Genomic DNA, 53,519 nt, shown 5'->3' on the forward strand with positions numbered 1-53,519 from the left:
ACGGCCCTGAAGCTGTGAAGGGACTTAGGGAAATGGGGAAAGAAGGCCATGGGGTAAAGCTTAGTAGCCCAAAGAATAGGGGGATATCCAGGACTATGTATGTGCCGTGCTTATGGGGGAACAAGGGCATAAGGCTGTTCAGTGTCCAAATTGTGAGGAGCTTATGCAATGCGACTTGGGGGACTGTGAGAGTCTGTGGATTAATCTCTCTGGTGGGTGTAACTATGAATCTACAGAGATATACACAGCCAGACAGGATGAATGGTATAATGTTGCTTTAGTGGGCTCAGGAAATGCAGCCAAATTGGTCTCTTGAAAACTGGTGGGATGGAAACAATGTCTCAAGTCAAACACACTTGAATAACCTGCATACTGGGGACAATTAGTTATCAGCCATTCCTATGCAAATAGAGCTTCAGGGAAGCACAAGGCTGACAGCAGGTGTAATCTCTAAACTTCTACACTCTGTGCTCATAAGACGAGACATCCCAGGGTCTGAAAATCTATTCTCGGTGGAATGGTGTCTAGGGGTATGGCTACATTGCATTGTAAGTCCAGGGTTTGAACTCAGGCTCACGCCTAACTCTCTAGCTACCTGAGGATTCAGCAACCTTCCAATGCCTCATCAAAAATGCTAGTTTGCCCACATTCCAAGCTGTTTATTTGGATGATACGATCATTTGCAGCCAAGACTGGGGTATGCACCTGGAAAAGGTGGAAATAATACTGGATACACTGAGGAAAGCAAGGCTATGTCTAGACTGCATTGCCTATTTGGGATACCAGAAGTATCCCAAAAAAGCAACACCGCATCCAAGGAACGTGTCCGCTTTTTTAAAAAAAAATTCTGAAAGAATGGATGTGCTTTTTCGCCATCCTTGTAAACCTCATTCTACAAGGAATAAGGGATGGCTCAAAAGAACACTTTTTTTCTAAATTTGGCTCCATGTAAATGTGCCAAATTTCGAAAAAGCCTCTTTTAAAATTAAACAGAAAAAAGACACACAATCTAGAGGTAGCCCCGGTTTCACCACTAACCCATCTAAATATGCAATATTGGTAGTGGAAACCAAATACGATCTTGGGGAGAGGTATAGTGAAACTGAACAAGTTAGAGGCAATACAAAGTTGGCCTTGACCATTCAGGAAGAAAGAGGTGAGAACGTTTCTGGGGATAATAGGATACTTATTGCAGGTCATTCATTCACCACTTTGCCACCAGGGCATGCTCTCTGATCAATCTCAAAAAGGCTAGAGACTCAGATAGAGTGTACATTAGTAGAAAACGCTTTCCCTGAGAACAAAAGTATGGCATGTTGGAGAAGGCTATCTTAGGATAAAGTGGGTCATGGAAATTCTGTGGAACTACCTGCTCGGATAGATATTTACCCTCATTACAGACCATTCTGCCCTGAAGTGCAGGCGCTAGAACAAATTTAAAAAATGGAAGAGAAACAAAATGGGTCTGTTGTGACAACCTCCCACATCAAGGTGCGGCAGGACAGGAATCAGGCAGAGCAATGCTGATAGCCTGCCAGAAGTATGCTGTTTCCTGGTCCATGCAGCCCATAATATTGAGCCAGAGCACAGGGGTAGGGGTCAAGATGTGACAAACTCAGGCCAGTTGTAAGTGAACGCAGGTGTATCTGTCCTACAATGGTCACGGCCCTTCCCCCTGTGAATTGAAAAGAGGTTACTTCAGGTTAATTAGAGACACCTGACTCCAGTTCAGGGCCACCTTTAATAAACCCTCTTCTGGTGCTAGAGGGAGCAGATGGAGAAAAAACCCCACAAGTGACAAGAGGGATGGAGTAGCAGGGAGAAAAGGTGGAGGGCTGTTCCTCTATAGGGAGGAGAAATATACTCCAACCACATACCTCTGCCAGAGGCTGACATGGCCACAGAGGAGCCTGATCACAGCACCCAAAATCAGAGGCCACTTGGGCAAGTGCGGCTGTTAACTTCAGTTTGGCCCAGGCCTTATGTTAACTCACATTCCAGGGAGCTGAGTCCTCCCTCCTTTTCTCCCTCCCTTCACTTCACTTCCCCCATCCCCACAGCAGCAGCAGGAAAGGTTGGCGGAGTGGGGCTATTTTTGGGAGCATCTCCCTAGCAACGGCTGCCACCACCGTCTGTGGTGGTTTTTCCATAGGTGCTAAAATATTCTATGCTGCTTATTAAAGAAAGTGGCTAGGGGAGAGCGGCGGGGATGGAGAGAGTTAGCCATCTACTCCCTCACCCAGCAGTTTGCAGCTGGCAATGCGGGGTACAGCTGACCCTGGCTGAAGAGGGTGAGAGAGAAACAGGTGTATTTATATGAAGATGGTCTCCATTGTGGGTCAGTGAAGTTTGCTATAGGAAACACACACACACACACAACAGCCCCTGCTGGCAATGGTCCACCAGTCCTGCCATGCTATATCTGTAGAGGAGGCACAATCAGCTGCTTGTTTGGGAGATGAGGGGGAAGAGTTGGTGCTTCATGTCTTGTCCTTTCTTTACTCACTGTTCCTCACTGTGGCCGAGGTCAGATTGGCAATGACAGCATTTTGGGGGGAGTCGTGCCCAGGGAAGGGGAGAACAACGTGTCACAGAGAACTCATCTTTTCCCCCCTTAAAAATAAGAATATTGCTTTCTCAGTCTATTGGAATTTTTTGTCAGGCCCCCATCACTGTAGGAGCTGAGCACCTGATGAGTGCTAAAGGTTTTATCCTCTTACCCCCTCCCGAGAGTCTGGGAAGAATTGTCCTCATATTAGAAATGGGATATTGAGACACAGCGAGGTGAAGTGACTTGCCTGAGGTGACACAGGGAATTTGTGGCAGAGCCAAGAGCTCCTGAATCTTGTTCCAGTTCACACCCATCCAGCATTCCTGGCTGTGAAAGTAGCATATGTAGAGTTATGAGTGAAGACAGGGTCTGATCATCGAAATAATTCATGTGTTCAGTGCCTTTAGCGCTGAAGGTTCCCAAAGTACTTTATCACCTATGCTGGAACCCCTGAAGCAGAGCTGCCTTGACAGTGCACCACAACACACTTTTCAGAAGTCAGGAAACAACCATCTATGACTGAAGCTACAGAGGGGCTATTAGGCAGCAAGAGTTCAAATACCCAAACAGGAGTTGGACTATCATCATCAACAACTAGCAGGGGCTCAATGCCCATTGGTGTCCGATGCCTCCCTCACTATTTCCTTCCATCTTTCCCTGTCCAGTGCGAGTGGCTCAGGGTATGTCTACACTACATGGCTCCGTCGACGGAACCACGTAGAAGAGCTTTGTAGACATAGCAAAATGAAGTGGCGATTTAAATAATCGCCACTTCATTTACATCAAAATGGCTGCCGCGCTGTGCCCATCAGCTGTTTATCGGCACAGCACGGTAGTCTGGACGCTCCACAGTCAATATCAAAAACCTTTGTCGACCGCCCCATTATGCCTCGTGGGATGAGGTTTACCGGGGCGGTCGACAAAGGCTTTTGATGTTGACTGCGGAGCGTCCAGACTACCACGCTGTGCCGACAAATAGCTGATCGGCACAACGCGGCAGCCATTTTGATGTAAATGAAGCGGCGATTATTTAAATAGCCGCTTCATTTTTCTATGTCTACAAAGCTCTTCTACGTGGCTCCGTCGATGGAGCCATGTAGTGTAGACATACCCTGCGTTTCTGTATGACAGCACCTATAGCTCTTAGGGAAAGAGTTATGGGGCATTTATGGCTACAAATAATGGTTTAACAGTATGGCTATGTCTAGACTACAGGCTTCTTTCAGAAGTAGCTTTTCTGGAAGAGATCTTCCAAAAAAACTTCTTCTGAAAGAGACCGTCCACACTGCAAAAGTGCATCGAAAAAGCCATCTGCTTTTTTGAAACAGAGCGTCCAGACTGAATGGACACTCTCTCACATGTAAGCTGTGATTGCTATGGGCGGAATGGCCACCAGGGCATCTGTGCTTTTTGCTCTTTCCTCTTCTTCTGAAAGAATTCCCTCTTCCCCGTCCACAGACACCTTTTTCCAAAAGAGCTCTTTCACAAAAAGGCTTCTTCCTTGTAGAAAGAGGTTTACCAATGTCAGAAAAACCCCTCTGTTCTTTTGATTTTTTTCGAAAGAACGCAACTGCAGTGTGGATGTAAGTGAAGTTTTTTTTCAGAAAAATGTCTGTTTTTCCAAAAAAACTCTGCAGTGCAGACATAGCCAATAATGTCTCATTAGAGGGCTCTCAGCTCTCTGCTGGTACGAATTCAGTACTGACTCAGAGGGAAGAGCACGCCTCCCGACTCACAGATGCCAGCTCCTGGATCACTTGACCTGCCCTGGAGGTCTCCCATGCCAGGGCTAAGCAAACTGTGCTCTGGGGAGCCCTTGCGGGTGGTCTGCCAAGAGCAAGCTGGTTGCAGGATGCTGGCTCTTCTCCTTGGCAGTTGTGAAACTGCACAGAAAGAAGCTAAAAACACATCTTTCCCTATATTGCTGTGCCATGGAAATGTTTGCTGTGGCTGCCACGGGGATGGTGTTTGATTGCCAGTGGGAGGAGAGGTGGTATCACGCATGGGAGGAGAGGTGGCCTCAAGGCCATGTTTGATGATTAGGATGTGAGCCATGTTCTGAAAGGGTCTAGAAACCTGTGGATGAGGAAATCCATTGAACCCATAATTGCCCAATGATTGGTCCTGAAACCCAAAGGTCAGGCACCTAAGGAATAGCTGAAGGGAGAGCCCTGTTACCTGTACCTTGTTCTAATTGCACCCCCTGTGCTTTCCTCTGACAAAGAAGCCCCTGTTCCTGCTAGAGGAGCAGCCCTGTGAACAATAGTCAGTCACTGCTGAGAGGTGAGACCCAGAGCGTGTTTTCCTGGCTGAATCTTTCAGCAGGTGAGGAACATGAAGAGCACAGCAGGCTCTGAAATAATGCCACAGGGAACCTCAGAAGGCCCACAGGGAAGGACCCTGGAAAGATCCTCTTTGTAAATCTATAGTAGAATCACCCAGTCCTGGGAACTGCTTCAAATCCAGTGACAAGCAAAAACAGCGATGACACACGGCACCGTTGGAGAAAGTTCTGGAAGAGTGCGCTAGCGGGTGAATTAGAGGGAGATCAGATCCCTGGAGTGGATGCTCGGTGCCGCATCTGGGAAGAAGGAAAAAAAGGACCTGGATTTCTATGCTTTCTGGTACAGAATATGTGGCAAGCCTCTGCAGGCCACTGTGCTCCATGCAAACATGCCTGGGGCATCTGAGCGCCAGCTGCATGTGTTCCCATTCCCGTTTCCATTGCTTTGGGTTGCACTTTCAGCTCTCCCCATCTCTGCCTCTGCAGGGTGTATCCAAGGCTCTGAGATCACATGTGAGGATGGGCTAAAGTAGCAGAAAGCTGTTGGATTCTACCAGAGAGTTACTGACTTCTTAGCTACCGACTGCACAGCAATCGGAGAGAGAGCGAGAGAAAGTGAGAGGGAGGAAGGAGAGTGGAGAAAAAGGCGATAGAGGGATGGTAAAATAGAGACAAACTGAGGGGGGGGGGGGGGGCGGGATGAGGTGGAGAGGCGGGGAAAGAGACAACCAGACAAAAAAAGAGAAAGAGGGAGATAAACAGACAGAAGGGAGAAATCGGTCCAATAAGTCATTGCTCAGCTGCAGAGAAATAAAGCTCATGAAGGATGGAAATTCCTCAAAGCAAAAAATGCTAAAAAGAAAGAGGGAGATACAAAGTGCAGGAAAGGGAAGGCAATAGAGATGAAGGAAAGTTAGAGCACGGCAGAGGGAATTCTTAGGAGGAAAAAGTAGCTACTTGAAAAACAGACAGGAGAAGAGACAGAAAGCAAGACTAAAAGGAGAGAGACCCCTGGATTTCTTAAATCCAGGCTCAGGTTTCATGGTGGGATGGAGAAATCTCCCTCTTTTCCCGTCCCCTGACTTTTGGCTTTCCAGGACTCAAACAGGGAATAACACAGAACCTGGGTAAGAAATTATTATGGTTATTAGCCTCATTATAATTTTTCTTGGATGTTTGTTATGATGATTATGCATAATTACATAAGAATTATCTATGAAAATATATATAATACATATAACTATGTGTGTATATATACATGTATATATGGCTGCATATATGTGCGTGTGGGTATGTGCATATGTAAATATGTATATATATAAAAACTGTGAGAGTGTATATATAAAATAAAGTGTAAATGTGTGTGTGTGTGTGTGTGTGTGTGTATATATATATATATATATAAAAAGTATATGTATTTAAAGATATACATATATACACATGCAAACACATGTGCAAGTATATGTATATATACAGATATATAGTTAAAGCTCCTTAACTTTCCCTCCTTTTTTTGACCTGGAATGTCAACTTTGGTTATGTTTATTTGACTTTTTATTGTTAGCCACAAATAATTTGTTGGCTGCTCCCGTTTACAAGGGGATTGTTTTCCCTACATCTCTTGCCCCCCAATTGCTGGCACCCTTCACGTCTTGTGTGCCTTTCTAACCCATTTCCCTAATACAGCCTGAAGATGTTGAGGTGCTGGATTCCTTGGGCATGTGCTCAAAGACTCGGGCACATCAGGGTTGAAACAAACATGCTGGTTCGCTCTCTGTGAAGATTGTCCGAATTGATAATCGATATTCCCACAGTCCTCTGTCCAGCCTCTTCTAGGTCACTGATTGTCTGTGTTGCTGATCTGATTGGCAGAAATGAAGCCCCAGAAAGCAGTGTTTAAAGCAGCTTCAAACTCTTGAGTTTCTTTGAAGCTGAGGAAGCAGCGAACAAAATACCGGGGAAAGTCTCTGCCCAATCTAATCTCTGTCTCTCTTTGTGTGCACCCATCACTACAGTGTGTTTTGTCAGCAAGTGTGGGTGGACCAGACATGTTTCATGTGAACTCCTGCTGCCACCTCCTGCCCTGGGGGTCCCTCCTGTTTATATTGGACAACACATTCTCCGCAGTGGGCAAATTCCAGAGGAGGTCCTTCTGCTAGGGACCAGAGTCCATTACCATATTCCATTATACACATTGGAGAGGGTCCAGTGGAGGGCAACCAAAATGATTAGGGGGTTGGAGCACATGACCTACGAGGAGAGACTGAGGGGTTTGGGCTTATTTAGTCTGCAGAAGAGAAGAGTGAGGGGGGATTTGATAGCAGCCTTCAACTTCCTGAAGGGAGGTTCCAAAGAGGATGGAGAGAGGCTGTTCATAGTAGTGACGGATGGCAGAGCAAGGAGCAATGGTCTCAAGTTACAGTGGGGGAGGTCTAGGTTGGATATTAGGAAAAACTATTTCCCTAGGAGGGTGGTGAAGCACTGGAATGGGTTACCTAGGGAGGTGGTGGAATCTCCATCCCTAGAGGTGTTTAAGTCTCAGCTTGACAAAGCCCTGGCTGGGTTGATTTAGTTGGGATTGGTCCTGCCTTGGGCAGGGCGCTGGACTTGATGACCTCCTGAGGGCTCTTCCAGCCCTAGGATTCTATGATTACCAGACTCCATCCCTGCAAATCTGTGGATAGCCACAACTCATTTTTTTACGGATATAGATGCAGATACAAATTTTGTATCCATGCAGGGTTCTGTCCATCCATTCCCCACATCACTTGGCGGAAGTAGGAGGTGACAGCCATGGCTTGATGTCCCAGTTAGAGGATTCTATTTTAGCATATTCAGGAAGCATTGGTGATGAATGACCCAAATGGCTAGTAGAAGAGACGTCTATCTAAGGGCTGGTCTATGCACTGTTTTTGTGCTGCAGTATCTACGGAGAAACTGATGTAATTAGATCATTGCAACACCCTCCACCCAGCATGGGTACAATTATCATGGTGTAAAGGTGCTTACATTGGTATAGCTCATTCCTGGCCATTTACCAAAGCAAGACACTTTTATACTGGTGCAGCTGCATCCACACTAGGGTTGTATTGACTGAACAGTCAGATATAGCAGCACAAAAACTGTGCCTCTCTATCCTGATGGAGCCCAGTCCCACTGGATTTATTTAGCTGAGCAGCCTCACTGACGTCAATGAGATGATATTGACTTCAGTGTGCACAGAGAGCAGGATTTGGTCCGAAATGTATTTGAATGGGTGACATGTGACAAAGAAAGCCACCCCCTTCCAATCCATAGGGAGCAGTGCTAACATGGGCGCTAAAATGGATGGGCCCCCGATGAAGTGCCCTGGCCTTGCTGGGAGGTTGGAAAGAGAATAGCTTTCCTCTTTACCTGCTATTTTCTAAGGTGTAAAGCAGATGGGACTGGGTATATGAATTTACCTTTGGGATTTTCTCTTGAAATCCCATTGAGCAATTTTTGTTCACATGATTAAAAGTGGATTATGCTATCACCCTCTCAAACGGGCAGCAGGCTATGAGAGGAAGGTGGCAATCTATGATGAAGTCCCTGTCACTGGAGGTGTTTTCACACCAGTCTGGACAAACACCTGTCAGGGATATTCTAGTTGTCTCAATGCAGGAGGCTGGCCCCAATGACCTCTTCACCCCTTTCCAGCCCTACAGCTCTAGGATTCTATGGATGTCAAAACTGGTGTTCCATATGGTCAGGTGAGGAAGGGCCAACAGCTGAAAGAGACCAGACCCAGCAGGTGTGACACCCAACTTGTGTCCTCTTTGTGTACATGTATCATCCCCGTGGCTTCCAAGGGTGGCGGGGAGACAGGTAAATCTAACCAATCTATGTCCACACTTGTGTACAGTGCTCTTATATTGCAGACACTTGGGCCTGTGTGGTCTCAAAGGCCCCTGCCTTTGGGAGAAAGCTTCCTGGGACACCATGCTCAGAGAGGAGTGGATTTGATTTCTTCTTGTTTGAAGGCTGATGTGGATATTGGGGGAATAGGGGCTCTATTTCACTGCATTACTACCCAAGTAGGGGCCTTGCTGACTGCCCCTCCCCTTCCCTCCTCAAAGGCTGTTTGGGTCCCTGCACTTTTTGCGCACAAGGGACAGAGCTGATTGTGTCAAGTCCATTTGGCACAAACTGAGTGCAAATATGTTTGCATGTCTAAACACAAGCCTGGCCTAGATGCTGCCACTCCTCGCCCAGCAAAGCATGCCAAGTTATTGTGTGCCGGCTCAACTCTGAGTGGGTATGTCTACACTACAATGTTAGTTCGAACTAACGGACGTTAGTTCGAACTAACATTCATAGGCGCTACACTAGCGCTCCGCTAGTTCGAATTTAAATCGAACTAGCGGAGCGCTTAGTTCGAACTAGGAAAACCTCATTTTACGAGGATTAAGCCTAGTTCGAACTTACTAGTTCGAATTAAGGGGTGTGTAGCCCCTTAATTCGAACTAGTGGGAGGCTAGCCCTCCCCAGGTTTCCCTGGTGGCCACTCTGGCCAACACCAGGGAAACTCTATTGCCCCCCTCCCGGCCCCGGACCCCTTAAAGGGGCATGGGCTGGCTACGGTGCCCGTGCCAGGTGCAAGCCTGCCAGCACCCAGCCAGCAGACCCTGCACCTGGCACGGCACAGAGCCACCCACCCGATGTCCCCCAGCCCACCCCCTCTTCCCGGGACCAGGCTGGCGGCTCCCGGGAGCTTGCCCGGGACTGCAAGAGGTGGGCACCTTCCTGGGCTAGTGTAGACATCGTGGACCTCGTCCACGATCTCCGCACTAGGCACAGGAAAGTGGCCGTCTAGGGCAGGAGAGCTGCCAGCCTGGCCACCCAGAAGCAGGAGTGCATGAAAATCAAGGGGGTCCACTGAGACCCCCGACCCTGAGCCCTGAGCTTACAATGGCCGTCCTGGGTCAGACCAAAGGTCCATCTAGCCCAGTAGCCTGTCTGCCAACAGCGGCCAACCCTAGGGACCCTGGAGGGGATGGACCGGAGACAGTGACCAAGCCATTTGTCTCGTGCCATCCCTCTCCAGCCTTCCACAAACTTTGGGCAGGGACACCACTCCTACCTCCTGGCTAAGACTACTCCATGGAACCAACCTCCATGACTTGATCTCACTTCCCTTTAAACTCTGTTCTAGTTCTAGCCTTCACAGCCTCCTGTAGCAAGGAGTTCCACAGGTTAACTATTTGCTTTGTGAAGAACAACTTTCTCTTACTAGATTGAAGCCTGCTAACCATTCCTTTCCTTTGGTGTCCTCTAGTCCTTCTTTATGGGAACTCATGAAGAACTTTTCTGAATGCACCCTCTCCACCCAACCCCTGCTTTTAGAGACCTCTATCCTGTACCCCCTCCGTCTCCTCTTGTCTAAGCTGAACAGTCCCAGTCTCTTTAGCCTCTCTTCATATGGGACCTGTTCTCAACCCCTGATCATGTTAGTTGCCCTCCCTTCTCCCAGCCTTTCTCTTCCCCTCTCCCACCTCCTTTTCCCAGTCTCCCCCAGTTTTGTTCAATAAAGACAGATTCCATTTTTGAACACAATTGTCCTTTATTTTGTACATCAAGAAAAGGGGCTAGGGAAGGGTAAGTGGAAGGAGGTGAGGGAGGAATGGGGTACGAGCCCCCGATGGGGAGGACTGGGCTGGCTCTGCAGGCTTCTAGGGGTGGAAGCTCTCCTGCAGCCCCCCAATTGCCCCCTCTCCCCAGATGGCAGCCTGCGGCAAGTGCAGCAGGGCTGATGGCCGAGTGGTGTGATGTGCCCAGTGTGGGTACTTCGGGCAATCCAAGCCAGGACTGCTTTGCAAGTGGGGCACCCCTGAGAACTGTCTGTCCGGGGTGGGGGTCGGGTCCCTTTAAGCACAGCCCTCGGCTAGCCTGAGACAGCAGTTCCATGCTCTAAGTCCTCCTCTAATGCCCTGCCTGCACTGCTTCCGGCCAGCCTTAAGCCCGGTTCAGGGTCCACTTAATGTGGACATGGTAGTTCGAATTAGCAAAACGCTAATTCAAACTAGTTTTTAGTTCTAGACGCGTTAGTTCGAATTAGCTTAGTTCGAATTAACTAATTTGAACTAAGTTAGTTCGAACTAACTCTGTAGTGTAGACATACCCAGTAGAAGTTAGTGATTCATGGGTAAGATTAAGCAATGCATACAGACCTCTGTACTATATGAAACCTGTGCACCATCTGCCTCCCCTTGCAAGGGAAGGTTGGGTGAGCTATAGAGGTGGCAGAGGAGACATGAATATGATCCTCATCGTCCTAATAGAGCTCCTAGCTATCTGCCCCCCTTAGATTTTTCTTCTTAGTAGATCCCTGTTAGGAGCAAGCTCAGGATGCAGAGAAGGGAAATCTCAGCCACGTTCCTGTTCCCCCCTCCCTACTCACACAGGAACCTCCTTTCCTCAGGTTCCTGTCTGACACGCTGGCTAGATTCATCTGGATGGGCCCCAGTGCTGAACAAAGAAAGCAACATCCCCATTCTTGCATGTATATTATTTGTATGACCGTAGCTCCCAGGGGGCCTAATTATGAATCAGAGCTCCATTGTGCTAGGGGCTGTACAAACACAGAAGTCAAAATTCATCCTGTTTCTATATGTTATGAGGCTTTGTCCATCCTGCCTGTAAGGGGGAGGGGAGAGGTAGAAGAATTGGGTTTAGGTTGAGGGAACTGTGATAACATGGCATAAGGGATGGGGGATCTTCATCCCTGGAGATCCGATGGACCATGAGGCTTCAGGCCACATAAAGGAGGGGGTTCCTTAATCCTGGGTTCAGATGTCACAGAAGCAACTGAAATGTGCCTGCTTTAGATTTAATAAGTGGAAATGGCGTCTCCAGAAGGGACGAGTGATCAAAACATGCAACCTACTGCATGTAGCTGCTGACAAGGATAATGACTGCATGGGACACATGCATTCTTTAAAGAGATGGTTATTCTGGTGGGGATAGGAGGAGAAGAGGAAGGAGAGAGAATGGGAGAATGCAGAGAGGAAGGGGACGGAGGAGAAGGGGTTGAGCTGGAGAGGAGGAGTTCTATTTCCTTCTGTCTCTTTGTCCCTCCTAATCACCTTCTTCTCTTTGGAGGCCAGAACTGAGTGGTGTGATCAGTTGTTTCGATTTGGAGACTAGCAGCAGCACCCAGCCCTGCCCATTATGGCATCGTCATGCAATTTGCAAGGAAAAATGACTTCTTAAAAATGAAAAGTGTCTTCTGTAAAATTGTAAGGTGCTGAGGAAAGCAAGAGCTTAACTGCACAGCCTAAGCCCTTTGCACCCCACTTTGCCAATGCACCTCAGTCTTTCTTCCTTCCCAGCCTTCCCTACAGCCTCGTGTGTGCCCCTCAGCTTTGCCTCACAACTCCTGTTTGTTTAAAACAAACCAAAGGAAGGATTTCTTCTCACAACACACAGTCAACCCGTGGAACTCTTTGCCAGAGGGCGTTGTGAAGGCCAAGACCATAACTGGGTTCAAAAAAGAACTAGATGCTTTCATAGACGATAGGTCCATCAGTGGCTATTGCCCAGGATGGGCAGGGATGGTGTCCCTAGCCTCTGTTGGCCAGAAGCTAGGAATGGGCAACAGGAGAGGGATCACTTGATAGTTACCTGTTCTGTTCATTCCCTCTGGCGGTACCTGGCACTGGCCACTGTCAGAAGTCAGGACACTGGACTAAAAAGGCTTTGGTCTGACCTTATATCGCCGCTCTTATTCCAGACCTTGGGGAACCTTCATGCATCTCTTCCAGCACACCCAGGCTATAACTCTGCACATGCACACCCTGCAGATCCTTTTTGGCTAATAGCTACTGTAACTCATCCTGCAATTTTACATGGAGAAATTATTCTTCATTGCTCACCCTACAGCCCTGGCGCACAGGGTGGCTGGGAAGAAGTGCCTGCTGCATGCCATCCCCGAGGCAGCTGCATGTTAGTGGTGAGATCTCTTTGTAGGGCACTGGGAAAAGGGAGAAGGACACAGAATTTGGCACTGTGCTTCCTGGTGCCCAGCGCTCATGGCAGAGAGCCTAGTGCAGATATGTTCTGAGCTGGTTCCTACCAGCCTGCCCTCAGCAAGTTCCAGTTCTTCAATGTGGTGACGTTATTTAGTTGTATTAGTTTAATTGAACAGAGCAGCCTGTGATCAATAGATGGCTGCTTGTGTCTTAGTGATCAATCCCTTTTTCCTGAAAGTGCAGCTTCCTGATTTTTGATGAAGGGTGAAAATTGAAAGAAGCAATTTCATCATTCCACATCGCACTGCCAAACTATCTGACCCCAGGTTAACAGCAGTAGAGGTACTGCTGGTGCCTGCCTAAAGGTGGTGGAGGGCTCTTTAATCTCACACGCAAAAGCTGAGCAAGATCCAAAGGCTGGAAGCTGGAATTAGACCAGCGATTCTCAGACTCCATTGCACTTTGACCCCATTTTGACAACAACAATTACTACATGATCTCAAGAGGGGCAAACCTTGAGGCCCCGCCACCAAAGGCTGAAGTCCTCAGGCTTGGGCCGCAGGCCCCAGCAAATCAAAGTCCAGCCCTGGCAACCGCATTAAAAAGGAGTCACCACCCACTGTTTGAGAACCGCTGAATTAGACAAACTCAAACTGAGAGAAAAGGGGCAGATTTTTACCAGGTAGGGCAATTAACCCCGGGAACTGGTCATCAAGGAATGTAGAGACTTCTCCATCACTTGCAGATAGTAAATCAAGAGGGAATGTGTTTTTGAAAGATAGGCACTAGTTCAGAGATTCCCAAACTTTTTTTTTTCCTAAGCCCCCCTCCCCCTTTGGAGATTAATTTCCCATCACATCAGCACCACCTCTCTGCAGGGGTGCCCTGTACTCATAGGGGCAATGGTTGCGGGGCAGGAAGGAGTGTCTCGTACTTATAGGGATGTGGGGGGGAGTACTCATCATGCGTCAATTAAGAGTCTTCACTGCAGAGGGTGGGTCTTGGCTACCAGAACCTGATTCCTTGCCTGCCTTGCCCCCCCCCCCCCTTCACTCCACCTAATGCAGGAAGCAAGAGGGGCCATGCTGATGGGCCAGGGTCAGGAGGAGAGCAGAAGGCTGTACCCCATCAATTCTGCTCCCCTGCTGTCCCCAACCCATCAGCACAGCTACATCCATTTCCCCCACATTGTGTCTGGCAGGGACTCTGAGCCGTGGGTCGAGCTGAAGGCCTACAGGCAGGTGGGGTCTCTGTCCAGCACGGGAAAGCAGACAGGGATCTGTGCTGTGGGGGTCTGGGGAATGTTCTGTCCAGTGGCAGGGTCAGCACTCCTGAAACGCATCCTTTGGCTTTCTGCTCAGTCTCCTCTGGCCTCCCCAGCAGAGGAAGGCAGCTGCTGGTTGGTGGGTGAGGCAGACAGGCAGAGAGCCTGGTCCCAGCCGCTGAGACCGCCTGGGTTCCCCTCCCAGCCCAGCTGATGACCTTGTCACACCTCCTCCCCGGGAGCGGGGGAGTGCTCCACATTTTGAAAACATCTGCTCTAGCTCAACCACAAGTTGTTGCATTCGACATAGGAATCACCAGCTGAGATTCTATAGGCTGTGTTCTATGGAAGGTCAGCCCAGAGATGGTCCCAGTGTCTGGCCTTGGAATCTATAACTGTGTGAAAACACAGAGGGGCGAGGAATCCTGCAGCCAAACTAAAAAGTTAAAATGTTTTGAAACCGCAATCCAATGCCTTGGCAGCTGGAAATGGGTGACGGGCACCCACTGCGTAGCGACCCCTGTGACCAGTGTTCTCTGTAAACTGAGCACTTGTGTGTTGGGGCGGCCTGTCCATATAGGCGAACTAGGCGGTTGCCTAGGACGCCAAATTAAATGGGGCACCAAATGGTGGAGCAATATCATTGAGGGGTTTGGACGTGGGGGCACTGATTGCGTGGTTCGCCTAAGGTGCCTGTTGCTAGCAGCTAGTCTAGGGCCTTTCCTGCTTGGGCAGCCACACAGGAGAGATTTCAGTATCATCCAGCTGATTATCAGAGTGCAGACAGCCAGCAGCATGTGTTTCTATTTGTGGTACATACACCTCAGTGTACCCAACAAAATTTACTCTGCACACACATTAAAAAAAATTAGAGGAAACATTACCTGTGACTCTGCACTGCAGTTTTACTTCTGTGGCAACATTTCTCCGGAAACATTTCAGAGACCAAATGATTCTTGTGTAAAAATGAAAAAGGCAACTTCCCCCTCTCCATCCCCTTCTAAAAACTGACCTGTAACCCCTACACCACTGACCAGGGGATGTAACACAAAAGCAATGGGCAGCCAATCTCATAATGTGCCATCCACTTAATGGATGCTGTGACTTTCCCAGCCCTGCTGCAAGAGTGGTCATTACTGATGCAGAGAGGAGTTTAACACAGCAAGCATCCTTGCTCTTCCCTTTTGCCTCTCCCCTTTCATCCCTGCACATGCATGTGACAGCCACTCTATCTTTCCATCTCACTTTCACTTGTTTTTTGTCTTTCTGTCTGTCTACCTCTTTCTCTCTCTTCCACTCCCTTCCTGTTCGCAGCTATTGCAAGTGGCCCAATCCTTCCACCGGCCCACGCACAGAGGGGGTGATGAGCGAGGGTTTCGTTCTTTGTTTATCTTTTCCCATTGATAGCGACATTGAAGAGCCCACTTTTGAAACTGGGCCTGACAATGACTGAGCAGTTCAGAGTTTGGTTATGTCACAGGATCTGATGTTAACCACATTTTCAGAACTGGTCAAACTAACCTCTTCTTTTTCTTTTTCTTTTTCTTTTTCTTTTTCTTTTTCTTTTTCTTTTTCTTTTTCTTTTTCTTTTTCTTTTTAGCCGTGTTGATCCCAGGATGTTAAAGACACAAGGCATGTGAGGTCATCTCTTTTATTGGACCAGCTTCTGTTGGTGAGACTCTAGTTTCTCACTTCACATTCAATGGTCCCTTGCAATATGTGTTAACTCCTTATGTGTAACAATCTGTTCCATCTTGTATTTAGCTGTGCCATTCTTGATTACTCTGAAGAAAAGCTCTGTGTAGAGCAAAAGCTGGTCTCTTTCACCAACAGAAGTTGGCCTAACAGAAGGCAATATCTCATTCTGTCACCACTCCTTGCGTCTTTTTTCTCTAACCTGTAGTTTTAGTTTCCTATCCTCTTGTGTGTTTGTTCATCCCATTTGGTGTAAAGGAGAGTGTTTCTGGAAAAGGCATTCAAAAAAGTATTCCACAATAGGCAAGTATAATCTGCCCCCATTATCTGCAAGAGTTTCCCACAGGAGCAGCAGCCTGGGGCTGTCATTTCCATGAGGATGTGACATTTGAGGTGAGACAGCATTTGCTTATATATCCTAAATGCACTCTCTTGTATGGCTTCTGGAAATCCAACACACATCACGTTGCCGGCAAAACATAGCAATCAGCTCAAATGTGATGCACAGCACAGAGGTGGTAGGAGGTGATACTATTGGCACAGCTAGGTAGAAAGGCAATAAGCATGTAGGAAATAGGAATGCAGTCCAGAATCCCAGGAGAGATTATAATAACCCATCCCAGCGGGGGTAAATCATAGGTGTACAAGAAGAATGTGTGCAAACATTGCTGCGACGTGCCATTCCTAACAGGGCGGCATCTACAGCGGCAACGCTGGTTTTACGGTGCATGTCTGTTCCTGATCATGCTGGGACTGTAGGCTCAGTGATCACTGTGCTGTGGGAAACTGGAAGCAGGGCTGGTAGGGCTTTGTGTCTGCTGCATTCCAGCCTAGAGGTGGCTGCACGTCCGTGGCAGAGCAGCAATTTGGAGAGTAGTGGGAAAAGGGACAAGGACACAGCAATGGGCCATGTGCTCTTGCCTCCACAGTGGAGACACTCAGCTATATCAAACGGGACATAGCCCACTACCAGGCCCGCCGGCGGGGGGAGGGGAAAAGGCCCGGCAATGAAAAGGGGCCCAGGCCTCCTGGCTGCTGAGCTCCGAGCCCTTTAAATTGCTGCCAAAGGGCTGCACTGTGCACTCTGGGCAGAGCAGCACCACAGTCCATGCGGTGTTGAGGGCTGGCTGCCCCTCCCTGCCCTTTCCACCCGAGGCCCCACCCCTTGCGAGGGTCCACGGAAGCTGTGGGTTCCCCTGCCCGCTACATAGCCATTCTAGACAGAGATGATATCGATCTGCCCTCAGTCACCGCCAGCTCTTCCATGTTGTGACATCAGTTTCGCTCAGTGGTCTCCAACCTTGCTAAGCATGAGGTCACTTTTTGAATTTAAGTGCAATCCAGGATCTACCTCAAACCCAAACAACCTTGCCCTGCCTTCTTCCTGCCCCTTCTCCAAGGCCCCACCCCTGCTCACTCCTTCCTTCCTCCCTCCCCCATCCTCACTCACTTTTATCAGGCTGGGGGCAGGAGGCTGAGGTGAGGGGGATGCAGACTCTGATCTTGGGCTAAAGGATTTGGAGTGAGGGTGGGATCCTGAGCTGATCCAGGGTGCAGGCTCTGAGAGGGAGTTTGGGTGCAGGGGGACTTAGGGCTAGGGCAGGGGTTTCAGGTTCAGGAGGGGGTTCAGGACTGGGGCCAGAGTTTAGAATGGAGGCTCCAGCTGGGCACCGCTTACCACAGGTGGCTTCTGGGTGGTGGTGCGGGGGGCTAAGGCAGGCTCACCCCTACTCTGGCCCTACACCACTCCCAAAAGCAGCCAGAAAACTTTCTCCATCCCTACCCCACCTCTGCTCTGTGGAAATGGGTACAGGGTGGGGGTAGGTGCACCCTGACATCAGCACCCTCTACTCTTCTTCCTGTGCCCTGCACAGTAAGCAAGAAGCTCCCCCGGGCTGTGGAACAGCTCCAAGGCAGAGGGCAGGAGCAACTCAGCAGTGCTTAGAGGAGCAGATGAAGTGCCGGTTCACAGCCTCCTGATCAAAGCAGTCAGGATCACCTGTCAAAGGCACCAAGATCTATCAGTAGATCCCGATTTACTGGTTGGTGACCACTGATTTAGCTGGACTGGCCAATCTGTCATCATTAGATGCCAGCTTGTCTCTGAATCATCAATCCCCTAGTTATACATGGGCAAGTCCACTGCCTCCTAGTGACATGGCTCAAGATGATTTTTGAGGTGTGGTGCAAATGGACTGAAGTAACTTCCCCATTTCTGACCGCACAGCAGAATGGGGAAGAGGTAAGATTCATATCAGAAGAGCAATGGGACTGCTAGGGCTTGCTTAAAAGTCACTTTTCCTACTTTGATGTTTTACGACTACCAATGGCTTATCAGGCCGTGTGATTTAAAGTAAGGACATTAAATTGCAGTTATCTGGCTAACTGTATAGTCGATATAATTTGTATCAACTACACGATTAGTTGATGGAACTGGTCTCCAGCGCTGCAGTGGGGGGAGCTTCAGGAGCCAGCGCAAACCAGGACTAAGCAGTCCCAGCTCATGCCAGCTCCAGGACCTACCCTTACTGCAGCTCTTACTACATTTAAAATGTAGAGGCACAGTGTCCGGGACCAGCGCGAGGCGGGAATGCTTGATCCCAGCTTGCACTGAGTCCAGCAGCCCCTGTTCACAGTGTCCAGGGCTAGCCGTGGCCAGCGGCTGCTACTGGAGCTTAGTGGCAGCCTCCCCTAACCCCCCATGCTGCCTCTGATAGAGGCAGTGGGGAAAGGAGGCCAGTGGCTCTGCAGCGATAGTGCTGGGGGGAACCGGCTTTTAAGCTGGCTCCCCACAGCACTGGCTCCTGTCCCCACTCCTTTGCTGCCTCTCATAGAGGCAGCAAGGGGTGGGGGGAAGTGAGTAGTTGATACTCCACTCGACTACCTGATAAATTTAGGCTTATCGGGTAGTTGACTAGTCTACTACTCACTAACATCCCTAATCTAAAGCAAGTGCAAACCATGACTGCCAAGGAGAGAAGGAATCCTTTCCTAGCAGCATGGAACAATGAGATGAATGTCCTTTTTGCAAATTTCCCAACCAAGAAACGTATTTATTAGTAATAAATGACCAGTGGTCGGGGTTCTGTTATGCTAAGTGCTCTGTACACACAGAGTGACACTTCCTGCTGCCCCACTCAAAAGTTCACAATCTAAGTAGACAAGACAGACAAAAAGTGGCCCTAATGATTGTTAAGCTTCAAAAGGCTATTTCTACAGGCCCTTGGAATTACTATGGTCAGCCAGAGAGTAGCCTCTTGTAAGCATTTGAATATCTTTAAGATACAGTGCCCGATCCTTCACTGATGTAAATAGAAAGAGCTTCATTGAAGTCAATTCTGAGCTCTACCAGCAGTGGTGCTAATCCTTAATATGCTTTCAATATCACTGTCACATCACAAATGTGCTTATTTTCCATCTGTCAATGGACTATCCAAGCAATGCTCAGAGTCCCTCAAGAACCCATGAGCCAGTGGCAACCTTAGATTGTAAAGTCTTCAGGATTGGTCCTGTGTCTTTGTAGGGTTGCCCAGTGCCTGGAAGACTAACCCTAGCCTCTAAGCACTCCCAAAATACAACTAAGAAAGGGCAATAACAATTTCTCCTGTGTGTGGCACAGAGAAGGTGCAACTTAAAATTCTCTTGAACCGTTTTAACTTAATTCTATTTTTAAGTTGCTTTTGGAGGGGAAGGTGCCAAATAAAGGAACTGACCTAGGTAAGGTGCCCATTTTTAGAAGACTATGCGCACCAATTTTACCCCCACAATGTGAATTCCGTTTCGTGCTTTAAAAAGCGATCGAGCCATGGCACTACTGGGTCTGTCAAATGTGACTCTTTCTGCATGGATGTTAGCGGGCACAGTGGTGCAGCTGAATGGCATTTGGGCCTGTGCCCCTCACGCATGCTAGGCACACAGGACAGTGCATCTCTTGGGTCACTCTTCTAGAGATGACTGACGGTTACTTGCACCCTTCTAGTCAAGCATGCATTGTGCAACAGGGGTCTGAGACAAAGCCCTTTATTCTTCCCTTTCCCCCTTCTCTGTCTTCAAAACTTTCTCTCTCTCTCTCTCTTTGCACTTCTGCTCCTTTCTCTATTTCTTTCTCTCCATCTCTTTCTCCCCATCTCATCTGTCTCTCCAGATCCTAGCCTACCTCGATGTTTCGCTTGCTCTCTCTCCCCCAGTTTTGGAAGCCATTAGCAAGTTAACATCTGCCCCAACACCTGCCACATTCCCTCTCTCAGCCATCACCTATTGCTTCTCCTCTCCGCAAAGAGTCACAGGGAACACTGGAGTATGTGTCTAGTTATTCTCAGCATGATCTTTGCATGACCCATGCAAATGGTGCCTCAATTAACATGGGTTGTGCGTGTCAGGGCGGGGCAGGGTGAGGGGAGGGAAGAGGCGTGGGAGCTGGCAAAAGCCAGAGGTGGCTAAGCTGCTTTAACCTTTTTGCATCTTTCCCTCTGACTTTGTGTGCGTCCCTCTCTAGCTGTATTTTCTTCCCCTCTCTCCCTCCCTCCCTTCAGTATGTGGGCTGATCACTGCTCAAACTTTTAATTCAGATGGTAATTGGAATAATAATACGGGCAGAGCCCTTCTGGCTCTGTTGCTGCAGCTGGCTTCAGGGAGCTATGAATAGCTCTGAGTCACACACACTGCGCTGGTTTCACTTCAAATCATTTTGTTTTGTTTTCATATCCCCCCATCTCCATCCCCAGGGCTTCAAGGAAAAGAGTTCCCCCTCACGCTACCCCAAAATACAAACCAGGCAAAGGTCTGTCAATAAAATCCCATTTTGGGCACCAGAGAATGGGATGCCTAACGAAATCAGTCAATTAATGAAGGCTTGGAGGGCAGATGGGGTTTGCTGGCATCTATTTATAATTATGGAACGAAAAGGCATACGTGCATGTGCAAAAATAGTGCACAGTTGATTGCAGCTTCCTTCCTCCGCTCACCTTCCACCTGTCATGTTTCTTCTCAGATTGTAAGATGTTTGAGGTAGGGGCTCTGTCTTCATTCGTGTTTGTACAGCATGTAGCACAATGGGACCTCCGCGTATTGTCGAGATGCATAAGAACAACATAACACAAAAATAGCCATACCAGGTCAGATCAATGATCCAGCTAGCCCAGTATTCTGTCTTCTAACAATGGCCTGTGCCGGTGCTTCAGAAGGAATGAACACAACAGGGCAATTATTGATTGAGCTCAGTCATCCCATGTCATTCAGTCTCAGCTCCTGGCATTCAGAGGCCTATAGACATCCAAAGCATCCCTGACCATCTTGGCTAATAGCTGTTGATGGACCTGTCCTCCATGAATTTATCTAATTCTTTTTTGAACCCAGTTATAGTTTTGCCCTTCACAGCAGTCCCTAGCAATGAGTTCCACAGGTTGCCTATGCAAAAAAGTATTTTCTTTTGTTTTAAATCTGCTGCCTATTCATTGTATTGGGTGTTCTTGCTTTCTTGTGTTATGTGAAGGGGTAAGAATACTTTCACTTTCTCCGTACCATTCATGATTTTACAGACCTCTAGCATATCTCCTCTTAATTGTCCCTTTTCCAAGTCGAACAGTCCCAGACTTTTTAATATCTCCATACCTGGAGGCTGTTCCATACCCTTAATTTTTTTTCCCCTCCTCTGCACCTTTTCTATTTCTAAACTATCTTTTTTGAGATTGGGCAAATCAGACTTGCCTGCATTATACAAAGTGGGAGGTGTACCATGGATTTATAAAGTGGCATTATGATATTTACAAACTTATTTTCTATCCCTTTCCTAATAGATCCGAACATTCTGTTAGCTATTTGTCTGTCACTGCACACTAAGCAGATGGTTTCAGAGAACCATCCACAATGACTCCAAGATCTCTTTTTGGAGTGGTAGCAGCTAATTTAGATCCCATCATTTTGTATGTATAACTGGGGTTATATTTTCCGGAGTTAATTTTTTTGCATATCAACATTGAATTTCATCTGCCAGTTTGTCGCCCAGTCACCAAGTTTTATGAGAGATCTTTGTAATTCTTTACCCTCTGCTTTGGATTTAATTATCTTGAGTAGTTTTGTATACTAGCACACTTTGCCACCTCTTTGTTTACTCCTTTTTCCAGTTCATTTATTAAACAAATAATTAAGATGATGGGATCTGAGTTCTATGTGCAGTTCCATAGTTCTATGCCCATTTTTCTGTGATGGTCCAAAGAACCACAGGTCTTTTCCACATGTTCAAATTCTATATCTGTATTTCACCAGCCGGGCAGCTCCAGCAATAGTAGCACTGGCAGGAGTGCTTTGTACTATAGGGTTCAGAGTAGGATTAGACAACACAGCGGTAAAAATATCTGTGCCTTTTACACGCTTGTGCTGTCACCACTGCAGTCATAGAGGGTGGTGCACCAGTGGTAAATTACGGTAAGGAAGTTTCCTTGCACAGGCATAGCTGAAGTGCATAGCAAAATGGCAACCAGGAAATCCTTGCTGGCCACAGATCTGTTACATTATTTATCACCCCCAAATGCAAGACCTAGGAGGGAGAGAATTAACTTGGGGGGCTGGAAGAGAGTATGTGAGGGGGGTTTAGGCCGTGGATGAAATCAGGACAAGACAGGGTGGCTTAGTGGTTTAAGTGTAACCCACACATGGAGTCTTTGTTTCCCTCTGGTGGATGGCACATGTGTGAGGTCAGTGGGTCAGCTAAATGTGGGGAGTCAGTCCTGTAGCTGTGGCAATCACATGGCAGCAGACCAGGCTTATAGGTCCTGAAGATCTAGGGTTCATACCCAGCGGATAGCACATATAGGGTGAGTTACAAGAGCGATGCTCAGTGTGGGGCTTGTACTCCTGTAGCCCTCAGAGGCTTAAGATGATCATCTTCAAGCAGCATAGTCTGTGACCCCTACTAGCAGAGCGGAGGTCACTGTTTTTCTCAGAGGCATCAGGTATGTAAATCACCATTATTTTTCCCTCCAGAACCATTGGGTTGAATCCTAGAGTCAGCCCTTCATCCTTTGGAGGTAATTAAACTGGGGCCAGAGGTGTTTTAGATGAGACCTTCCTGTCATAGGCGACTCGTGGTAGCACTTGCGAGGTGCTCTGCCTCCCTTGGCCCTTGTCAAAATCATAATGGGATACCTCCTAATGCCCCCTCCCTGTTCCTCTGTGTGGCCCTCCTTGTACCCCTTCCCCACAGGCACCAGTCCCTATGCTTCCTGCTTCCTCTCTCTCCATGGGCAGTAAACCCCTGGGCACTTTTTGCATGAGCAGACTTGTGCGCCTGTGCCCTCAGGCCAGTGTTTCCCAATTTTATTTGGCCACGGAACCCTTTTAAACTCGAAAGAATGTTGTGGAACCCCTAACAGTCTAATATATGGAGCTGAAAAAGTAGACCACAACTAAGTAAGGATAATAATAAACAAATGCTAAACAAGGTCATGAGATCAACATTTAGTTTAATTGCACATATTTAAAAACAAAAATCACATAATATTATTATTTTTTTTTAATCATAAAATGTTATTGTAACGGAATTTTCTCGCGGAGCCCTTATTTTCACTCACGGAATCCCGGGGTTTCGTGGAACACCATTTGGGAAACACTCTCTCAGGCATTATGCCCTCTCCTTCCCTGTGGTGCAGTGCCTCGCGCCCCAGTTGGCTGCCATCGTCCCACCTGCCCTACAAGAGATGACTGCAGTTCGATGGTTGTGTGTAGCTATAAGGCCGTTAGAAATTAAATGTGTTTTATTTTGTCTCTGGGGAACCATTTGGCTCCTTCTGCTATTTTCTTCTCCTCCTCATGTGTCACGTAGCTGATAAGTGATATTGGTAAATGATCATATTATCATATAGCCGATAATGCCCATTTTGACACAGTGCATGTTTTTATTAAAATCAGCTCCAAATGCTTCCCCTCGCCTCAATCCTCTCCTCCCATGAACGTCCCTCCTCATCTTTGTGGCCTTATTCCTTTGCCATGATCATCCTCATCTCATGCCTTACAACCAGTCCTGCTGGCCTAAATCCCCATGTTGTGTAGTCTTCAGTGACCTTATCTTCCTGCCATGAGATCCTTCTGCCCTGATCCCTGGGCTGACCTTTGGTTCTGCCCATTAGACATGATCCCCTTTACCTTAAGGCTCCTCCTCTGAATCCTTCCCCAACCTTATTCCCACTGCCCAGATCCCAGATGGCTTTGCTGTTCTTGTCCTGAGCCTGCGTCAGTTCCTGGGTTCTAACACACACGCGCGCACACAGTCAAGTCTGTTAATGAACAACCCCATGGCATCGAGTCCCAGGGTACGGAACGGGGCTATCACAGGTGACCCGGCTTTTCATATTCTTGACAGTTATTTGTATAGTTTAGCCTCATTGGCTGAAATGCTGTGAACGTTGGTCTGGCTGTTTCTCTTTCCCCTGGCTGCGAAGTCACAACATGAAATGCACTTGTCTGATGACATCACAGACCTAGGTGACTTCTGCTCCCTCCATTATTAAAGCCACAGGCACATGCACACATGGCGATGATTTAAGTACAGATACTTCTGTAACCCACTGCTGCACTTCGAATGGTGCTGAGGCTAAGACAGCTGCTCCAGAGGATGGCACAAAAGTGGGCAGCACAGGCAGTCCTGTCAGAGAAGGGCTCTACCCAGTGCTTGAGCTAATTTGCAGACTGCTATTTCATTTGGAGGCCCACAGCCCCTCAAAAATGCCACGACCCCTTCTCTCAGGGACATTGGAGAGGGCCTGTCCACAGTCCCAAAGCCTAGATAACGAGGAGGAGGAGGAACCCATATGCTGTTACCCCCATCTCCCTCCACCTCCTCCAGCCCATACTAAGAGCCCCATCAGTTCAGGGGACCATCACCTGGAAGATCCAGATGGAGCTATTCCATGTTCCTTAAAGGGATTTGTAAAAACGAAGACTCGTGGCATCGCAAAGGAGGAAGAGTTGAAAAATAGAATGTTTGCAAAGAAACTGGCCAGACACAACCTAGGCCTCGAAGATGATTCCTTATCTCCAGAAGCATTGGGCTTGAGCTTGGAATTTCAGGAGCCATTTTACAAAGACCTACCAATGGCTGGTACCTTATCAGAGGATGAGGATGATGACTGGAGTGGGAGTTATCACCACCCTGCTGCTGAAAGAGTCCACAAGTCCAGGTTTGCCTCCATGGGACCATGTAGTCCACATGATTCTTTATATCACACCACAGCCCAAGAGTTTGAAATTGAGACATTTGCTCCCTGCTGCCATCCTAGCAACTTGTATGTTTCCTGCACAGCTCATGACAAGGCGCCTGAGAATTGTGCTCTTCGGGAAGATTCCATAGGAGACAGGGAGTATCCATCTCTGCAGCTGAGCTACGAAGAGCTCAGAGAGGAGAATTCCATGCTCAGAAGGAAGATCAAAAGTATCCAGAGCTTCTCAGAAAATCAGACACGCTTGGTGAGAAACCTTGAGAGAAGACTGAGAGCCAGCGTGGTCAAAGAGGAGAAAGAGGCTCAGGGTTTAGAATCCATTGTCCAGCAGGCAGAACGGAATCTGCAGTTGATGACCCAGAGGGCCATGAAGGCAGAAAATAAGATTGCAAAGCTGAAGCAGGAAATGTCCCTTCTCCAGGTGGAGTTGGAGAGTTCCAAGACAGAGAATGACACTCTGCGCACAGGCCAATCTGCCAGCCTGGGGGCAGTGAAACAAAATGTAGATGTTGCCTTGCAGAATCTCTGCCGGGTTATAGCCAATGCGCACTTGTCAATCAAACAGCTGGTCTCGGGAGCGGAAATGCTGCATTTTGTGGCTGACCTCCTCAAATCCATAGACAAGATTTCTGAAATCAAAAAGGAAGATGATGAATGAAAAAGCACTTAGGCACATCCACCTGTGAGTGTCTGGCCTGAGATCAAACTGTTCCCAGACAGCGGTCAGGACTGAAAATGTTTGCTGTCATATGCTGAAACATTGCATGTCTTCAAATAGGTGGCCTTTATCCCTTCCAGAAGTACTTTTATTGTAATTAAATATGAATTCCATGTGCTAATGAGGTGTTGGCCGCGGGTGCTCACATGCTGGGAGAATTAATTCTTTGTCCTGCCCTTGTCGGAGGTTTTGTGTCAAGATATTTTGCTGGCTTTGGGCTATAGTAAACCTGAGCCCACATTGGGACAGGGGTTGCACTGGGGCTCTGTACCAGCAGGAGGCCCTGCAGATGTCCTGGCTGACTCAACCAGAGCTCTTTCATGGGAGCTGGGACAGAGTACACCAGAAGGGGTTGTTACTCTTTACCAGACAGAAGTTTACACTCCTACCTGGCTGGGCCTCAGTTCTCCATGTATCTCACCTGATCCTCCTCCCGTTCCCATGCCCCATTGGTGGCTTGGGGAATGCAAAGAACCAAGTTCTGGGCACTTTTGCACTGGGTTACAACAAAGGGAAAGCTCTTTATATCCTCTCAGCACTTGAACTCAGGGTCAGTCATAGTCTGGCCCTTTAGATGAAAAGGGTTCTTCTCCCTATGCGGGGGAGGGGGCAACAGAATTGCCCAGGGGGCAACGTGAGGGAGGCTGGCTCCACACTCCTGGAAGGGGTGGTGCGGGGAAGGCTAGCCGCCTGGCCGGCCCTTGAGTGCTGCTCCAAGCATGCCGCTCTGCATTCCAGCAGTGAGTTAAGGGGTCTGGGGCTCTAGCCACTGCAGCTGCTGCAATAACAGTGACCGGGAACCCTGGGGCCTTTTGAATCACTGTGCCCTGAGGTAGTTGCCCCCATTGGTGGGCCTGTCTCCCTCAAACCTTTCCATCCCGGCACGGAGAAGGATGAGAGGGACTTACTCAGTAACCTTTATGAAGTTGTTAAATATCCAAGTGTGAGCGGAGACAATATCCCTTTCTTCCTGCTACTTCGCGTCAGTGCTGCTTGACTGCGTGTGGAAATGGTTTGATTTCCGGGCCTCCTTGTCCCTGGGCAGAAAAGGAAAGTGCTGAGATTTAGCTGTCACAGTAGCCGTACTCTCTGAAGAAGGGGATGCTCCTCCTCCCACGGCTAGACCTAGCTGTGTTGAGGTGGCAACCCTGACTCTGAATCTCCTGCCTTTGGTGGTTTGCTAAAGAACATACAGCACATACAGTGGTATGGAATTCTTGTCCTTGCTCTGGTGGGACCATCTCCCAGGATGTGAGGGGACTATCACTATCACTCCTTAGCCTTTCCATTGAGCTTAGATTATCAGCTACAGTTCTGCTGCAATTTACGCAACTGCATAATTTCATTTTACACATAGGGACTCCCCTATTTTATAAGAACGTTCTCAACAGTCTTTAATGGTCTCAGCCACCAGGAAAGGGTGTTCGGGCTCCAGTCCCTGATGGAGCTGGGTGGGGTGGCTCTCAAGGGACTGTGCTTATTTTTGACTAGGCAGGCTAAAAGGATAATTATGGGCAATTATTTGTCTTCACCTGGAGCTTGACTAGCCGAGCACCACCCAAGCTCCATTATATCTTCACTGCTGTTCACTCATGGTTCCATTCTGTCCATGTCCTCTGCAAGTGGCTATCTATGGACAGTGATAGAAATGTAGCCGTGGGTCTGGCCCACGAAAGCGCATCACCTAATAAACCATTTAGTCTTTAAAGTGCTACATAGTCCTGTTTGTTGTTTCATCCATTGGCAGTCTCAGATACCAAACTGCCTGAGCAACATTTTTATCTGGCTGGGAGACGACTGGTTGCAACTCAGTCCAGCCAAGCCAGAAACAGGAGGAAGTGTTCTGAGGAGCTGACTTGTGATTTGTCTTTGTTCATTATTCAGGGAGTATAGCCATCACTAGTTAGCCAGAAACAGTACCCTTAGAAATGCAGAGACCCATTTTGCAAGAATGATCAGAGGCAGCTATTACTGTCCCTGGCTTATCGGAGAAATCCAGATGTTTTCCTCAGATGTGAACCTTGATCAAGTCATCCCCTAAGGTATGCCTTTCTCATATCCAGGTGAGTCACTGTAATGTGCTCCTACTTGGGTCTTCCTTGAATTTGCCCTGGAGTCTGCAACAGCTGTAGAAGATGGTTGCTGACTTGCTCCTCAGGTTGGGAGCAGGCTGGTTAAGCCTGCACTCTGCAATGGCAGCCCAGAACCCAGAGGGTACAATGCAGGATTAGCTTTGGTCCACAAACCCTTCCTCATCTATGAGTCATCACTCCTTGCAGTATGTCCCATATCAACAGCTCCAGTCAGCCAGGACATGTTGGTTCTTGGCCCTTCAGGTTCTTGGTTCTTTGGTTCAATCAAGACCAGGCCAGGGTCATAGTTTTTTCAGGCCTCTGCACCTCTGCAGCAGGTTGTCTTGCAGAGTCCCTCCTTGGCTGCTTTGGGGAGATTTTGTAAGGCCTGTTTATTACTGCAGCCTTCTCTCTACCTCTGGATACCTCCAGTGAATCACTCTACTTTTTTTGTATCCATTAGCTACTTTTATTCCCTGTTTTTGAGGTGTATTCATCGGGAAGCGTTCCTTCCGGACCAGGTGGGGCATAGTGGGGGGACGTGGTTTGCCGCAAGGCTTCTGTGTTTGTCTGAGCTTCTTTAGCTCTTGTTTTTGGTGTATTCGGTCTGGCTGATCTCTAATGCTCATGTAAACTTTTATGATATTGTGTAGTGCATGATGCTAGGTGCCTTACAAATGTGCTAAATTGCAGGTTCTTGACCTGGGATTTATGATTAACCTTGCCCTTCCCATAGTGCTAACTTGGAGGAGGGATTGTGTTAGATATATACTGGAGGGCTTGGGGGCTGTGGTATGGAAAAGGTGAGTCCTGGGAACTGCTGGGCTGTCTCTAGACTGGCCAGTTTTTCCAGAAAATCAGCCGCTTTTCCGGAAAAACTTGCCAGCTGTCTACACTGGCCACTTGAATTTCTGCAAAAGCACTGACTTCCTACTGCAAGAAATCAGTGCTTCTTGTGGAAATACTACTCTGCTCCTGTTCAGGCAAAAGTCCCTTTTGCGCAAGAGGGCCAGTGTAGACAGCTCAGATTTGTTTTCCGCAAAAAAGTCCCGATTGCGAAAATGGCGATCGGGGCTTTTTTGCGGAAAAGCGCGTCTAGATTGGCACGGACGCTTTTCTTCAAAAAGTGCTTTTGCAGAAAAGTGTCCGTGCCAATCTAGACGCTCTGTTCCGAAAATGCTTTTAATGGAAAACTTTTCCGTTAAAAGCATTTCCGGAAAATCATGCCTATCTAGACGCAGCCCTGTAGTATTTGTATAATGCAGTTCTGCTTACCTGGTTTTACAACTTGTGGGTCAAGACCAAGTCTCGGCATTATAAGGCCTCTCCTAAGTGGTCAGAGACCTGCAATTCCATGCTCTATCTGCTTGGCCAGGGAGTGCTCTTTTTGCTTACCATGTTGATGGGATTTTCCTTTGTTGTTTGTCTCTAAGGCATGTGCTCAGCACCAATCACATGTATGGCTGGTGCCACAGAGCATCAGGGGTGAGCCCCAGCCTCACGCCATCTTGTGTGAGCTCCACTGGTTGAGACGCGCCAGGGACAGCTCCCACTGCATCCCATGATAAAGCGAGCCATGGGCAGCGTCCGAGTTAACAGGTAAGTGACCTCTTCTCAACAGCAGTCTTTACCCCTGGGATTCTGGGATTCCTTGCCCACCCCCTTCTTGCTTCAGAGGCATGTCTGTTTCAGTAAATCACGCCTAAACTATACTTCATTACTACCCTCCTTTTCAATGGCTGCCAGCCGTCACCTGCTCTGCTTCTCCATTCCATGTTTAGGGCCCTTTTCACTTGCTCCCACCTTATTGGGAATGTGCCACACATATGTGAGGAGTTCCCTGTTCTCAGCCAGATCAGTCCCTACAGAGGAAGGGGGAAGCAGATGAGGGGAAGGTGAGAAACTGAGGCAGTGGCCCCAGCAAGATGGGAGATACATGACAGATTTCTGCTTTCAATCATCAAGAGATAAACACCCACCTTCCTTAGTCCTCACTTTGCCTTCTCCAAATGAAGAGAAGGTGAATGATTTGGGAGATGATTATTGACCCTCTGAAGAAACCCCCATGACTCATAAAGAATGTCAGGAACAGTTAGAGATGGGAGTCAAGGAATCCATGTTGGAGAACCATGCAGATGGTTTGCCAAACTTGGCTTTTGGGAGGGAGATCAATAGAGTACAGAGGAGGTCCTTGAGGACCAATGAAAGCCAGGATGTCCCTGTGGGCTCCCTCCTGCTGAAACTGTATCAACTTAATTCTACCAATGGTCAAAGCATCCACTGTGATTATGTCATCAGGGGACAATTGTGATGTCATAGAGGCCTCATGTGACCTAATAGCAGCAGCTTTTTGCCTAACAAAGAGCCGGGGGAGGGGAGCACGAGAGTGGGGAAGCAGCTCTCCAAAAGAGGGAGTTTCTCACAGGGAATCTGCCAGCACTTTGGCTGTTGTTGATCTCTAAATTACACCTTTGGCTCTGGATACAGGATGCTGGGAGCCATGTTCGTTGCTGTGGCAACTGAATTGTCCTGAACTCAGGAAGTGTATAAACATTGTCACAGATGCACAATTAGATCAGTGAGGAGAAGGCAACAGAAAATAGAAACTTCCAACCTTATATAATTCAGGGCCAAAACGTTACAAGATCCCAGGCTGTATTGAGCTGCCTCTGCAGGCTGCATCTGCATCTCATTGTAAATCAAGACTCTTGGGGATTTGGGGTGTTTTCTCAGAGTTAAGGCAAGTCAAGATTTCAGTGCTGTGAGATTCCTTATACTGTAGCAGAGTCCAGGCAGGAATTTGGTAGAATGAGTTGCCTTGCAGCAATGCTTTACAAATGTCCAACCAAGGATCCACCAATCTTACTGCTGTGTCTTGGTAGAACCAGCTGGGGAATCCAGAGTTGTGAACTTCCTCGCAACAGCGCCCTATCAAACCTACATGGTGAGTTTCTTTGCAGCAGCATCCCAACAGTGCCAAGGAAGACCCAGACAGTACCAAGGAAGACTCTGGCAACGATATCTTCCTCAGAGCTCTACCTTGGCAGTGCTTGGCCAGCCAAAACTCCAGTCATTTGTAATTCTTGACAGTAAGGCTTTGTCTCTGGGAGCATGAACTTCTTCCTAGGGAGCTAATGACCCTCTATATGCTCATTTCCCCCCCCCCCTTTTGTTTTTACCCCAGTAATTTGTTTTCTCTTAAAGGTACAGCATTGTCTCAACTGAAGAAGATGGGCACAAGGTCTCTGCCTTAGGCAACATGAATGGGCACAGCTGGAACGGGAAAGGACATGCCCCCAGGCGGAAACGCCGTAGCCGCTTTGTGAAGAAGAATGGCCAGTGCAATGTCTATTTTGCCAACCTGAGCAACAAATCTCAACGCTACATGGCTGACATTTTCACCACATGTGTGGACACTCGTTGGCGCTACATGTTTATGATCTTCTCCGCAGCCTTCCTGGTCTCCTGGCTCTTCTTTGGCTTCCTCTTCTGGTGCATTGCTTTCTTCCATGGTGACCTGGATGCCAGTGGAGTGAGTGGTGTGCCCATAACTGCAAAGCCCTGCATCATGCACGTCAATGGCTTCCTAGGAGCCTTTCTCTTCTCAGTGGAGACGCAGACCACCATTGGGTATGGGTTCCGTTGTGTGACTGAGGAGTGCCCACTGGCCATTATGGCAGTAGTGATACAGTCCATTGTGGGCTGTGTCATTGACTCTTTCATGATTGGCACCATCATGGCTAAGATGGCGCGGCCCAAGAAGCGGGCTCAGACCCTCCTTTTCAGCCATCATGCTGTCATCTCTGTGCGCGATGGCAAACTGTGCCTCATGTGGCGGGTGGGAAATTTGCGGAGGAGTCACATTGTGGAGGCCCATGTCCGGGCTCAACTCATCAAGCCCTACATGACACAGGAAGGTGAGTACCTCCCGCTGGACCAGCGGGACCTCAACGTGGGCTATGACATAGGCCTTGACCGTATATTCCTGGTGTCCCCCATTATCATTGTCCATGAGATTGATGAGGAAAGCCCACTCTATGGAATGGGCAAGGAGGAGCTAGAGATGGAGGACTTTGAGATTGTCGTCATCCTGGAGGGGATGGTGGAGGCCACAGCCATGACCACGCAGGCTCGCAGCTCCTACCTGGCCAGTGAGATCCTCTGGGGCCACCGTTTTGAGCCTGTGGTCTTTGAAGAAAAGAACCGCTATAAAGTGGACTACTCTCACTTCCACAAGACCTATGAGGTGGCCGGCACCCCTTGCTGCTCAGCCCGGGAGCTGCAAGAGAGCAAGATCACCATCCTGTCTTCTCCCCCACCTCCTAGTGCCTTCTGCTATGAGAACGAGTTGGCCCTAGTTAGCCAAGATGAAGATGAGGATGAGGATGAGGTGGAAGTGGGGGCAGGGTTAGGAGGAAGCACCAAGGAGGATGGAGGAGCCATCCAAATGATGGAATTTGGGAGCCACTTGGATCTGGAACGGCTACAGGCTACCATCCCCCTGGACACCATCTCCTACCGCAGAGAGTCAGCCATCTAACTCCTCCTGCCTTTCCATTCCACATCAATTGCACATTGTCTCCTTCTCCCTTTCACTTTAGTGCTTAATTGAAAAATTCCCCACAGAGCTTCCTTTGCCCATCTCCTGAGCATGTACAGTGAGACACATGCTTGTGTTTCCAGTGGGCACAACCTGTACTGGAACAGACTTCTTGCAACCTGATGGGACAGCAGTATGTGTACTTTGAACCCCTACATGGACAGCTAATGCAAGGGAATGTATCCCCATAATACCCCCCCCCCCACACACACTGTTTGGGGCTGGAACCATGGGAAAATAGGTTTGGACCCAAAGCAACCACCTCAGCATGACTGATGGCCATTAAATGGATCAAGATTGTTGTCAGAGAAGAAGTATGCCAAACTGGGATGGACAGGATCCGGGGAGCAGGGTGTATTTTGCATGTTTATTGCTTGTTGCACATGATATTATTGTACATAAAAACAGATCAAGAACCAAAATCCATATTTTTCCATTTAAAATTCCAGATCAGGATTCAAGGACCCAGTAGACCACCACTCTCTCTCTGGCCCTTGGTATCCATGATTCTCAGAGGCAGGTTGACTCTACTCTTCCATCCCAAGTCTCCCATGTTTCTTTTTTAAAACTATTCCTGACTTTTCCCAGAGACACCCACCAGAGGAGGCAGAACCTTGTATGTGCAGAGGGAATGTTAACTGGGGAAGTACCCAGATGGCAGACAAAATGACCTGTTCAGGTCAGTGGTTCCTCCACAAACTCTTTTCACCGCCTCCATTCATGTGTGCAGCTGTAAAACTGAATTTGTAACTATTTTTAATAAAGTATGATACCCCAGGGGAAGTCTGGAAAGAAGAATGAGAGAGAGAGACCCCATGGCTGAGGTGGTGTATAGTGACTGATTAGTGCTAGTATCTGTTTGACATTTATATTGTAGTAATCCCCCTCCCTCCAATCAAGGCCACATTGACTTAGTTCCTGGAGCTATGTATACAAAGATGGGCCCTGCCTGAGGAGTTTGCAATCTAAGAATACAAGTGGGATATGAAAAGTGTGGGGATGGGTTCCACCCATAATAAACACACCTCCTTTATATAGTGCTCTGTCCTCTTCAGACAGGGACTAGGCTGAGGTTGATGAGCTTGCTAGAGCCTTGGCTAGAAGAGCTGTGTCTTTTAGCTCAGGCAGGAGAGGCCCTTGTGTCAGAACTAGGGACCTATGAATCTTATCCCATTGCCAATAACCCACACAAGGGCGTGGGCATTGTATATAGTCATTATTTATGGACATCCCTTTTCTTAATGAGGATACATGAAGGCTGTGTCTAGACTGGCAAGTTTTTCCAGAAAATCATCTGCTTTTCCGGAAAAACTTGCCAGCTGTCTACACTGGCCGCTTGAATTTCCGGAAAAGCACTGATGATCTCATGTAAAATCATCAGTGCTTTTCCAGAAAAACTATGCTGCTCCCGTTCGGGCAAAAGTCTTTTTCCGAAAGACTTTTGCCCAAAAGGGCCAGTGTAGACAGCATAGTACTGTTTTCTGCAAAAAAAGCCCTGATCGTGAAAATGGCGATTGGGGCTTTTTTGTGGAAAACCGCATCTAGATTGGCCACGGACACTTTGCCGCAAAAAGTGCTTTTGCGGAAAAGCATCCTGCCAATCTAGACGTGCTTTTCCGAAAATGCTTTTAACGGAAAACTTTTCCGTTAAAAGCATTTTCGGAAATTCATGCCAGTGTAGACATAGTCAAAGTGTCAGCTCTGCCCATTAGGAGACTAATTCTGTTTTTGTTGAAGCTGTTGGGAGTTTTGTCAGTGACTTCAGCAGAAGCACAACTAGAACATTAGGTCCCAGCTGTCTAAGGCAGGGGTCTCAAACTCCCAGCCCACGGGCCAGTCCTAGCTGGAGCAATCACACAATCTGGCCTGGGACTTCTAGTTGGCTGGGGTGGGAGGCCTGTCCATTACTGGTGGCTAAGTCCTGCCTCTTCCCACCCTCTGCCCCCCCCCCCATGGCACTGTGACCCTCTAGCATCCAGCTTTGGGGATCACTGGGGGGGAGGGCCTGGCAGCATTTGGCAGCAGTGTTTGCGCCACCCCACACTCCCTGCAACAGCAGGAGCTATAGGAACTTCTTGCCACCTGATGGGAGTGCAGTATGTGTACTTCAAACCCCTACGTGGACAGCTGATTTGAGGGAATGCATCCCCATAAGACCCCTTCGGGGAAGCGGAGTGCACTGAGCAGGAGCACTCGCTTCTCTGCACTCTGCTTCCCCCACAGCTCCTGCTGCAGCCGGTGGTGCGGGAGGCCATGACCACTGCTGCTGTGCAGCACAAGGCCCCCACCCAGTGATCTCCAAAGCCATGTGCTTGGGGGCTAGGGTGCTATGGGAGGGAAGGATGGGCAATAGTGGGAAGGGGCGGAGTTTGGGGACCAGTAACAAACAGGCTCCTGCCAGCCCGCTGGATTGCACAGTCACTCTGGCCAGGACTGGCTCACGGGCTGGGAGATTGAGATACCTGGTCTAAGGCAGTGTTTCTCAACCAGTGGTACAAGAACCCTTGGGGGTACTCAAGAGAAGTCTGGGGGGTGTCAGCACAACTGAAATTTGGAGAAAACGGAATTTTTGTTTTAAGTTTTACAGCGCTTTATTCTTTTTGTACTTTTTACACCCAAAAATTTCATTGCCCGCCCAGCTACGATTAAGTTGTTTAAACAAATGTGTTGCAATGGTAGAAAAAAATTGTGGGTGTCTGAAAACTGTAGATACTGGGAATACTTTTTTTTTAAAGGCAGTACTTATATATATTTTTAAAAAATTGGGTATTTTATCAAAAAAAGGTTGAGAAACGCTGGTCTAAGGCCTTGTCTTACTTCAGAGGTGTGTTCCTGAATGAGCAAACTGGAGATATGATCCTAGCGAACACAAGGCAGTTTATAGTTGTCACAAACATTAGGGAGATGCTTTCCTCCAGGGAGACAATCCTTCAAAACACCAGACAGTACACAAGAGGAAAAAACAACCAGATAGAATATTTGCTCTGGGTCCATTCAGCTGAACCCTTGGGACAGTGGTGGCTTCTACATGAGAATGCCTCCCAGCATGTCTCCTGGGGCATGTACACGAGAAGGAAAAGGGAACAAAATCCACATGTAGCAGGACAACGTATTGTGACTGGCACTCGAGGCGAAGGGAAGGAGGGCTGGATGGCACAGGGAGTCAAAGAGAGGAGGAGGGAAGAAAAGGTTAGGGAGCAAGAGTAGGAGAAGGATGAAGTGAAAGCGAGGTTGTGGGAGATGAGGTAAGGGGGAGCAAAGAAGAAGGGGGAGTAGATGAGAAGTGTCAGGAACAAGGAGGAAGGGGAATGAGGGTATATATGTAAGTGGTCCTTCACTCACTTCCCTAAATAGGTCATCAGCGATTCATTCATACCTCTCCTGTTTGACGGCACATTTTAGTAAATGTGCGTAGGAACCACGTACTTTATTGTGCCTCTAATGGGTTTTCCCATTGCTAGCATGACATGCACCCTCATGTACCACTTGCTGAGCCATGTGTGTCCCTCTCCTCTCTCTTCTCTCCCAGCTGCTAATTAATGAAGGCTTTTTCCCCCCAGAGGGCATAAACAAGGGTCGGTATTGACCTGGCTTTTAATATAGCTTTCAGAGGCTTGTGCCAGCTGCTGGGGCACTGTACTGGAAACAACTAATGGACCGAGAAGAAAGGACTCCCTGTGTGAGGACACAGGAATCCAGGACGCATGTTCATAGACTGGAGATGTGTACACAGGGAGAGAAACCCATACGTCTGTGCACCTGTGTGCCATGCAGCAGTGTACACCAGAGACAAGGGAGTGAGTGTGCAGACACTGGATGTGCACAAGGGTTTCATGTGCAAAAGTGCAATCAGGTGGATATGCTAAAGACTCTGCACATGCACACATAAGGACAAGCACAAATACCCACACATGCAACCATGGTGACATGAGTGTGGAGTCACTGCTCAGTGCCTGCAGACATGCAGCCTTTGGGGAGGTGAACAATGTTCTATGGGGGCAAATACACCAATATGGGGCTCTGTGCTCTTTGCACAGGGCTCAGCCTGTGCAAACATTGGTTTGGGCACATGCACACAGCTAGCTGTGCACACTTACAGCATGGGCATGCACACGGGTTTATGTGCGGAAAAGTAGAAATGGAGAAAGTGCCCAATACTCAGATGTGTAAAGCGGAGGTGTGTACAATGCAATAAATGTGCAAGCATGCAGAGGCAGAGGTGTGTACAAGGCTTTGTACATGCAAACCCATAGAGATGGGGAAGGCAACCAAAACGCTACCAAAACCAGAATTAACAGCCCTTAGCATGCAGATATTGTGAGTATGGCCTCACAAATCATAAGAGTGGCTACAAATAATTACTGTTTTTAAAAAAGAGTAGGTTTGGGGCTCATTTTATTTGTCTTCTGGTTTCTATTTTTATATTTCCTCTGTAACCATGAGGACTCGTAACATGCCTTTTTAAAAACCAAATGCAGCGTGTCACACTGAATCACATGATCCCAGCAGCTGGGGCTTTAAGAAAGAAACACCAAATATTGAGAGACTCATGCTCAAACTGTGAGAGCTGGCAGCACTGTTTCACATACAGAAAGAACAGAAGTGAAAGCTGAGACAGATGGAAGAAGTGGTGAAGAGAAGACAGAGAAAAGAGATGAAAAGAGAAGAACAAGCTCCAAATTCTTCCTCTCGTTCCCTCTGCTTTCGCACGACACCCTGCCTTGTTCCAGCCCCTCCATCGCCCCATGTGAGGGGGTGCCTCTCTCTCTGGGGAAAGAAGAGAGGAAAAGTGAATGCTGATTGGTGAGGTGAGTGCCCTCTTTTGTGGGGTGAAGTGGAGTTAAGATAGAAATGAGATCTCTTAGCTCTACCTCTTCAACACCACAGACACAAATCAACCCCAACTCTGGGAGTTCAAAGCCAGTGAAAATGGCTTTATTGGAGCCCTATGGCATGATAAATATATATGGAATCCCAGCAGTTTGGCTTATGACATAGCTACGAAACCAAAACATTACTCTGTTGTTATTATTATTCCATTGGGGAGCTCTTGGACCCTTGAGAAGGGCACCCATATGTCCCTGAAAATGAGACATGTGTCTGTTTCCAAGCCTTGCCTTGGTCACTCAGGGTTGTAGCCAACTTTTTTCAGCTTCTTGTATTTCTTAAAGCCCCAACTCCTGGAGTCATGTGAATCCATGAGCCTTGCTGCTTTCATTTTAAAAATACAAAATGTTCCCACCCCTCACGGTTGCAGAGAAAAGCATGAAAACTACACACTTAGAAATAAAACGGCAAATAAAAAGATCCCCAATATTTACTATTTTTTCAAACCTCCAGATGTTGTGGGGATGACTTATGTTACTTCAGCACTTGGGGTCAGTGGCACTGCATGTCCCTGTTGCTTGTACAAAACCTGTGTGGTAGTGATTTATGTAACCCCTGAATCATGGCTGCCTGAGTGGGTGATATTTAGGACAGGCTGGTGGGGGGAGAGAGTGTGCTTTGGGGATTATTTATGACACAGGCTATGTCTACACTATGGGTTGTTTTGTTTTTTTTGCAGAAGAGTAGAGGCGCTCTTTCAGAAGCCCTGTCTTCCTCCTCCCACAAGGAAGGAGGGCTCTTCCGAAAAAGGAGGCTTTTCCAAAAAAACTATTGGAAAAAGGTATGCAAATTGTGGAGTGTAATTTGTGTACCACCTTTTTCTGATAGATCATTGTAGTGTAGACATAGTCACATTGCTGCCCTCTCCTTTCCTCTCTACAAGGAAGACTCCCTTTGAAGCCCTTCTCCAGCTTTCCAGCCAAGTCCTCACACCAGTCTTCACCAAGCACCTAGAATCAAAGCCAGAGGTAAAGAAGGAGAGGACAAGCCAAAGTCTGGTGGGAACATACTCTCCCCCGTACAAATACAGACCACACACACTTACTCTACACCCCCCTAACAGATCCTAGGCACACCACAACCGCCTCCTACAAACATACTTTCACCATAATCTCCACAAAGACACACCACTCACTCCACACATAACCACCTAGAACAAATCCACCCGCACAGCACACACACACACACACAACCCGACCCCCACCAGAGACATATAAACACAGAGACACGAACACTCCCTACAGCACATAGGGCTGTCCAGCCCACCTGTCACATGCTTCAGGACTCTTGTTTTCCTGAAGTGGGACCTGCAGGAAGGTGCTTCCTGATTGCCTCTCATCTCTGGTCCTCCAGGCTCTCTAGCCTGTCAGTGTTCCTAGCTCCTCCTGACTAAGGATGTGAACTAGCGGCTAATTTACTAGTCAAGTAGTAGACATCAACTACTCAACCAGTCGATAGGCACTTCTGCATGCAGCCCAGGGCCAGCGGGGGCTCTTGTGCATTTCAAAGCAGAAGCGTCCTCATGGAGCCTGGGGTCGGTAGGGGACTCAGAATCCCCTGCTGACCGTGGGCTCCATGTTGCGCTGCCGATTTGAAATGCCAGACAGAGCCCGGGGTCCGGTGATCCTGGGCTCTGCGTGGGATTTCAGCAGAACCTGGGGTCAGCTGGGGACACCCCAGCTGACCCCGGCTCTGTGTGGCGCTGCCGCTTTGAAACACCGAGGTGGTGTTTCAAAGGGGCAGTGCCACACAGCTGAGCAGGGGATCAGGTGTGCGGTGCTGCCACTTTGAAATTTCCACTCGTCCCCATTCTTTGCTACCGCTATCTGATAGAGGCAGCAAGTGTGTGTGTGGGGCGGGAATCGATTAGTTGACTGACTAGTCCTTAACATCCTTACTCCTGACATTCCACCTAAATTGGCATCACAATACCCAGATGGTCCGCCTCTGAACCACAACCAGGAAACAGCTGTACACAGTTGCGCTTCATCGACTTCCTTGCCCTTATATTGCATTCTGACACCAGCTGATGGGATCTGTCACCTCCTCAGGAGGGCAAGGAACCCAAGTGGCCCACTCTGTTGTTCACTTTGGTCCCACAATCCACTGGTGCTATTAGTTAGCAGCTCCTTCACAGAGCCATGAGTATGGGCACATACCTGGTGTGGCTCACAAATATTTGTCCTTTTGTGGTGAGAGGGAGACCTTGGTGCACAGCAGACTACAGCCCCTCTTACTGAGGTTCTGGCTGCACTTCTCCCTGTACCTCCTGCTCGACTTATGCCCCATCTGCGGCCCCCGCAAATTTGTGAGACCCCCCTTAGCAATCTCTTCCTGGTGCTGACCAACTCGGCTATCCATCATACCCGGAGCCAGGAGGAAGATGCTGGGTGGGGCAGGGTGCTCTGTGATGGCGAGGCCTATTTCTGTTCCGTTCTCACATCACATCTCTGGACAGAATTCCTCTGCATGGTGTCCATTGATTGCATAGACACCTTTGAGGAGCAGCAGCTGTCATCTGAAGCTCTTTGCTCAGTGTCTCCCCGCAGAATCCCTCATTATTAACCTTAGACTCCACTTCTGCTCCTGACTTCTCTTTTGTTGGCCCCAGCATGGGCACCAGGTTTGTATAATTTCAGGTGGTGCCCAGAATGGGTCCAAGCAGAGCAGGACCCATTCATAAGATGGCCTGGGGCAACCACCCCACATTCTGCACTTTGGGGAGGCCCCACACTTCAGGTGGATGTGGGGTCCAGGGCAGTCTTTGGGGATGAGTGGGGAACCTGGCACCAGCAGCAGAGAGTAACCCAATCACAGCCTGCCCTGCCGGCTTCCGAAGTTGAACAGGGGAGGAGCCGAAGTTGGAAAGAAGTGGGATGGGAACAGGCGTTTGGGGGAAATGTATGGGGGCAGGGAGGGGGTGGAGCAGAAGTGGGAAGGAGTGGGGGCAGAGCAGGCTGGAACTCTGAGAATATAAGCCCAAACATTGGTGGAGCCTGGCTCACATGGTCCATCACCACCTATGGGCCCCAGTCATCACTAGTTTGGGCTCAATGATCCCACTCCTTGCCCCCTTAGCTACGGGGACTGGTACCCGACTCCAGTATTACTAATAGTACACCCTACCATATCTACAACACCCATCAAATATACCCACAAAAAACACAAGCTGCACTTTCATAGCATCCTAGGGTACACATGCCCACCACAAATAATAAACAATACAGCAAACACACTGTCTCCGTACACACCACAAACTCCTACCATAGGCACACTCCCACCATAGATGTACCCTCACATTGCAAAACCCCCTCACACCTAGTCACATATCATAGAGATACTCAGCACCTCACAAACACACTAGGACAGTGTCTACTTTGCAAGATTTTGTGCAAAATCTTGCCGCCTGTCTACACTGGCCGTGAGTACTTGCGCAAGAGCACTGACATTCTAATGTATAAAATCAGTGCTTCTTGCACAAATACTCTGACACTCCTGCTCAGGGATAAGCCCTTTTGTGCAACTGTTCTTGCGCAAGAGGCCAGTGTAGACAGGCAACATTAATTTCCTGTGCAAGAAAGCCCGATGGCTAAAATGGCCATCAGAGCTTTCTTGCGCAAGAGAGCATCTATACTGGGCACGGATGCTTTTGCACAAAAGCACATCTCTTGCGCAAAGGCACATGCCAGTGTAGACACTCTCTTGCGCAAATACTTTAACGCAAAAACTCTCGCGTTAAAAGTATTTGCGCAAAATCATGCCAGTGTAGACGTAGCCATGGGTTTTGACTGCGGTGCTGTGTATGTAGCATTCAGAGCACTACACCTGGCTCTGTGTAACAGACTCTGTATATTTTCACTCTGCAAATGGGCATTCTTATCCTGGTTCTTTGTTGATCACTGGTTCTGAATTTTGATGTAGTTTGGCTCTTTGGTTTGAAAAGGCTGCTGACCCCTGCTGTACCTTATCCCAGCTTTGACTAAAGCAGATTGGTCCTATTACTTGCTACGACTCCCTCCCTGCTACAGGACCTCTTAAAGCCACAACGCTCTGGAGACTTTTTCCCTATCTTCATTCCCCCTGCCCCAGTACTTCTCCCATCCTCTTTTAACCTACTGTTAGGCCCCTCTATATTAGACCCAGGGAGCAAACTAGGGGACTACATCCTACATTTACCTTAGGATCAAGATTCAGGGCCCAACCACACAGCTGAAAGCAAATCGCTGTAACAGTCACACTACCTCCCCTGCTTATTTTTGTTGAAAGAGAATTTTTTCATTTGGTCTTTTTCTACCCCCCAAAATGAACCCCTCCCACCCTATTATCTTTTTGGGGACATTTAAAAAATTGAAACCTTGAAGAAGGAAACTATTTTGTAATTTACCAAAAACCCAGCAAACGAAAACTAACAACTTTTTTTTTGCCTTAGCGTTCTAAATAGTGAAAAAATGGGCCTAATTTGAATCCTGCAAAATGGAAACAAATTTGAAAATTTTCACCCTACAAAGCAAATGTATTATTTTGTCCATCAGTCCTTGATTGGCTCACGGCTGGGTGAGGGCTGTAACACACTATACCGGGGTAGGCTGCTGCCTTCTATAGGGAGATGGCACAATTTCAGGAGATTCTGTGGTTTGCAGCTGAGGTCTACAGTTCTCTCATTGCTTTCTGAAGTGAAATATTATGTGGCCATGGTGACAGAGGTCAGCGGAAGAGTGAACCTACTTTCACAAGCTATTAAGGGCTTGCTCTTGCTCCCATTGCATGGGAGTTTTACTGTTGACTTCAGCAAGAGCAGAATGGGGCCCTAATGGACTGCCACTCACAGTGACAGCATTGGAAAAACCCACAGGGCTCCAACTGGGCTTGAAATGGATGAAGTTGGGATGAACTATTCCAGACTATGGGGAGGGGGGTAAACTAGGAAGGACTCTGGCACTGTGAGAGTTGAATTCCTCATTCAGGCAGGGAGGTAGCCTGGCTCAGGCTATTACAGCATTGCAATGGGTGCAAATCTGTGTTGCTACTCAAATGGGCAAGGGGAAGGAAAGAAGAAAACCTCTGGTGGGGAGGATGCATTGGGGAAAAGGAATCCCCCTACAGCCAGAGATCTATGCAGTGACTTCCCAGTGCCAATGGGTGTTTTTAAAAAATCCAGTAAGGAAAAGGAAACCAGTAGGAGCTAGGAAGAGCCCTGGGCCTAGAGGGATGAGCTCTATCTCTTGGCATTTACTATGGACAACTGCAGCAATCAGCTGCTCATTCAGCCCCTTGCCCTTCCTGTTCCACCCTAAATTTCTATCCCCCATCACATAGTGGCAAAATTGCATTAATAAGGCAGAAATCACTAGAGCCCTGAGCAGATATAAAATTTTGTATCTGCAGCTGCAAAAATGAGCTGTGCATATCTGGATCCACATCTGCAGATGCAGATACCCGTGGATATAATGTGGATATCCACAAATTTGCAGGGCTCTAGAAATCACCCTTACAATTAGATGCTACTTCCAGGACGGAGGATAAATCGTACCCTAAGAGGAGAGAAACTACAAAGAGGGCTGATTGGAAGACTTTATTGAAGAAACCTGACTCGTTGTCTGTCCTAAGAGCACCACCTAGGGACCAAAGGGCAGCTTGCAGTTCAAAAGGAGCGATCTGCTACTCGTCTGCATGGAATGAGTCGGAATGCTGCAGATCTGGACTGAAGTAGACTGACAGAGCTGTTTGTGGGACTCAGGTTTGAAACAACATGGTGGAAAGGGGGCTGCAAGGCAGGATTGAGGTATGCTGGCAGAGCTGTGTGTAGGATCCAGGACTGGCACAGCAGAGAGTATTGTAAGTCAAGACAGAGCTCAGGGATCAGATAGTTTCCTTTCTGGTTACAGGTCCAGGAGCAGTGCTTAGAAAGTTTATTGGCTCTGAAAAGATATTAACTAATCTGCCACCAGTGTTTTTTCTAGCCAGGACAGCTTATATTAGGGATGTTAGAGTGTAGCTGTTTACGTGATTAACTGATAAGCCTGGGCTCATTGGTTAATCCTAACTGTTACACACATCCTCCCGCCCGCCCCCCCATTTGCTGCCTCTGTGTCCTCTATGGGAGGAGGTGGGAACAGTGCCTGTGGAGAGCTGGCTCCTGCAGAGCTGCCTGTCCCTCCCCTTGCTGCCTCTAACAAAGGCAGCGTAAGGGGGTCAGGTGGGAGCTGGTGTGCAGGAGAAGCTGGCTTAAAAGCTGCCTCTCCCCCAAGCACTGGCTCCTGCAGAGCCAGCTGTCCCCCCCCCCCCCCCCCCCGCTGTCTCTGATAAAGATGATTAGAGCAGTGGCGGCCCGTCAATACAAGCGAACTAGGCAGTCGCCTAGGGCGCCAAGATAAATGGCCGTTGAGGGCTTTGGAGGTGGGGGTGCCGATAACGCGCCGATCGCACATTTTGCCTAGGACGCCAGTTGCCAGCAGCTCCTCTAGGGCGGCTCCTGGATAGGAGGGGCACAGACAGGAGCCGGTACACACGGGAAGCACCAGCTCCCACCTGCCCTCCCACATGCAAATATGAAACCACTGAAGACATTTACAAAAGTAAACATTTGTTAACATCCCTAGCCTATACAGGACCTTAAAGCCTGAGTATCACAGACTTGAGTAATTTGGTTTCAGCATTTTTTCAGAACTATTGAATACCAACGGACTAAAATCACAAACAAAGTTTCACTATCAAAGTCAAAGTAACTTTTAACAAATTAATATTTGTACTTCCACTTGGTTCCTTCTCTCAGGCAAGTCTGAGAAGCCATTTCTGCCCCATATTTGGATTTTTCCACATCAAGAGGAGCCCAATGACATTAATAGAGAAACACTGGGTTTAAAGTCAAGTCATTTTGATTATGGTTTTGCATCATGCCCCATGCTTCAATGTTTACATTAATACAGCAACCAATTTTCTCCCCCCGCCCCCCAGAATTCTGTATATTTTGTGAGAAATCAGCTTGCAAGCTTTGAGAAGGTTCAGTTATGACTCTTGATCAAACAGATCACCAGAAAGCAGCTATTGAAATCTTGTCGGTGCCAAGGAGGAGTCGAAGCAGATTGCTAATTGGAATGATGTGAGTTCAATGTCCTGTACGGATGAAATCCAGGGTGGAAATAAATCCTCTACTGGAATAGTTTGTGAAACATTGGCTGTTAAAATAGCCACTGTCCCGTTGAACAAGCAAGACTATTCTGGCACCATTCCAGAACTTAAAATAGCAAGTCTGGGAATGCTATCCTGGTGAAATGTTCTGATTCTGGATTGCAGGGTATTGGTACAGCTATGAGTGGTTCCCTGAGCTACAACAGCAGAGATTGCTGGAGATGTGGAGTGAGGTGCAGTCTATTCTGAAGCATTGCATTGCCATTGCCACACTGAAGTTCTAAGTGCAGAGCATTTTTTTAAAAAGAAGGTACAAGCCTGTGACATCTACAAAATTTTCCAGGTTCACATGTTCATTTATTTATTTACACAATTAAATATATTATCTTATACTAGAAGATTTACCTGGCATTGCTCAGGTCCTTCAGGGCAGGGGGTTGGAAGGTGTGGAGGGACTCAGGGCAGAGAGTGGGGGTGCAGGAGTCAGGGCATGGGGGAGGCAGGCTCAGGCAGAGGTTGGGTGTGGCTGGCAGCTGTTCCCTGGGACCATCTTGGGGAGGTGGGGAATGTGCTGGCTGCTGCCCTGGGCCAGGACAGTTAGGCGGGAGCCATGCTGGCAGCTGCTCCATGGCTCTCCAGAGCTGTCACAGATGCAAGGGTGCACTTGCTGCTTCCCTGTGATCATTGTCGAGTATAACTGTCCCTTGTGCTTGCTGCCCCCGTGTGGTCATTCTGAAGTATAACTGTCCCTTCTATCACAGCTCTCCCTTTATGTCTGATGAGAAACAATCGCATTCCATGCACATCCCATTGTCCTGGCCCAACCAAACTCTTACCTTGCTGTAGGTTATGATAAGAGGAAGCTGCATACCGAATTCTGTAGTCTTGGCTCTTACCATTTAGGAAGAATTCTTGAACAGACTCACAGACAGACAGAGGCACAAATTCTCTCAGATATATAGTAGATTATGGTACCATCTAGAACAGTGTTTCTTAAACTGTGTTCCGCGGCACACAGGTGTGCTGCGAGGCAGTTGGAGGTGTGCCCTGGAGAACAACAGAATTCAAAATGGCTGCCCTTAAAGGGGTAGGTGACCTTTTTTTTTTTTGCTCTTTGCTCGATAACGTTCCCCTAACCCCTTTTTTTTCCCCTCAATAACTTTTCCTCCCGACCCTTTTTCCCCCCAACCCTTTTTTTTCCTCAACCAAAAATCCTTCGCGTTCCTCAGGAAAAAAAAAGATTGTTTGGTGTTCCTCGGTCTTAACAAGCTTAAGAAACACTGATCTAGAGGCCCCAACCATGACTGGGGCTCCATTGTGCTACATATTGTGCAATCATATAATCAGAGGCATTTCCTACCCCCAAAAGCTTGCACTTAATAGACAAGAAAGACTAAGGATGAAGCACAGAGAAGTGAAGCGACTTGCTGCAGGTCAGTGTCAAAGCCAGGAACTGAACCCAGGTCTCCTGAGTTTCATTCCGCTTGAGTTTATCCAGCAAAAGCTAAAAACATTGAGAGCTATAAAATAATAATTCATGACTACAGTGGCCACCTCTCTCCCAAATTGTTCTGTCTTCAGTCAAAACTTGCAATGAAGTGATGAGCCTTACATCATAGTATCTTAGACCCTAACTAGGTAACCAAATGTTTTGATAGACCAAAGGCAAGGGGCATATTACAGAGGCTCAGACCCTCTGTTGAGAATGCCCTGACTATAGACATTCACATCCAGGGACTGTTTGCTAAACTATCTCAGCTACTCTTGAGAAAAGGTTTCCATCTGACCATATAGGACTTTACAAATAAAAATCAACACCTTGAATTGAAGTGAATAGGAGGTCTTTGCAGCCTCTAGAGAATAGGTGCTGTGTGTTCTCTGATTGACCGCACAAAGCAAGGAGGCAGCTGCAACCTGCACTGGTTTCTGGGTGGCCAACTACAGGCCTCTGTGAAGAGGATCGCACTAATGAAAGGTTAGTCCTGGCATTGTTTGAGGGCTAGGGCATAACCAGGGAAAGTTCTTCCGTGTGTTTCTATTGTGGGAACTGGTAATTGTTAGCTTAGCAAAAAAACTCACCCTCCTAAGCTATTGCAGGAAGTAATTCCTGCCACCTCCCACCCGGTGCTGCGTGGGAAGACTGAGATGCCCTTTGCTAATTGGTGCCCATGGCTGGCATTTGGCCGGCCAGGACAAGCTGTCCCTGCTGGAGAAGCCCCTTGCATAAGAATTAAAGGAAAGCTGGGTTAAAATGCTGAACTAATCCACTGGGGCATGCTGGGAAGCTGCATATTAAAGCCGTTTTTCTCCCCACCCTCCTTCTTTCCACGTGTTGTTTATCTCTTCTGCCCCTCCCACGGAGGATGTATGCGAATTATCCTAACTGAGCAAGCTGGTTTCATAACCCCCTGAGCTGCCGCCTCAGGCCGCGTGGGGGCAGCACACACATTTTGCAGGATTCAGGCAAACCGCATTGAGTGTGGTGGTGTGAAAAACAAGCTCTGGCGAACACAGCACACACGACAGGTGCAGCACAGCAGTACCTGCACACAGATTTAGTCGCCTTGCCCACACAACACTCACACGACACACACATTCGCTGCAAACTCACCATCACCAATGGACCGCACATTCATACACAGCAGCACCCCACATGCCACAACCTGCCCAGAGTACACATAATTAGTCACTAGGCCCAGATGCTCACACACACGATACCCGACACATATTTACTGCAAACACACCAGGTACACTCATCACCAATATACTGCACATACGCATGATATTAGGGATGTTAAATGGTTAACTGGTTAAATTAGAGCGCTTAATTGGTTAGCTGTTTTGACTCAGATCCTGCTGCCTGGCCCACCACAGCTGTAGGGTCCCGCCATGTGGCCCTCTGGCCCCTCCACAGCCAGGGCTACTCCAGCCTGGTGCGGCTGGCCACTGACAGAGCTCACTGACAAGGGTTGGTTAACTGGTTAATTGGTAAGCATACCTGTAAGCATGAGGCTTCCTGGTAAACCATTTAACACCCTTAAACAGGATGCACACTTCTCACCAATATACCACATTTTTACACAATACACACATTCCTCATGATCAATATACTACACATATACACAGCACACACACTCCTTACCAATGTACCATATGTACATACCACACCGAATGCCTCACCAATATCATACAGCACTACAAGTACACTACTCACCAATATATCACATGTACATATGATCTGCACACTCTTCACAAATATCCCATACATATGCATATGTGGACTCCTAACAGTGCACCACACATACTCACACACTCCACACAAACACACCACCTATACACATGGCACGCACACTCACTGCAAACTTACTATATCAAGTCCTCACAAATACACCACACATACAAATAATAGCATACATTCATCACAGACTTATCAGACATATTCCTCAGAAGTGTCCCATATGTGTACATGATGAGCACCTTCAGAAGAAAAATTAATCCAGTTTGGTCTGTGAAAAGGCAATTTTCTTCATGATGAATGCTGAGGTGAGGACTTACTCCCATTCATATAAAAAGGGAGGATCTTTATTTTCTAGTTTGGACCTGAGCCTCTAGACACGAACCTCCAGGGAACAATCCAAAGAGCGTGACACGACCCGAACTGGATCGCAGGGCGGATGTTACCTATGTGTGTGTCTCTTTCTGATCGACGCGGGGTTCCAAGCCTTCCTCCTTCAGCCCACTCAGGCCCTCCATAGGCACACCAGAGGGGTACCAATCCTGGTATCGTACCCATCTCCTACGAGGGGAAGGGGCAAGGCGGACATCTATTTTCTAGTGGCAGAGGAGGCTTTCTTGAAAGGAAGCTTTTCAGGATTGTTTTCTAAGGCAATGGTGCCAACCCCGGTCCACAGTTCACTAATGGTCTGTGGAGCACTTGTGCACACTGGCAGAATGCACGTATGAGTTGTGTGGAGGACTCCACCTTTTATAGCTACCCCTGCAAGCATCCAGGCCACTTCATCAAGGCTACGAGTTTTGGGTATGTTAGTTTGGTCCCACCTTTGATCTGAATTTCAGATGCAGTGGGCACCTGTGGCTCCACCTGAAATCAACAAGCGCTATGGTGGGCACTCAGGACTGCAGAAAAACAAGCTCAAAGTATCTTAAGCTGAGCACTCAAAATGGAGGCATCCAAAATCTGAGGCTGTTTTTAAAATGTTTACAAAAGAGTTAAGAATGATGAGACCCTGGCAGCCTCCATTAAGGGCTGCCTAGACTATGGCCAAGTCTATGCTCAAACGTTAAATCAACTCAGCTAGGGCACACAGACAAAAATCCACACCTCGAATGATGTATTTTCAGTCCGCCTAAACCCTGGCATAGACAGTGGAAGAATTCCTGCATCGATCTAGTTACTGATGCTCAGGGAGATGTATTGCCTATGCTGACAAGAAACGCACCCCGCCCCATCACTATAGTGCAGTGGTTCCCAAACTTTTCAGGATTGCACCATCCCCCTTACTCCTATTTGCACCCTTTTTCCCCCTGGAGACAGGGCTAGGATGACCTGGCGTCCAGCTTTTAACTGGAACAACAATCCAGGAAGCTCCAGTCAACACTGCTACCGGGCTGTTGACTGGTTGATGGCACTGCACAGCAGAGTTGGCAGGCTCCTTGTTAGCCTCTTCACCGCACGGCTCCTAGGAAACAGCTGGCATGTCTCCCCTCTAACTCCAATGTGTAGGGGCAGCCAGGGGGCTCTGCATGCAAATCCTGCCCCAAGTGCCACCCCCACTGTTCCCATTGGCTGGGAACCACGGCCAATGAGTGCGATAGGGACAAGAGCTTGAAGAGCCACTTGGCTTCGCTGGTGCTAGGAGCCAGCTCAGTGAAAATGAGGGAGTGAGTGAGGGTGGGAGAGTGAGTGACAGGAAGAAGGGAGGGAGTGGGGGTAGGGCCTCGGAGGCGGGGCAGAGCGGGAGGCGGGGCAAGGATGTTCAGTTCTGTGTGAGTAGAAAGTTGGCAACCCTATCCCGTGAAGCAGCTAGCATGTCCCCCTGTCCAGCTCCTACACATGAGGCAGCCAGGGGACACTGCACGCTGCCCATGCCCAAGCACCGCCCCCGTACCTCTCATTGGCCGGGAACCAATAGCAGCTGTGGCCAATAGAAACTGTGGTGGCAGCACCTGTGGATGGGCTAATGCAGTGGTTCTCAAACTTTTTGGGCTCCGGAGCCCTTTACATGTGTAAAAATTTATGCGGAGCCCCAGCGGTCCATGGATTGTATGTGGTGTAGTTATGCAGAGCCCCAGCTGTCCACTGGTTGTATGTGTTGTACCCAGGGCCGGCCTGAGCCATTTTGGCACCCTGGGCCCGGGCGCGTGGTGCCGCCCCTGGATGCATGGCGCATGCGCTGGCCCGCCCGTGGGGCACCAGCCCGCCCTCTCAGGGAGCGCAGGCCCGCTCCCCGGGGCGCCTGGCTTATGAGCGGGCCAGCCACGCCCGGCCCAGCCATCGCTGCTGGTGCAGCGCCACGCTGCTGGCCGTAGGGGAACTGGCGCTGCTGGCCGGCACCATGGGGCTGGCACTGCGGGAGCCGGGCGCGCGGCGCCTGATGGCAGCTATAAGGGACGCTGTGCGTCCCTTACAACTGCCATCAGGCGCCCCCCATCAGTTGGCGCCCCGGGCAGCTGCACAGCTCACCCACCCCTCAGTCCGGCCCTGGTTGTACCTATCGATGTTTCCAGTTTGTCATCCTCGCGGAGCCCCTGGAGATGTCTCGCAGAGCCCCTGGGCTCCGTGTAGCACAGTTTGAGAAACACTGGGCTAACGCACAACATTTGCATTGGAGCCAAATGGGGACATGCTGCTGCTTCTGGGAGCTGCTTGCGATAAGGGCTGCCTGGATCCTGCACTCCTGACCCTCCTTCCAAGCTCCAACCTCCAACCCTACCCTGAAACCCACTCCTGGACCTTAAACTCCTCATCCTCAGCCCCACTCCAGAGCCCGTACCCCCAGCCTTACACCTCTGCATCCCAACTCCCTGTCCCAGCCCTGATCCTTGTCTGCCCTCCAAACCCTTTTACCCCAGCCTGGAGCATCCTCTTACACCCCAAACCCTCATCCCCAGCCTCACCAAAAAGTCTGAACCTCCAGCCAGAGTCCTCCTCCCCCCCACCCCCGTAATCCAACCCCTGCCTGTGCCTGGAGCCCCCTCCCTCATCCTGAATGGCCCATTTCTGGTCCCACCCCAGAACCCACACCCCCAGCCCAGAGCCTGTACCCACCCCTTCCCACACCCCAATCCCCTGCCTCAGCCCACAGTCTCCTCCCATATTCTGAACCCTTCAGCTCCACCCCCTCAGCCCAGAGCCCCCTCTGGGATCTCAAGCCTTTCAGTTCTGGCCCCACCCTGGAGACTGCACCCCCAGCCAAAGCCCTCATCCCCACCCTAGATGCCAGCCCCTTAAGCCAGCCTGGTGAAAATGAGCAAATGAGTGAAGGTGGGGAGAGCGAGTGACAGAGCAAGGGGGGATGGAGTGAGGGGGGGCAAGGCCTCGGAGGAGGGGCAGGGCAGGGATGGGGCAAGAGTGTTCAGTTTTGTGCAAGTAGAAAGTTGGCAACACTGGCCAGGGCCAAAAATAGAGCCATAGCTCCTGGGTGGAGGGGGGCGGGGCGGGATCGACAGGGGTAAGGGAACCAAGGTTGGGGCTGCAGCTGGGGGCAGGTGTAAGCTGGTAGTGGGGCTAGGAATGGAGCCATGGCCAGAGGCTGAGGTTGGGGGTAGGGCCTTGGCTAGGTGTAGTGCTATGGCTGGGCCATGCTCAGGGGCAGAGGCTGGAGTCAAAGATGGGCTGGGTGGTGCTCCCTCTGATGCAACAGATCAGCTCTTTTCTATATCCCAGAGAGATCTTTGTCACAGGGCCAGTCATGCAAGGTGTGTCCACACAGCAGCGTTATTCCGGAATACCAGCCATTATTCCAAAATAACAATGCAAGCATCTACACAGCAGTTCTGTTATTTTGAAATTAATTCAAAATAACGGACGGCTTATTCCAACTTCCATAAACCTCATTCTACAAGGAATAATGCCTATTCCAAAATAGCTATTTCAAAATAGCTGTAGTATGGCCATTCAAAATAATTACTCCCTAGTGCTTTCTGGGGGCTCTAAATTGAGGTAGTGAGTCCACATTAGGGGAGCCTGCCTCGGACTAATTCTGAGGCTTCCCTGTAGTGTGGATGCGCTATTTCCAAATAAGCTATTTTGGAGTATTTCTTCCAGAATAGTTTATTCCAAAAGAAATGTGAAGTGTAGACGTATCCATAGTGAACAAGACAATAGGGAGTGTTGCCATCTCTAACATTTTGCAGAGGTTATTAGTTTAGTTGAAGAGGATCTTGCTGAAATCTGACTGTGTCTTTCTAAAATGTTAGTGTTGGAATAGTCTTTCACGATACACTAGTCCAATCTTCTGGCACAGTAAAACTAAATTTTGCATCCCATTTTTTTCTCTCGATAGTGGCAGGTTCATACATTGTAATTATTGAGCCAAAGGTAGACATTGTAAATTAAATGAAACTGAATGAGTTCCCAAAACTGGCAGCCATGTCTTCTAAAGATAAGCTGATTTTCAAGATTTGATTCTATAAAAGGCTGTAATGCTTGACAAGATGTGAGTCATGGAGCTGATATTTTTGTTCACTTGTGTGAGAGCTCAAGAGTTTGTTTTTTTACAAACATGTCCCATAAGCAAAGTATAGTATGCAGTAATGTAGCTAAGTTAGCAAAGCATCAAATTCCCATGTTATTCTAAGGTCAGTTAGATGAGGAGCTGAGAGACAATTTTGCTTTGGCAAAAGTAAGATGAGAATAGATAAGGACGGGATTTGTTTTCCATTGGATTGGTATTTTAAATTAGAAGATGGTAGAGAGATTGCAATAGGCAGCAACAAAGTCTTATTTGATCGCTCATCAGAGAAAATAATAAATTCTCTGGGCATTTATGAATCATCTCTGAAAGTCTCTCATGTGTTAGAAATGATCATAAATATTAATAGGTGGTAGAACTGGACCTCCTTTGATCCAAGACTTCTTAAGTATTTTGTGTGACAAAGACTTAGATGGTACACCAGCCCAGGTAAGTCTTTTGTAGATCTTAAGACAAATGTGTCCCGGATGTAACGCCAATGAAGTTAATTCATTATCCAATGATGAATTTGCATCTCTGCATATTATGGAAAGTTTGAGCTGGAATTTTCATCACAACCATACTTGCTGAAGGTGTATCACAGAGAGGGGTGGAGCTTTTCATTTTTAGAAGTTTGATGTGAAGGACATTGTCCAGCCGATAAGAGACTCTGTATGGAGTCCCAGGATTTAAAATATATAGAGATGTGTTCTTTGGTAATAAGTTGAGGCTGTTACTGGAAGCAATTTTACCCAAGCTGGTCTTTTGGGTGGCTCGTTCAGTGAGTAATTCTGAGAGGAACATTCCTTTTGATATTTTTACAGTGAATTTTGTAGTTTTTAAAGATTGTGGCCAGCTCCAGATGATTCAGGGGTTGATTCTGGTAGATTTAAAAGAATCATTTGGATGTCATCAGCAGACAGGACTCAGTCCAGTTCTATTAGTCAGTGGGAGTCTTTCCATTGACTTGAATGGGTTGAACTGGATCAGCTCTTATAGGGAGGCCCTCACCATCTGAGGTTTGTAAATTGGTGTCGGAGCACATGAATGAGCTCTTATTTTCATTGCTGTATTGTTTAATACTAGGCTGAAAGAGAAAGGGGAAGAGAGAGAGCCTTGCCTGGTTCTACTCCCACTACTATATATAGAGCTTGGTCTTTCCCAAACTTTTAAAACCTTTTTCCTTCTTCAGGAAAATGAAAGCAGACACACCCTTCCATGCCTATAGCATGCTGTGGATCAGGTTCTCAGAACAAAATGCAAAACACTCCTTTCCTTCTGAGGAGTTGGCGTGTGCCCATGTGCATGCACACACACACTCTCAACTCTGTTCCTTTCCGCATAGATAGTCCATATAGTCTCTCCACCCTGTGGGAACAGCAGAGTTAATGGTCTGTTTGCAGAGGACTAGCAACTACCAATTCCT

At 48.2% G+C, this 53,519-nt stretch overlaps 2 protein-coding genes across 8 annotated transcripts; both read left to right on the top strand.

Moving 5' to 3' along the window:
• Nucleotides 1-5,571: 5,571 nt before the first annotated feature.
• Nucleotides 5,572-33,289, top strand: LOC112545114 (inward rectifier potassium channel 4). Of its 7 annotated transcripts, XM_075936933.1 has the most exons (5): nucleotides 22,252-22,732; nucleotides 27,597-27,754; nucleotides 29,218-29,383; nucleotides 30,667-30,728; nucleotides 30,989-33,288. In XM_075936933.1, exon 5 carries the CDS (start codon nucleotides 31,044-31,046, stop codon nucleotides 32,322-32,324), a length of 1,281 nt encoding a protein of 426 aa, XP_075793048.1. In that variant the 5' UTR covers nucleotides 22,252-22,732; nucleotides 27,597-27,754; nucleotides 29,218-29,383; nucleotides 30,667-30,728; nucleotides 30,989-31,043; the 3' UTR covers nucleotides 32,325-33,288. The 7 variants fall into 7 exon arrangements, with proteins under 7 accessions (XP_075793032.1, XP_075793003.1, XP_075793012.1 ...); XM_075936888.1 differs by lacking the exon at nucleotides 30,667-30,728 and having other exon boundaries at nucleotides 22,251-22,732; nucleotides 30,989-33,289; XM_075936897.1 differs by lacking the exon at nucleotides 30,667-30,728 and having other exon boundaries at nucleotides 22,251-22,594; nucleotides 30,989-33,289.
• On the top strand, nucleotides 23,253-25,831 carry LOC102452128 (endosome-associated-trafficking regulator 1-like). Its single transcript, XM_075936952.1, has one exon. It carries the CDS (start codon nucleotides 24,501-24,503, stop codon nucleotides 25,650-25,652), a length of 1,152 nt encoding a protein of 383 aa, XP_075793067.1. The 5' UTR covers nucleotides 23,253-24,500; the 3' UTR covers nucleotides 25,653-25,831.
• Nucleotides 33,290-53,519: the final 20,230 nt, after the last annotated feature.

This window comes from Pelodiscus sinensis, chromosome 1, assembly GCF_049634645.1.
Source record: "Pelodiscus sinensis isolate JC-2024 chromosome 1, ASM4963464v1, whole genome shotgun sequence".
NCBI classification, from domain to species: Eukaryota; Metazoa; Chordata; order Testudines; family Trionychidae; genus Pelodiscus; species Pelodiscus sinensis.

What these genes read in the sequence shown, in the direction of transcription:
- LOC112545114 (XM_075936917.1), top strand. Translation starts at nt 29,346, where the DNA reads ATGATAAAGCGAGCCATGGGCAGCGTCCGAGTTAACAG. An exon ending in GGCAGCGTCCGAGTTAACAG is followed by an intron (nt 29,384 to 30,988) that starts GTAAGTGACCTC and finishes TTTCTCTTAAAG; the next exon opens with GTACAGCATTGTCTCAACTG.
- LOC102452128 (XM_075936952.1), top strand. Translation starts at nt 24,501, where the DNA reads ATGCCACGACCCCTTCTCTCAGGGACATTGGAGAGGGCCTGTCCACAG.